The sequence below is a fragment of the Semicossyphus pulcher genome, unplaced genomic scaffold (genome assembly GCF_022749685.1).
Source record: "Semicossyphus pulcher isolate SPU_LCO1_2020_fin unplaced genomic scaffold, fSemPul1.0.p SCAF_2, whole genome shotgun sequence".
Lineage (NCBI taxonomy): Eukaryota > Metazoa > Chordata > Actinopteri > Labriformes > Labridae > Semicossyphus > Semicossyphus pulcher.
In genome coordinates, this window is record NW_027211693.1 from 36,435,815 (window position 1) to 36,507,903 (window position 72,089).

The following is a 72,089-nucleotide window of genomic DNA, read 5'->3' on the forward strand; positions in this document are numbered from 1 at the left end:
AAGTGTAAAAATGCACTTCTTTTGGCGAGAGGAGGTCGAAAACAGCATCTGAGCGTCTTTGGTAAAGATGCAATAAAGTGAGGATTGCTTTGACTGGTTGTCGAAAGATGCCTAATTCAGCGACAGAAGCTCAAAACGTGCTTTATTGTTTCAATGAGTGCCTATGAGACATAAAATACAGGTTTCTCATCTTAATCATAATTTTTAGTCATTTTGAAATATTAAATATTTTTTTAATCCTGGATAAGGACATAGCACCTTAACCTATGAAAAGTGTTAAAATGCACTTCTTTTGGCGAGAGGAGGTCGAAAACAGCATTTGAGCGTCTTTGGTAAAGATGCAATAAAGTGTGGATGGCATGGACTGTTTGTCGAAAGATGCCTAATTCAGCGACAGAAGCTCAAAACGTGCTTTATTGTTTCAATGAGTGCCTTTGAGACATAAAATACAGGTTTCTCATCTTAATCATAATTTTTAGTAATTTTGAAATATTAAAGTATTTTATAGCCTGGATAAGGACATAGCACCTTAACCTATGAAAAGTGTTAAAATGCACTTCTTTTGGCGAGAGGAGGTCGAAAACAGCATTTGAGCGTCTTTGGTAAAGATGCAATAAAGTGTGGATGGCATGGACTGGTTGTCGAAAGATGCCTAATTCAGCGACAGAAGCTCAAAACGTGCTTTATTGTTTCAATGAGTGCCTATGAGACATAAAATACAGGTTTCTCATCTTAATCATAATTTTAGTAATTTTGAAATATTAAAGCATTTTTATAGCCTGGATATGGACATAGCACCTTAACCTATGAAAAGTGTTAAAATGCACTTCTTTTGGCGAGAGGAGGTCGAAAACAGCATCTGAGCGTCTTTGGTAAAGATGCAGTAAAGTGAGGATTGCTTTGACTGGTTGTCGAAAGATGCCTAATTCAGCGACAGAAGCTCAAAACGTGCTTTATTGTTTCAATGAGTGCCTTTGAGACATAAAATACAGGTTTCTCATCTTAATCATAATTTTTAGTCATTTTGAAATATTAAATATTTTTTTAATCCTGGATAAGGACATAGCACCTTAACCTATGAAAAGTGTTAAAATGCACTTCTTTTGGCGAGAGGAGGTCGAAAACAGCATCTGAGCGTCTTTGGTAAAGATGCAGTAAAGTGAGGATTGCTTTGACTGGTTGTCGAAAGATGCCTAATTCAGCGACAGAAGCTCAAAACGTGCTTTATTGTTTCAATGAGTGCCTATGAGACATAAAATACAGGTTTCTCATCTTAATCATAATTTTTAGTAATTTTGAAATATTAAATATTTTTTTAATCCTGGATAAGGACATAGCACCTTAACCTATGAAAAGTGTTAAAATGCACTTCTTTTGGCGAGAGGAGGTCGAAAACAGCATCTGAGCGTCTTTGGTAAAGATACAGTAAGGTTCATATAGCGTGTACTGTTATACTTGTCGAAAGATGCCTAATTCAGTTAGAGAATCTCAAAACGTACTTTGAGACTTTGAGACATAAAATACAGGTTTCTCATCTTAATCATAATTTTTAGTAATTTTGAAATATTAAATATTTTTTTAATCCTGGATAAGGACATAGCACCTTAACCTATGAAAAGTGTTAAAATGCACTTCTTTTGGCGAGAGGAGGTCGAAAACAGCATCTGAGCGTCTTTGGTAAAGATGCAGTAAAGTGAGGATTGCTTTGACTGGTTGTCGAAAGATGCCTAATTCAGCGACAGAAGCTCAAAACGTGCTTTATTGTTTCAATGAGTGCCTATGAGACATAAAATACAGGTTTCTCATCTTAATCATAATTTTTAGTAATTTTGAAATATTAAATATTTTTTTAATCCTGGATAAGGACATAGCACCTTAACCTATGAAAAGTGTTAAAATGCACTTCTTTTGGCGAGAGGAGGTCGAAAACAGCATTTGAGCGTCTTTGGTAAAGATGCAATAAAGTGTGGATGGCATGGACTGGTTGTCGAAAGATGCCTAATTCAGCGACAGAAGCTCAAAACGTGCTTTATTGTTTCAATGAGTGCCTTAGAGACATAAAATACAGGTTTCTCATCTTAATCATAATTTTTTAGTAATTTTGAAATATTAAAGCATTTTTATAGCCTGGATAAGGACATAGCACCTTAACCTATGAAAAGTGTTAAAATGCACTTCTTTTGGCGAGAGGAGGTCGAAAACAGCATCTGAGCGTCTTTGGTAAAGATGCAATAAAGTGTGGATGGCATGGACTGTTTGTCGAAAGATGCCTAATTCAGCGACAGAAGCTCAAAACGTGCTTTATTGTTTCAATGAGTGCCTTTGAGACATAAAATACAGGTTTCTCATCTTAATCATAATTTTTAGTCATTTTGAAATATTAAATATTTTTTTAATCCTGGATAAGGACATAGCACCTTAACCTATGAAAAGTGTAAAAATGCACTTCTTTTGGCGAGAGGAGGTCGAAAACAGCATCTGAGCGTCTTTGGTAAAGATGCAATAAAGTGTGGATTGCTTTGACTATTTGTCGAAAGATGCCTAATTCAGCGACAGAAGCTCAAAACGTGCTTTATTGTTTCATTGAGTGCCTTTGAGACATAAAATACAGGTTTCTCATCTTAATCATATTTTTTAGTAATTTTGAAATATTAAATATTTTTTTAATCCTGGATAAGGACATAGCACCTTAACCTATGAAAAGTGTTAAAATGCACTTCTTTTGGCGAGAGGAGGTCGAAAACAGCATCTGAGCGTCTTTGGTAAAGATGCAGTAAAGTGAGGATTGCTTTGACTGGTTGTCGAAAGATGCCTAATTCAGCGACAGAAGCTCAAAACGTGCTTTATTGTTTCAATGAGTGCCTTTGAGACATAAAATACAGGTTTCTCATCTTAATCATAATTTTTAGTCATTTTGAAATATTAAATATTTTTTTAATCCTGGATAAGGACATAGCACCTTAACCTATGAAAAGTGTTAAAATGCACTTCTTTTGGCGAGAGGAGGTCGAAAACAGCATTTGAGCGTCTTTGGTAAAGATGCAGTAAGGTTCATATAGCGTGTACTGTTATACTTGTCGAAAGATGCCTAATTCAGTTAGAGAATCTCAAAACGTGCTTTGAGACTTTGAGACATAAAATACAGGTTTCTCATCTTAATCATAATTTTTAGTCATTTTGAAATATTAAAGCATTTTTATAGCCTGGATAAGGACATAGCATCTTAACCTATGAAAAGTGTAAAAATGCACTTCTTTTGGCGAGAGGAGGTCGAAAACAGCATCTGAGCGTCTTTGGTAAAGATGCAATAAAGTGAGGATTGCTTTGACTGGTTGTCGAAAGATGCCTAATTCAGCGACAGAAGCTCAAAACGTGCTTTATTGTTTCAATGAGTGCCTATGAGACATAAAATACAGGTTTCTCATCTTAATCATAATTTTTAGTCATTTTGAAATATTAAATATTTTTTTAATCCTGGATAAGGACATAGCACCTTAACCTATGAAAAGTGTTAAAATGCACTTCTTTTGGCGAGAGGAGGTCGAAAACAGCATTTGAGCGTCTTTGGTAAAGATGCAATAAAGTGTGGATGGCATGGACTGTTTGTCGAAAGATGCCTAATTCAGCGACAGAAGCTCAAAACGTGCTTTATTGTTTCAATGAGTGCCTTTGAGACATAAAATACAGGTTTCTCATCTTAATCATAATTTTTAGTAATTTTGAAATATTAAAGTATTTTATAGCCTGGATAAGGACATAGCACCTTAACCTATGAAAAGTGTTAAAATGCACTTCTTTTGGCGAGAGGAGGTCGAAAACAGCATTTGAGCGTCTTTGGTAAAGATGCAATAAAGTGTGGATGGCATGGACTGGTTGTCGAAAGATGCCTAATTCAGCGACAGAAGCTCAAAACGTGCTTTATTGTTTCAATGAGTGCCTATGAGACATAAAATACAGGTTTCTCATCTTAATCATAATTTTAGTAATTTTGAAATATTAAAGCATTTTTATAGCCTGGATATGGACATAGCACCTTAACCTATGAAAAGTGTTAAAATGCACTTCTTTTGGCGAGAGGAGGTCGAAAACAGCATCTGAGCGTCTTTGGTAAAGATGCAGTAAAGTGAGGATTGCTTTGACTGGTTGTCGAAAGATGCCTAATTCAGCGACAGAAGCTCAAAACGTGCTTTATTGTTTCAATGAGTGCCTTTGAGACATAAAATACAGGTTTCTCATCTTAATCATAATTTTTAGTCATTTTGAAATATTAAATATTTTTTTAATCCTGGATAAGGACATAGCACCTTAACCTATGAAAAGTGTTAAAATGCACTTCTTTTGGCGAGAGGAGGTCGAAAACAGCATCTGAGCGTCTTTGGTAAAGATGCAGTAAAGTGAGGATTGCTTTGACTGGTTGTCGAAAGATGCCTAATTCAGCGACAGAAGCTCAAAACGTGCTTTATTGTTTCAATGAGTGCCTATGAGACATAAAATACAGGTTTCTCATCTTAATCATAATTTTTAGTAATTTTGAAATATTAAATATTTTTTTAATCCTGGATAAGGACATAGCACCTTAACCTATGAAAAGTGTTAAAATGCACTTCTTTTGGCGAGAGGAGGTCGAAAACAGCATCTGAGCGTCTTTGGTAAAGATACAGTAAGGTTCATATAGCGTGTACTGTTATACTTGTCGAAAGATGCCTAATTCAGTTAGAGAATCTCAAAACGTACTTTGAGACTTTGAGACATAAAATACAGGTTTCTCATCTTAATCATAATTTTTAGTAATTTTGAAATATTAAATATTTTTTTAATCCTGGATAAGGACATAGCACCTTAACCTATGAAAAGTGTTAAAATGCACTTCTTTTGGCGAGAGGAGGTCGAAAACAGCATCTGAGCGTCTTTGGTAAAGATGCAGTAAAGTGAGGATTGCTTTGACTGGTTGTCGAAAGATGCCTAATTCAGCGACAGAAGCTCAAAACGTGCTTTATTGTTTCAATGAGTGCCTATGAGACATAAAATACAGGTTTCTCATCTTAATCATAATTTTTAGTAATTTTGAAATATTAAATATTTTTTTAATCCTGGATAAGGACATAGCACCTTAACCTATGAAAAGTGTTAAAATGCACTTCTTTTGGCGAGAGGAGGTCGAAAACAGCATTTGAGCGTCTTTGGTAAAGATGCAATAAAGTGTGGATGGCATGGACTGGTTGTCGAAAGATGCCTAATTCAGCGACAGAAGCTCAAAACGTGCTTTATTGTTTCAATGAGTGCCTTAGAGACATAAAATACAGGTTTCTCATCTTAATCATAATTTTTTAGTAATTTTGAAATATTAAAGCATTTTTATAGCCTGGATAAGGACATAGCACCTTAACCTATGAAAAGTGTTAAAATGCACTTCTTTTGGCGAGAGGAGGTCGAAAACAGCATCTGAGCGTCTTTGGTAAAGATGCAATAAAGTGTGGATGGCATGGACTGTTTGTCGAAAGATGCCTAATTCAGCGACAGAAGCTCAAAACGTGCTTTATTGTTTCAATGAGTGCCTTTGAGACATAAAATACAGGTTTCTCATCTTAATCATAATTTTTAGTCATTTTGAAATATTAAATATTTTTTTAATCCTGGATAAGGACATAGCACCTTAACCTATGAAAAGTGTAAAAATGCACTTCTTTTGGCGAGAGGAGGTCGAAAACAGCATCTGAGCGTCTTTGGTAAAGATGCAATAAAGTGTGGATTGCTTTGACTATTTGTCGAAAGATGCCTAATTCAGCGACAGAAGCTCAAAACGTGCTTTATTGTTTCATTGAGTGCCTTTGAGACATAAAATACAGGTTTCTCATCTTAATCATATTTTTTAGTAATTTTGAAATATTAAATATTTTTTTAATCCTGGATAAGGACATAGCACCTTAACCTATGAAAAGTGTTAAAATGCACTTCTTTTGGCGAGAGGAGGTCGAAAACAGCATCTGAGCGTCTTTGGTAAAGATGCAGTAAAGTGAGGATTGCTTTGACTGGTTGTCGAAAGATGCCTAATTCAGCGACAGAAGCTCAAAACGTGCTTTATTGTTTCAATGAGTGCCTTTGAGACATAAAATACAGGTTTCTCATCTTAATCATAATTTTTAGTCATTTTGAAATATTAAATATTTTTTTAATCCTGGATAAGGACATAGCACCTTAACCTATGAAAAGTGTTAAAATGCACTTCTTTTGGCGAGAGGAGGTCGAAAACAGCATTTGAGCGTCTTTGGTAAAGATGCAGTAAGGTTCATATAGCGTGTACTGTTATACTTGTCGAAAGATGCCTAATTCAGTTAGAGAATCTCAAAACGTGCTTTGAGACTTTGAGACATAAAATACAGGTTTCTCATCTTAATCATAATTTTTAGTCATTTTGAAATATTAAAGCATTTTTATAGCCTGGATAAGGACATAGCATCTTAACCTATGAAAAGTGTAAAAATGCACTTCTTTTGGCGAGAGGAGGTCGAAAACAGCATCTGAGCGTCTTTGGTAAAGATGCAATAAAGTGAGGATTGCTTTGACTGGTTGTCGAAAGATGCCTAATTCAGCGACAGAAGCTCAAAACGTGCTTTATTGTTTCAATGAGTGCCTATGAGACATAAAATACAGGTTTCTCATCTTAATCATAATTTTTAGTCATTTTGAAATATTAAATATTTTTTTAATCCTGGATAAGGACATAGCACCTTAACCTATGAAAAGTGTTAAAATGCACTTCTTTTGGCGAGAGGAGGTCGAAAACAGCATTTGAGCGTCTTTGGTAAAGATGCAATAAAGTGTGGATGGCATGGACTGTTTGTCGAAAGATGCCTAATTCAGCGACAGAAGCTCAAAACGTGCTTTATTGTTTCAATGAGTGCCTTTGAGACATAAAATACAGGTTTCTCATCTTAATCATAATTTTTAGTAATTTTGAAATATTAAAGTATTTTATAGCCTGGATAAGGACATAGCACCTTAACCTATGAAAAGTGTTAAAATGCACTTCTTTTGGCGAGAGGAGGTCGAAAACAGCATTTGAGCGTCTTTGGTAAAGATGCAATAAAGTGTGGATGGCATGGACTGGTTGTCGAAAGATGCCTAATTCAGCGACAGAAGCTCAAAACGTGCTTTATTGTTTCAATGAGTGCCTATGAGACATAAAATACAGGTTTCTCATCTTAATCATAATTTTAGTAATTTTGAAATATTAAAGCATTTTTATAGCCTGGATATGGACATAGCACCTTAACCTATGAAAAGTGTTAAAATGCACTTCTTTTGGCGAGAGGAGGTCGAAAACAGCATCTGAGCGTCTTTGGTAAAGATGCAGTAAAGTGAGGATTGCTTTGACTGGTTGTCGAAAGATGCCTAATTCAGCGACAGAAGCTCAAAACGTGCTTTATTGTTTCAATGAGTGCCTTTGAGACATAAAATACAGGTTTCTCATCTTAATCATAATTTTTAGTCATTTTGAAATATTAAATATTTTTTTAATCCTGGATAAGGACATAGCACCTTAACCTATGAAAAGTGTTAAAATGCACTTCTTTTGGCGAGAGGAGGTCGAAAACAGCATCTGAGCGTCTTTGGTAAAGATGCAGTAAAGTGAGGATTGCTTTGACTGGTTGTCGAAAGATGCCTAATTCAGCGACAGAAGCTCAAAACGTGCTTTATTGTTTCAATGAGTGCCTATGAGACATAAAATACAGGTTTCTCATCTTAATCATAATTTTTAGTAATTTTGAAATATTAAATATTTTTTTAATCCTGGATAAGGACATAGCACCTTAACCTATGAAAAGTGTTAAAATGCACTTCTTTTGGCGAGAGGAGGTCGAAAACAGCATCTGAGCGTCTTTGGTAAAGATACAGTAAGGTTCATATAGCGTGTACTGTTATACTTGTCGAAAGATGCCTAATTCAGTTAGAGAATCTCAAAACGTACTTTGAGACTTTGAGACATAAAATACAGGTTTCTCATCTTAATCATAATTTTTAGTAATTTTGAAATATTAAATATTTTTTTAATCCTGGATAAGGACATAGCACCTTAACCTATGAAAAGTGTTAAAATGCACTTCTTTTGGCGAGAGGAGGTCGAAAACAGCATCTGAGCGTCTTTGGTAAAGATGCAGTAAAGTGAGGATTGCTTTGACTGGTTGTCGAAAGATGCCTAATTCAGCGACAGAAGCTCAAAACGTGCTTTATTGTTTCAATGAGTGCCTATGAGACATAAAATACAGGTTTCTCATCTTAATCATAATTTTTAGTAATTTTGAAATATTAAATATTTTTTTAATCCTGGATAAGGACATAGCACCTTAACCTATGAAAAGTGTTAAAATGCACTTCTTTTGGCGAGAGGAGGTCGAAAACAGCATTTGAGCGTCTTTGGTAAAGATGCAATAAAGTGTGGATGGCATGGACTGGTTGTCGAAAGATGCCTAATTCAGCGACAGAAGCTCAAAACGTGCTTTATTGTTTCAATGAGTGCCTTAGAGACATAAAATACAGGTTTCTCATCTTAATCATAATTTTTTAGTAATTTTGAAATATTAAAGCATTTTTATAGCCTGGATAAGGACATAGCACCTTAACCTATGAAAAGTGTTAAAATGCACTTCTTTTGGCGAGAGGAGGTCGAAAACAGCATCTGAGCGTCTTTGGTAAAGATGCAATAAAGTGTGGATGGCATGGACTGTTTGTCGAAAGATGCCTAATTCAGCGACAGAAGCTCAAAACGTGCTTTATTGTTTCAATGAGTGCCTTTGAGACATAAAATACAGGTTTCTCATCTTAATCATAATTTTTAGTCATTTTGAAATATTAAATATTTTTTTAATCCTGGATAAGGACATAGCACCTTAACCTATGAAAAGTGTAAAAATGCACTTCTTTTGGCGAGAGGAGGTCGAAAACAGCATCTGAGCGTCTTTGGTAAAGATGCAATAAAGTGTGGATGGCATGGACTGGTTGTCGAAAGATGCCTAATTCAGCGACAGAAGCTCAAAACGTGCTTTATTGTTTCAATGAGTGCCTTTGAGACATAAAATACAGGTTTCTCATCTTAATCATAATTTTTAGTCATTTTGAAATATTAAATATTTTTTTAATCCTGGATAAGGACATAGCACCTTAACCTATGAAAAGTGTTAAAATGCACTTCTTTTGGCGAGAGGAGGTCGAAAACAGCATCTGAGCGTCTTTGGTAAAGATGCAATAAAGTGAGGATTGCTTTGACTGGTTGTCGAAAGATGCCTAATTCAGCGACAGAAGCTCAAAACGTGCTTTATTGTTTCAATGAGTGCCTATGAGACATAAAATACAGGTTTCTCATCTTAATCATAATTTTTAGTAATTTTGAAATATTAAATATTTTTTTAATCCTGGATAAGGACATAGCACCTTAACCTATGAAAAGTGTTAAAATGCACTTCTTTTGGCGAGAGGAGGTCGAAAACAGCATCTGAGCGTCTTTGGTAAAGATGCAGTAAGGTTCATATAGCGTGTACTGTTATACTTGTCGAAAGATGCCTAATTCAGTTAGAGAATCTCAAAACGTGCTTTGAGACTTTGAGACATAAAATACAGGTTTCTCATCTTAATCATAATTTTTAGTAATTTTGAAATATTAAATATTTTTTTAATCCTGGATAAGGACATAGCACCTTAACCTATGAAAATTGTTAAAATGCACTTCTTTTGGCGAGAGGAGGTCGAAAACAGCATTTGAGCGTCTTTGGTAAAGATGCAATAAAGTGTGGATGGCATGGACTGGTTGTCGAAAGATGCCTAATTCAGCGACAGAAGCTCAAAACGTGCTTTATTGTTTCAATGAGTGCCTATGAGACATAAAATACAGGTTTCTCATCTTAATCATAATTTTAGTAATTTTGAAATATTAAAGCATTTTTATAGCCTGGATATGGACATAGCACCTTAACCTATGAAAAGTGTTAAAATGCACTTCTTTTGGCGAGAGGAGGTCGAAAACAGCATCTGAGCGTCTTTGGTAAAGATGCAGTAAGGTTCATATAGCGTGTACTGTTATACTTGTCGAAAGATGCCTAATTCAGTTAGAGAATCTCAAAACGTACTTTGAGACTTTGAGACATAAAATACAGGTTTCTCATCTTAATCATAATTTTTAGTAATTTTGAAATATTAAATATTTTTTTAATCCTGGATAAGGACATAGCACCTTAACCTATGAAAAGTGTTAAAATGCACTTCTTTTGGCGAGAGGAGGTCGAAAACAGCATCTGAGCGTCTTTGGTAAAGATGCAGTAAAGTGAGGATTGCTTTGACTGGTTGTCGAAAGATGCCTAATTCAGCGACAGAAGCTCAAAACGTGCTTTATTGTTTCAATGAGTGCCTATGAGACATAAAATACAGGTTTCTCATCTTAATCATAATTTTTAGTCATTTTGAAATATTAAATATTTTTTTAATCCTGGATAAGGACATAGCACCTTAACCTATGAAAAGTGTTAAAATGCACTTCTTTTGGCGAGAGGAGGTCGAAAACAGCATTTGAGCGTCTTTGGTAAAGATGCAGTAAAGTGAGGATTGCTTTGACTGGTTGTCGAAAGATGCCTAATTCAGCGACAGAAGCTCAAAACGTGCTTTATTGTTTCAATGAGTGCCTTTGAGACATATAATACAGGTTTCTCATCTTAATCATAATTTTTAGTAATTTTGAAATATTAAATATTTTTTTAATCCTGGATAAGGACATAGCACCTTAACCTATGAAAAGTGTTAAAATGCACTTCTTTTGGCGAGAGGAGGTCGAAAACAGCATCTGAGCGTCTTTGGTAAAGATGCAATAAAGTGTGGATGGCATGGACTGTTTGTCGAAAGATGCCTAATTCAGCGACAGAAGCTCAAAACGTGCTTTATTGTTTCAATGAGTGCCTTTGAGACATAAAATACAGGTTTCTCATCTTAATCATAATTTTTAGTCATTTTGAAATATTAAATATTTTTTTAATCCTGGATAAGGACATAGCACCTTAACCTATGAAAAGTGTAAAAATGCACTTCTTTTGGCGAGAGGAGGTCGAAAACAGCATCTGAGCGTCTTTGGTAAAGATGCAATAAAGTGTGGATGGCATGGACTGGTTGTCGAAAGATGCCTAATTCAGCGACAGAAGCTCAAAACGTGCTTTATTGTTTCAATGAGTGCCTTTGAGACATAAAATACAGGTTTCTCATCTTAATCATAATTTTTAGTCATTTTGAAATATTAAATATTTTTTTAATCCTGGATAAGGACATAGCACCTTAACCTATGAAAAGTGTTAAAATGCACTTCTTTTGGCGAGAGGAGGTCGAAAACAGCATTTGAGCGTCTTTGGTAAAGATGCAATAAAGTGTGGATGGCATGGACTGGTTGTCGAAAGATGCCTAATTCAGCGACAGAAGCTCAAAACGTGCTTTATTGTTTCAATGAGTGCCTTTGAGACATAAAATACAGGTTTCTCATCTTAATCATAATTTTTTAGTAATTTTGAAATATTAAATATTTTTTTAATCCTGGATAAGGACATAGCACCTTAACCTATGAAAAGTGTTAAAATGCACTTCTTTTGGCGAGAGGAGGTCGAAAACAGCATCTGAGCGTCTTTGGTAAAGATGCAGTAAAGTGAGGATTGCTTTGACTGGTTGTCGAAAGATGCCTAATTCAGCGACAGAAGCTCAAAACGTGCTTTATTGTTTCAATGAGTGCCTATGAGACATAAAATACAGGTTTCTCATCTTAATCATAATTTTTAGTAATTTTGAAATATTAAATATTTTTTTAATCCTGGATAAGGACATAGCACCTTAACCTATGAAAAGTGTTAAAATGCACTTCTTTTGGCGAGAGGAGGTCGAAAACAGCATTTGAGCGTCTTTGGTAAAGATGCAGTAAAGTGAGGATTGCTTTGACTGGTTGTCGAAAGATGCCTAATTCAGCGACAGAAGCTCAAAACGTGCTTTATTGTTTCAATGAGTGCCTTTGAGACATATAATACAGGTTTCTCATCTTAATCATAATTTTTAGTAATTTTGAAATATTAAATATTTTTTTAATCCTGGATAAGGACATAGCACCTTAACCTATGAAAAGTGTTAAAATGCACTTCTTTTGGCGAGAGGAGGTCGAAAACAGCATCTGAGCGTCTTTGGTAAAGATGCAATAAAGTGTGGATGGCATGGACTGTTTGTCGAAAGATGCCTAATTCAGCGACAGAAGCTCAAAACGTGCTTTATTGTTTCAATGAGTGCCTTTGAGACATAAAATACAGGTTTCTCATCTTAATCATAATTTTTAGTCATTTTGAAATATTAAATATTTTTTTAATCCTGGATAAGGACATAGCACCTTAACCTATGAAAAGTGTAAAAATGCACTTCTTTTGGCGAGAGGAGGTCGAAAACAGCATCTGAGCGTCTTTGGTAAAGATGCAATAAAGTGTGGATGGCATGGACTGGTTGTCGAAAGATGCCTAATTCAGCGACAGAAGCTCAAAACGTGCTTTATTGTTTCAATGAGTGCCTTTGAGACATAAAATACAGGTTTCTCATCTTAATCATAATTTTTAGTCATTTTGAAATATTAAATATTTTTTTAATCCTGGATAAGGACATAGCACCTTAACCTATGAAAAGTGTTAAAATGCACTTCTTTTGGCGAGAGGAGGTCGAAAACAGCATCTGAGCGTCTTTGGTAAAGATGCAGTAAAGTGAGGATTGCTTTGACTGGTTGTCGAAAGATGCCTAATTCAGCGACAGAAGCTCAAACCGTGCTTTATTGTTTCAATGAGTGCCTTTGAGACATAAAATACAGGTTTCTCATCTTAATCATAATTTTTAGTCATTTTGAAATATTAAATATTTTTTTAATCCTGGATAAGGACATAGCACCTTAACCTATGAAAAGTGTTAAAATGCACTTCTTTTGGCGAGAGGAGGTCGAAAACAGCATTTGAGCGTCTTTGGTAAAGATGCAATAAAGTGTGGATGGCATGGACTGTTTGTCGAAAGATGCCTAATTCAGCGACAGAAGCTCAAAACGTGCTTTATTGTTTCAATGAGTGCCTTTGAGACATAAAATACAGGTTTCTCATCTTAATGATAATTTTTAGTAATTTTGAAATATTAAAGCATTTTTATAGCCTGGATAAGGACATAGCATCTTAACCTATGAAAAGTGTAAAAATGCACTTCTTTTGGCGAGAGGAGGTCGACAACAGCATTTGAGCGTCTTTGGTAAAGATGCAATAAAGTGTGGATGGCATGGACTGTTTGTCGAAAGATGCCTAATTCAGCGACAGAAGCTCAAAACGTGCTTTATTGTTTCAATGAGTGCCTTTGAGACATAAAATACAGGTTTCTCATCTTAATCATAATTTTTAGTAATTTTGAAATATTAAATATTTTTTTAATCCTGGATAAGGACATAGCACCTTAACCTATGAAAAGTGTTAAAATGCACTTCTTTTGGCGAGAGGAGGTCGAAAACAGCATTTGAGCGTCTTTGGTAAAGATGCAGTAAGGTTCATATAGCGTGTACTGTTATACTTGTCGAAAGATGCCTAATTCAGTTAGAGAATCTCAAAACGTGCTTTGAGACTTTGAGACATAAAATACAGGTTTCTCATCTTAATCATAATTTTTAGTAATTTTGAAATATTAAATATTTTTTTAATCCTGGATAAGGACATAGCACCTTAACCTATGAAAAGTGTTAAAATGCACTTCTTTTGGCGAGAGGAGGTCGAAAACAGCATTTGAGAGTCTTTGGTAAAGATGCAGTAAAGTGAGGATTGCTTTGACTGGTTGTCGAAAGATGCCTAATTCAGCGACAGAAGCTCAAAACGTGCTTTATTGTTTCAATGAGTGCCTTTGAGACATAAAATACAGGTTTCTCATCTTAATCATAATTTTTAGTAATTTTGAAATATTAAAGCATTTTTATAGCCTGGATAAGGACATAGCACCTTAACCTATGAAAAGTGTTAAAATGCACTTCTTTTGGCGAGAGGAGGTCGAAAACAGCATCTGAGCGTCTTTGGTAAAGATGCAGTAAAGTGAGGATTGCTTTGACTGGTTGTCGAAAGATGCCTAATTCAGCGACAGAAGCTCAAAACGTGCTTTATTGTTTCAATGAGTGCCTTTGAGACATAAAATACAGGTTTCTCATCTTAATCATAATTTTTAGTCATTTTGAAATATTAAATATTTTTTTAATCCTGGATAAGGACATAGCACCTTAACCTATGAAAAGTGTAAAAATGCACTTCTTTTGGCGAGAGGAGGTCGAAAACAGCATCTGAGCGTCTTTGGTAAAGATGCAATAAAGTGTGGATGGCATGGACTGGTTGTCGAAAGATGCCTAATTCAGCGACAGAAGCTCAAAACGTGCTTTATTGTTTCAATGAGTGCCTTTGAGACATAAAATACAGGTTTCTCATCTTAATCATAATTTTTAGTCATTTTGAAATATTAAAGTATTTTATAGCCTGGATAAGGACATAGCACCTTAACCTATGAAAAGTGTTAAAATGCACTTCTTTTGGCGAGAGGAGGTCGAAAACAGCATCTGAGCGTCTTTGGTAAAGATGCAATAAAGTGAGGATTGCTTTGACTGGTTGTCGAAAGATGCCTAATTCAGCGACAGAAGCTCAAAACGTGCTTTATTGTTTCAATGAGTGCCTATGAGACATAAAATACAGGTTTCTCATCTTAATCATAATTTTTAGTAATTTTGAAATATTAAATATTTTTTTAATCCTGGATAAGGACATAGCACCTTAACCCATGAAAAGTGTTAAAATGCACTTCTTTTGGCGAGAGGAGGTCGAAAACAGCATTTGAGCGTCTTTGGTAAAGATGCAGTAAAGTGAGGATTGCTTTGACTGGTTGTCGAAAGATGCCTAATTCAGCGACAGAAGCTCAAAACGTGCTTTATTGTTTCAATGAGTGCCTTTGAGACATAAAATACAGGTTTCTCATCTTAATCATAATTTTTAGTAATTTTGAAATATTAAAGTATTTTATAGCCTGGATAAGGACATAGCACCTTAACCTATGAAAAGTGTTAAAATGCACTTCTTTTGGCGAGAGGAGGTCGAAAACAGCATCTGAGCGTCTTTGGTAAAGATGCAATAAAGTGTGGATGGCATGGACTGTTTGTCGAAAGATGCCTAATTCAGCGACAGAAGCTCAAAACGTGCTTTATTGTTTCAATGAGTGCCTTTGAGACATAAAATACAGGTTTCTCATCTTAATCATAATTTTTAGTCATTTTGAAATATTAAATATTTTTTTAATCCTGGATAAGGACATAGCACCTTAACCTATGAAAAGTGTAAAAATGCACTTCTTTTGGCGAGAGGAGGTCGAAAACAGCATCTGAGCGTCTTTGGTAAAGATGCAATAAAGTGTGGATGGCATGGACTGGTTGTCGAAAGATGCCTAATTCAGCGACAGAAGCTCAAAACGTGCTTTATTGTTTCAATGAGTGCCTTTGAGACATAAAATACAGGTTTCTCATCTTAATCATAATTTTTAGTCATTTTGAAATATTAAATATTTTTTTAATCCTGGATAAGGACATAGCACCTTAACCTATGAAAAGTGTTAAAATGCACTTCTTTTGGCGAGAGGAGGTCGAAAACAGCATCTGAGCGTCTTTGGTAAAGATGCAATAAAGTGAGGATTGCTTTGACTGGTTGTCGAAAGATGCCTAATTCAGCGACAGAAGCTCAAAACGTGCTTTATTGTTTCAATGAGTGCCTATGAGACATAAAATACAGGTTTCTCATCTTAATCATAATTTTTAGTAATTTTGAAATATTAAATATTTTTTTAATCCTGGATAAGGACATAGCACCTTAACCTATGAAAAGTGTTAAAATGCACTTCTTTTGGCGAGAGGAGGTCGAAAACAGCATCTGAGCGTCTTTGGTAAAGATGCAGTAAGGTTCATATAGCGTGTACTGTTATACTTGTCGAAAGATGCCTAATTCAGTTAGAGAATCTCAAAACGTGCTTTGAGACTTTGAGACATAAAATACAGGTTTCTCATCTTAATCATAATTTTTAGTAATTTTGAAATATTAAATATTTTTTTAATCCTGGATAAGGACATAGCACCTTAACCTATGAAAATTGTTAAAATGCACTTCTTTTGGCGAGAGGAGGTCGAAAACAGCATTTGAGCGTCTTTGGTAAAGATGCAATAAAGTGTGGATGGCATGGACTGGTTGTCGAAAGATGCCTAATTCAGCGACAGAAGCTCAAAACGTGCTTTATTGTTTCAATGAGTGCCTATGAGACATAAAATACAGGTTTCTCATCTTAATCATAATTTTAGTAATTTTGAAATATTAAAGCATTTTTATAGCCTGGATATGGACATAGCACCTTAACCTATGAAAAGTGTTAAAATGCACTTCTTTTGGCGAGAGGAGGTCGAAAACAGCATCTGAGCGTCTTTGGTAAAGATGCAGTAAGGTTCATATAGCGTGTACTGTTATACTTGTCGAAAGATGCCTAATTCAGTTAGAGAATCTCAAAACGTACTTTGAGACTTTGAGACATAAAATACAGGTTTCTCATCTTAATCATTATTTTTAGTAATTTTGAAATATTAAATATTTTTTTAATCCTGGATAAGGACATAGCACCTTAACCTATGAAAAGTGTTAAAATGCACTTCTTTTGGCGAGAGGAGGTCGAAAACAGCATCTGAGCGTCTTTGGTAAAGATGCAATAAAGTGTGGATGGCATGGACTGTTTGTCGAAAGATGCCTAATTCAGCGACAGAAGCTCAAAACGTGCTTTATTGTTTCAATGAGTGCCTTTGAGACATAAAATACAGGTTTCTCATCTTAATCATAATTTTTAGTCATTTTGAAATATTAAATATTTTTTTAATCCTGGATAAGGACATAGCACCTTAACCTATGAAAAGTGTAAAAATGCACTTCTTTTGGCGAGAGGAGGTCGAAAACAGCATCTGAGCGTCTTTGGTAAAGATGCAATAAAGTGTGGATGGCATGGACTGTTTGTCGAAAGATGCCTAATTCAGCGACAGAAGCTCAAAACGTGCTTTATTGTTTCAATGAGTGCCTTTGAGACATAAAATACAGGTTTCTCATCTTAATCATAATTTTTAGTAATTTTGAAATATTAAATATGTTTTTAATCCTGGATAAGGACATAGCACCTTAACCTATGAAAAGTGTTAAAATGCACTTCTTTTGGCGAGAGGAGGTCGAAAACAGCATCTGAGCGTCTTTGGTAAAGATGCAATAAAGTGTGGATGGCATGGACTGTTTGTCGAAAGATGCCTAATTCAGCGACAGAAGCTCAAAACGTGCTTTATTGTTTCAATGAGTGCCTTTGAGACATAAAATACAGGTTTCTCATCTTAATCATAATTTTTAGTCATTTTGAAATATTAAATATTTTTTTAATCCTGGATAAGGACATAGCACCTTAACCTATGAAAAGTGTAAAAATGCACTTCTTTTGGCGAGAGGAGGTCGAAAACAGCATCTGAGCGTCTTTGGTAAAGATGCAATAAAGTGTGGATGGCATGGACTGGTTGTCGAAAGATGCCTAATTCAGCGACAGAAGCTCAAAACGTGCTTTATTGTTTCAATGAGTGCCTTTGAGACATAAAATACAGGTTTCTCATCTTAATGATAATTTTTAGTCATTTTGAAATATTAAAGCATTTTTATAGCCTGGATAAGGACATAGCATCTTAACCTATGAAAAGTGTAAAAATGCACTTCTTTTGGCGAGAGGAGGTCGACAACAGCATTTGAGCGTCTTTGGTAAAGATGCAATAAAGTGTGGATGGCATGGACTGTTTGTCGAAAGATGCCTAATTCAGCGACAGAAGCTCAAAACGTGCTTTATTGTTTCAATGAGTGCCTTTGAGACATAAAATACAGGTTTCTCATCTTAATCATAATTTTTAGTCATTTTGAAATATTAAATATTTTTTTAATCCTGGATAAGGACATAGCACCTTAACCTATGAAAAGTGTTAAAATGCACTTCTTTTGGCGAGAGGAGGTCGAAAACAGCATTTGAGCGTCTTTGGTAAAGATGCAGTAAGGTTCATATAGCGTGTACTGTTATACTTGTCGAAAGATGCCTAATTCAGTTAGAGAATCTCAAAACGTGCTTTGAGACTTTGAGACATAAAATACAGGTTTCTCATCTTAATCATAATTTTTAGTAATTTTGAAATATTAAATATTTTTTTAATCCTGGATAAGGACATAGCACCTTAACCTATGAAAAGTGTTAAAATGCACTTCTTTTGGCGAGAGGAGGTCGAAAACAGCATTTGAGAGTCTTTGGTAAAGATGCAGTAAAGTGAGGATTGCTTTGACTGGTTGTCGAAAGATGCCTAATTCAGCGACAGAAGCTCAAAACGTGCTTTATTGTTTCAATGAGTGCCTATGAGACATAAAATACAGGTTTCTCATCTTAATCATAATTTTTAGTAATTTTGAAATATTAAATATTTTTTTAATCCTGGATAAGGACATAGCACCTTAACCTATGAAAAGTGTTAAAATGCACTTCTTTTGGCGAGAGGAGGTCGAAAACAGCATCTGAGCGTCTTTGGTAAAGATGCAGTAAGGTTCATATAGCGTGTACTGTTATACTTGTCGAAAGATGCATAATTCAGTTAGAGAATCTCAAAACGTGCTTTGAGACTTTGAGACATAAAATACAGGTTTCTCATCTTAATCATAATTTTTAGTAATTTTGAAATATTAAATATTTTTTTAATCCTGGATAAGGACATAGCACCTTAACCTATGAAAAGTGTTAAAATGCACTTCTTTTGGCGAGAGGAGGTCGAAAACAGCATCTGAGCGTCTTTGGTAAAGATGCAGTAAAGTGAGGATTGCTTTGACTGGTTGTCGAAAGATGCCTAATTCAGCGACAGAAGCTCAAAACGTGCTTTATTGTTTCAATGAGTGCCTATGAGACATAAAATACAGGTTTCTCATCTTAATCATAATTTTTAGTAATTTTGAAATATTAAATATTTTTTTAATCCTGGATAAGGACATAGCACCTTAACCTATGAAAAGTGTTAAAATGCACTTCTTTTGGCGAGAGGAGGTCGAAAACAGCATTTGAGCGTCTTTGGTAAAGATGCAGTAAAGTGAGGATTGCTTTGACTGGTTGTCGAAAGATGCCTAATTCAGCGACAGAAGCTCAAAACGTGCTTTACTGTTTCAATGAGTGCCTTTGAGACATACAATACAGGTTTCTCATCTTAATCATAATTTTTAGTCATTTTGAAATATTAAATATTTTTTTAATCCTGGATAAGGACATAGCACCTTAACCTATGAAAAGTGTTAAAATGCACTTCTTTTGGCGAGAGGAGGTCGAAAACAGCATTTGAGCGTCTTTGGTAAAGATGCAATAAAGTGTGGATGGCATGGACTGTTTGTCGAAAGATGCCTAATTCAGCGACAGAAGCTCAAAACGTGCTTTATTGTTTCAATGAGTGCCTTTGAGACATAAAATACAGGTTTCTCATCTTAATGATAATTTTTAGTAATTTTGAAATATTAAAGCATTTTTATAGCCTGGATAAGGACATAGCATCTTAACCTATGAAAAGTGTTAAAATGCACTTCTTTTGGCGAGAGGAGGTCGAAAACAGCATTTGAGCGTCTTTGGTAAAGATGCAATAAAGTGTGGATGGCATGGACTGTTTGTCGAAAGATGCCTAATTCAGCGACAGAAGCTCAAAACGTGCTTTATTGTTTCAATGAGTGCCTTTGAGACATAAAATACAGGTTTCTCATCTTAATCATAATTTTTAGTCATTTTGAAATATTAAAGTATTTCATAGCCTGGATAAGGACATAGCACCTTAACCTATGAAAAGTGTTAAAATGCACTTCTTTTGGCGAGAGGAGGTCGAAAACAGCATCTGAGTGTCTTTGGTAAAGATGCAGTAAAGTGAGGATTGCTTTGACTGGTTGTCGAAAGATGCCTAATTCAGCGACAGAAGCTCAAAACGTGCTTTATTGTTTCAATGAGTGCCTTTGAGACATAAAATACAGGTTTCTCATCTTAATCATAATTTTTAGTCATTTTGAAATATTAAAGCATTTTTATAGCCTGGATAAGGACCTAGCATCTTAACCTATGAAAAGTGTTAAAATGCACTTCTTTTGGCGAGAGGAGGTCGAAAACAGCATTTGAGCGTCTTTGGTAAAGATGCAGTAAGGTTCATATAGCGTGTACTGTTATACTTGTCGAAAGATGCCTAATTCAGTTAGAGAATCTCAAAACGTGCTTTGAGACTTTGAGACATAAAATACAGGTTTCTCATCTTAATCATAATTTTTAGTAATTTTGAAATATTAAATATTTTTTTAATCCTGGATAAGGACATAGCACCTTAACCTATGAAAAGTGTTAAAATGCACTTCTTTTGGCGAGAGGAGGTCGAAAACAACATCTGAGCGTCTTTGGTAAAGATGCAATAAAGTGAGGATTGCTTTGACTGGTTGTCGAAAGATGCCTAATTCAGCGACAGAAGCTCAAAACGTGCTTTATTGTTTCAATGAGTGCCTTTGAGACATAAAATACAGGTTTCTCATCTTAATCATAATTTTTAGTAATTTTGAAATATTAAATATTTTTTTAATCCTGGATAAGGACATAGCACCTTAACCTATGAAAAGTGTTAAAATGCACTTCTTTTGGCGAGAGGAGGTCGAAAACAGCATTTGAGCGTCTTTGGTAAAGATGCAGTAAAGTGAGGATTGCTTTGACTGGTTGTCGAAAGATGCCTAATTCAGCGACAGAAGCTCAAAACGTGCTTTATTGTTTCAATGAGTGCCTTTGAGACATAAAATACAGGTTTCTCATCTTAATCATAATTTTTAGTAATTTTGAAATATTAAAGTATTTTATAGCCTGGATAAGGACATAGCACCTTAACCTATGAAAAGTGTTAAAATGCACTTCTTTTGGCGAGAGGAGGTCGAAAACAGCATCTGAGCGTCTTTGGTAAAGATGCAGTAAGGTTCATATAGCGTGTACTGTTATACTTGTCGAAAGATGCCTAATTCAGTTAGAGAATCTCAAAACGTGCTTTGAGACTTTGAGACATAAAATACAGGTTTCTCATCTTAATCATAATTTTTAGTAATTTTGAAATATTAAATATTTTTTTAATCCTGGATAAGGACATAGCACCTTAACCTATGAAAATTGTTAAAATGCACTTCTTTTGGCGAGAGGAGGTCGAAAACAGCATTTGAGCGTCTTTGGTAAAGATGCAATAAAGTGTGGATGGCATGGACTGGTTGTCGAAAGATGCCTAATTCAGCGACAGAAGCTCAAAACGTGCTTTATTGTTTCAATGAGTGCCTATGAGACATAAAATACAGGTTTCTCATCTTAATCATAATTTTAGTAATTTTGAAATATTAAAGCATTTTTATAGCCTGGATATGGACATAGCACCTTAACCTATGAAAAGTGTTAAAATGCACTTCTTTTGGCGAGAGGAGGTCGAAAACAGCATCTGAGCGTCTTTGGTAAAGATGCAGTAAGGTTCATATAGCGTGTACTGTTATACTTGTCGAAAGATGCCTAATTCAGTTAGAGAATCTCAAAACGTACTTTGAGACTTTGAGACATAAAATACAGGTTTCTCATCTTAATCATTATTTTTAGTAATTTTGAAATATTAAATATTTTTTTAATCCTGGATAAGGACATAGCACCTTAACCTATGAAAAGTGTTAAAATGCACTTCTTTTGGCGAGAGGAGGTCGAAAACAGCATCTGAGCGTCTTTGGTAAAGATGCAATAAAGTGTGGATGGCATGGACTGTTTGTCGAAAGATGCCTAATTCAGCGACAGAAGCTCAAAACGTGCTTTATTGTTTCAATGAGTGCCTTTGAGACATAAAATACAGGTTTCTCATCTTAATCATAATTTTTAGTCATTTTGAAATATTAAATATTTTTTTAATCCTGGATAAGGACATAGCACCTTAACCTATGAAAAGTGTAAAAATGCACTTCTTTTGGCGAGAGGAGGTCGAAAACAGCATCTGAGCGTCTTTGGTAAAGATGCAATAAAGTGTGGATGGCATGGACTGGTTGTCGAAAGATGCCTAATTCAGCGACAGAAGCTCAAAACGTGCTTTATTGTTTCAATGAGTGCCTTTGAGACATAAAATACAGGTTTCTCATCTTAATCATAATTTTTAGTAATTTTGAAATATTAAATATTTTTTTAATCCTGGATAAGGACATAGCACCTTAACCTATGAAAAGTGTTAAAATGCACTTCTTTTGGCGAGAGGAGGTCGAAAACAGCATTTGAGCGTCTTTGGTAAAGATGCAGTAAAGTGAGGATTGCTTTGACTGGTTGTCGAAAGATGCCTAATTCAGCGACAGAAGCTCAAAACGTGCTTTATTGTTTCAATGAGTGCCTTTGAGACATAAAATACAGGTTTCTCATCTTAATCATAATTTTTAGTAATTTTGAAATATTAAAGTATTTTATAGCCTGGATAAGGACATAGCACCTTAACCTATGAAAAGTGTTAAAATGCACTTCTTTTGGCGAGAGGAGGTCGAAAACAGCATTTGAGCGTCTTTGGTAAAGATGCAGTAAGGTTCATATAGCGTGTACTGTTATACTTGTCGAAAGATGCCTAATTCAGTTAGAGAATCTCAAAACGTGCTTTGAGACTTTGAGACATAAAATACAGGTTTCTCATCTTAATCATAATTTTTAGTCATTTTGAAATATTAAATATTTTTTTAATCCTGGATAAGGACATAGCACCTTAACCTATGAAAAGTGTTAAAATGCACTTCTTTTGGCGAGAGGAGGTCGAAAACAGCATCTGAGCGTCTTTGGTAAAGATGCAGTAAAGTGAGGATTGCTTTGACTGGTTGTCGAAAGATGCCTAATTCAGCGACAGAAGCTCAAAACGTGCTTTATTGTTTCAATGAGTGCCTATGAGACATAAAATACAGGTTTCTCATCTTAATCATAATTTTTAGTAATTTTGAAATATTAAATATTTTTTTAATCCTGGATAAGGACATAGCACCTTAACCTATGAAAAGTGTTAAAATGCACTTCTTTTGGCGAGAGGAGGTCGAAAACAGCATTTGAGCGTCTTTGGTAAAGATGCAATAAAGTGTGGATGGCATGGACTGGTTGTCGAAAGATGCCTAATTCAGCGACAGAAGCTCAAAACGTGCTTTATTGTTACAATGAGTGCCTTTGAAACATAAAATACAGGTTTCTCATCTTAATGATAATTTTTAGTCATTTTGAAATATTAAAGCATTTTTATAGCCTGGATAAGGACATAGCATCTTAACCTATGAAAAGTGTAAAAATGCACTTCTTTTGGCGAGAGGAGGTCGAAAACAGCATTTGAGCGTCTTTGGTAAAGATGCAATAAAGTGTGGATGGCATGGACTGTTTGTCGAAAGATGCCTAATTCAGCGACAGAAGCTCAAAACGTGCTTTATTGTTTCAATGAGTGCCTTTGAGACATAAAATACAGGTTTCTCATCTTAATCATAATTTTTAGTAATTTTGAAATATTAAATATTTTTTTAATCCTGGATAAGGACATAGCACCTTAACCTATGAAAAGTGTTAAAATGCACTTCTTTTGGCGAGAGGAGGTCGAAAACAGCATCTGAGCGTCTTTGGTAAAGATGCAGTAAAGTGAGGATTGCTTTGACTGGTTGTCGAAAGATGCCTAATTCAGCGACAGAAGCTCAAAACGTGCTTTATTGTTTCAATGAGTGCCTATGAGACATAAAATACAGGTTTCTCATCTTAATCATAATTTTTAGTAATTTTGAAATATTAAATATTTTTTTAATCCTGGATAAGGACATAGCACCTTAACCTATGAAAAGTGTTAAAATGCACTTCTTTTGGCGAGAGGAGGTCGAAAACAGCATTTGAGCGTCTTTGGTAAAGATGCAATAAAGTGTGGATGGCATGGACTGTTTGTCGAAAGATGCCTAATTCAGCGACAGAAGCTCAAAACGTGCTTTATTGTTTCAATGAGTGCCTTTGAGACATAAAATACAGGTTTCTCATCTTAATCATAATTTTTAGTAATTTTGAAATATTAAAGTATTTTATAGCCTGGATAAGGACATAGCACCTTAACCTATGAAAAGTGTTAAAATGCACTTCTTTTGGCGAGAGGAGGTCGAAAACAGCATTTGAGCGTCTTTGGTAAAGATGCAATAAAGTGTGGATGGCATGGACTGGTTGTCGAAAGATGCCTAATTCAGCGACAGAAGCTCAAAACGTGCTTTATTGTTTCAATGAGTGCCTATGAGACATAAAATACAGGTTTCTCATCTTAATCATAATTTTAGTAATTTTGAAATATTAAAGCATTTTTATAGCCTGGATATGGACATAGCACCTTAACCTATGAAAAGTGTTAAAATGCACTTCTTTTGGCGAGAGGAGGTCGAAAACAGCATTTGAGCGTCTTTGGTAAAGATGCAATAAAGTGTGGATGGCATGGACTGGTTGTCGAAAGATGCCTAATTCAGCGACAGAAGCTCAAAACGTGCTTTATTGTTTCAATGAGTGCCTTAGAGACATAAAATACAGGTTTCTCATCTTAATCATAATTTTTTAGTAATTTTGAAATATTAAAGCATTTTTATAGCCTGGATAAGGACATAGCACCTTAACCTATGAAAAGTGTTAAAATGCACTTCTTTTGGCGAGAGGAGGTCGAAAACAGCATTTGAGCGTCTTTGGTAAAGATGCAGTAAAGTGAGGATTGCTTTGACTGGTTGTCGAAAGATGCCTAATTCAGCGACAGAAGCTCAAAACGTGCTTTATTGTTTCAATGAGTGCCTTTGAGACATATAATACAGGTTTCTCATCTTAATCATAATTTTTAGTAATTTTGAAATATTAAATATTTTTTTAATCCTGGATAAGGACATAGCACCTTAACCTATGAAAAGTGTTAAAATGCACTTCTTTTGGCGAGAGGAGGTCGAAAACAGCATTTGAGCGTCTTTGGTAAAGATGCAGTAAGGTTCATATAGCGTGTACTGTCATACTTGTCGAAAGATGCCTAATTCAGTTAGAGAATCTCAAAACGTGCTTTATTGTTTCAATGAGTGCCTTTGAGACATAAAATACAGGTTTCTCATCTTAATCATAATTTTTAGTCATTTTGAAATATTAAATATTTTTTTAATCCTGGATAAGGACATAGCACCTTAACCTATGAAAATTGTTAAAATGCACTTCTTTGGGCGAGAGGAGGTCGAAAACAGCATTTGAGCGTCTTTGGTAAAGATGCAATAAAGTGTGGATGGCATGGACTGTTTGTCGAAAGATGCCTAATTCAGCGACAGAAGCTCAAAACGTGCTTTATTGTTTCAATGAGTGCCTTTGAGACATAAAATACAGGTTTCTCATCTTAATCATAATTTTTTAGTAATTTTGAAATATTAAATATTTTTTTAATCCTGGATAAGGACATAGCACCTTAACCTATGAAAAGTGTTAAAATGCACTTCTTTTGGCGAGAGGAGGTCGAAAACAGCATTTGAGCGTCTTTGGTAAAGATGCAGTAAGGTTCATATAGCGTGTACTGTTATACTTGTCGAAAGATGCCTAATTTAGTTAGAGAATCTCAAAACGTGCTTTATTGTTTCAATGAGTGCCTTTGAGACATAAAATACAGGTTTCTCATCTTAATCATAATTTTTAGTCATTTTGAAATATTAAATATTTTTTTAATCCTGGATAAGGACATAGCACCTTAACCTATGAAAATTGTTAAAATGCACTTCTTTTGGCGAGAGGAGGTCGAAAACAGCATTTGAGCGTCTTTGGTAAAGATGCAATAAAGTGTGGATGGCATGGACTGTTTGTCGAAAGATGCCTAATTCAGCGACAGAAGCTCAAAACGTGCTTTATTGTTTCAATGAGTGCCTTTGAGACATAAAATACAGGTTTCTCATCTTAATCATAATTTTTAGTAATTTTGAAATATTAAATATTTTTTTAATCCTGGATAAGGACATAGCACCTTAACCTATGAAAAGTGTTAAAATGCACTTCTTTTGGCGAGAGGAGGTCGAAAACAGCATTTGAGCGTCTTTGGTAAAGATGCAATAAAGTGTGGATGGCATGGACTGTTTGTCGAAAGATGCCTAATTCAGCGACAGAAGCTCAAAACGTGCTTTATTGTTTCAATGAGTGCCTTTGAGACATAAAATACAGGTTTCTCATCTTAATCATAATTTTTAGTAATTTTGAAATATTAAAGCATTTTTATAGCCTGGATAAGGACATAGCATCTTAACCTATGAAAAGTGTAAAAATGCACTTCTTTTGGCGAGAGGAGGTCGAAAACAGCATTTGAGCGTCTTTGGTAAAGATGCAATAAAGTGTGGATGGCATGGACTGTTTGTCGAAAGATGCCTAATTCAGCGACAGAAGCTCAAAACGTGCTTTATTGTTTCATTGAGTGCCTTTGAGACATAAAATACAGGTTTCTCATCTTAATCATATTTTTTAGTAATTTTGAAATATTAAATATTTTTTTAATCCTGGATAAGGACATAGCACCTTAACCTATGAAAAGTGTTAAAATGCACTTCTTTTGGCGAGAGGAGGTCGAAAACAGCATCTGAGCGTCTTTGGTAAAGATGCAGTAAAGTGAGGATTGCTTTGACTGGTTGTCGAAAGATGCCTAATTCAGCGACAGAAGCTCAAAACGTGCTTTATTGTTTCAATGAGTGCCTTTGAGACATAAAATACAGGTTTCTCATCTTAATCATAATTTTTAGTCATTTTGAAATATTAAATATTTTTTTAATCCTGGATAAGGACATAGCACCTTAACCTATGAAAAGTGTTAAAATGCACTTCTTTTGGCGAGAGGAGGTCGAAAACAGCATTTGAGCGTCTTTGGTAAAGATGCAATAAAGTGTGGATGGCATGGACTGTTTGTCGAAAGATGCCTAATTCAGCGACAGAAGCTCAAAACGTGCTTTATTGTTTCAATGAGTGCCTTTGAGACATAAAATACAGGTTTCTCATCTTAATGATAATTTTTAGTAATTTTGAAATATTAAAGCATTTTTATAGCCTGGATAAGGACATAGCATCTTAACCTATGAAAAGTGTAAAAATGCACTTCTTTTGGCGAGAGGAGGTCGAAAACAGCATTTGAGCGTCTTTGGTAAAGATGCAATAAAGTGTGGATGGCATGGACTGTTTGTCGAAAGATGCCTAATTCAGCGACAGAAGCTCAAAACGTGCTTTATTGTTTCAATGAGTGCCTTTGAGACATAAAATACAGGTTTCTCATCTTAATCATAATTTTTAGTAATTTTGAAATATTAAATATTTTTTTAATCCTGGATAAGGACATAGCACCTTAACCTATGAAAAGTGTTAAAATGCACTTCTTTTGGCGAGAGGAGGTCGAAAACAGCATTTGAGCGTCTTTGGTAAAGATGCAGTAAGGTTCATATAGCGTGTACTGTTATACTTGTCGAAAGATGCCTAATTCAGTTAGAGAATCTCAAAACGTGCTTTGAGACTTTGAGACATAAAATACAGGTTTCTCATCTTAATCATAATTTTTAGTAATTTTGAAATATTAAATATTTTTTTAATCCTGGATAAGGACATAGCACCTTAATCTATGAAAAGTGTTAAAATGCACTTCTTTTGGCGAGAGGAGGTCGAAAACAGCATTTGAGCGTCTTTGGTAAAGATGCAATAAAGTGTGGATGGCATGGACTGTTTGTCGAAAGATGCCTAATTCAGCGACAGAAGCTCAAAACGTGCTTTATTGTTTCAATGAGTGCCTTTGAGACATAAAATACAGGTTTCTCATCTTAATCATAATTTTTAGTAATTTTGAAATATTAAAGCATTTTTATAGCCTGGATAAGGACATAGCATCTTAACCTATGAAAAGTGTAAAAATGCACTTCTTTTGGCGAGAGGAGGTCGAAAACAGCATCTGAGCGTCTTTGGTAAAGATGCAATAAAGTGAGGATTGCTTTGACTGGTTGTCGAAAGATGCCTAATTCAGCGACAGAAGCTCAAAACGTGCTTTATTGTTTCAATGAGTGCCTATGAGACATAAAATACAGGTTTCTCATCTTAATCATAATTTTTAGTCATTTTGAAATATTAAATATTTTTTTAATCCTGGATAAGGACATAGCACCTTAACCTTATGAAAAGTGTTAAAATGCACTTCTTTTGGAGAGAGGAGGTCGAAAACAGCATTTGAGCGTCTTTGGTAAAGATGCAATAAAGTGTGGATGGCATGGACTGTTTGTCGAAAGATGCCTAATTCAGCGACAGAAGCTCAAAACGTGCTTTATTGTTTCAATGAGTGCCTTTGAGACATAAAATACAGGTTTCTCATCTTAATCATAATTTTTAGTAATTTTGAAATATTAAAGTATTTTATAGCCTGGATAAGGACATAGCACCTTAACCTATGAAAAGTGTTAAAATGCACTTCTTTTGGCGAGAGGAGGTCGAAAACAGCATTTGAGCGTCTTTGGTAAAGATGCAATAAAGTGTGGATGGCATGGACTGGTTGTCGAAAGATGCCTAATTCAGCGACAGAAGCTCAAAACGTGCTTTATTGTTTCAATGAGTGCCTATGAGACATAAAATACAGGTTTCTCATCTTAATCATAATTTTAGTAATTTTGAAATATTAAAGCATTTTTATAGCCTGGATATGGACATAGCACCTTAACCTATGAAAAGTGTTAAAATGCACTTCTTTTGGCGAGAGGAGGTCGAAAACAGCATTTGAGCGTCTTTGGTAAAGATGCAGTAAAGTGAGGATTGCTTTGACTGGTTGTCGAAAGATGCCTAATTCAGCGACAGAAGCTCAAAACGTGCTTTATTGTTTCAATGAGTGCCTTTGAGACATATAATACAGGTTTCTCATCTTAATCATAATTTTTAGTAATTTTGAAATATTAAATATTTTTTTAATCCTGGATAAGGACATAGCACCTTAACCTATGAAAAGTGTTAAAATGCACTTCTTTTGGCGAGAGGAGGTCGAAAACAGCATTTGAGCGTCTTTGGTAAAGATGCAGTAAGGTTCATATAGCGTGTACTGTCATACTTGTCGAAAGATGCCTAATTCAGTTAGAGAATCTCAAAACGTGCTTTATTGTTTCAATGAGTGCCTTTGAGACATAAAATACAGGTTTCTCATCTTAATCATAATTTTTAGTCATTTTGAAATATTAAATATTTTTTTAATCCTGGATAAGGACATAGCACCTTAACCTATGAAAATTGTTAAAATGCACTTCTTTGGGCGAGAGGAGGTCGAAAACAGCATTTGAGCGTCTTTGGTAAAGATGCAATAAAGTGTGGATGGCATGGACTGTTTGTCGAAAGATGCCTAATTCAGCGACAGAAGCTCAAAACGTGCTTTATTGTTTCAATGAGTGCCTTTGAGACATAAAATACAGGTTTCTCATCTTAATCATAATTTTTTAGTAATTTTGAAATATTAAATATTTTTTTAATCCTGGATAAGGACATAGCACCTTAACCTATGAAAAGTGTTAAAATGCACTTCTTTTGGCGAGAGGAGGTCGAAAACAGCATTTGAGCGTCTTTGGTAAAGATGCAGTAAGGTTCATATAGCGTGTTCTGTTATACTTGTCGAAAGATGCCTAATTTAGTTAGAGAATCTCAAAACGTGCTTTATTGTTTCAATGAGTGCCTTTGAGACATAAAATACAGGTTTCTCATCTTAATCATAATTTTTAGTCATTTTGAAATATTAAATATTTTTTTAATCCTGGATAAGGACATAGCACCTTAACCTATGAAAATTGTTAAAATGCACTTCTTTTGGCGAGAGGAGGTCGAAAACAGCATTTGAGCGTCTTTGGTAAAGATGCAATAAAGTGTGGATGGCATGGACTGTTTGTCGAAAGATGCCTAATTCAGCGACAGAAGCTCAAAACGTGCTTTATTGTTTCAATGAGTGCCTTTGAGACATAAAATACAGGTTTCTCATCTTAATCATAATTTTTAGTAATTTTGAAATATTAAATATTTTTTTAATCCTGGATAAGGACATAGCACCTTAACCTATGAAAAGTGTTAAAATGCACTTCTTTTGGCGAGAGGAGGTCGAAAACAGCATTTGAGCGTCTTTGGTAAAGATGCAATAAAGTGTGGATGGCATGGACTGTTTGTCGAAAGATGCCTAATTCAGCGACAGAAGCTCAAAACGTGCTTTATTGTTTCAATGAGTGCCTTTGAGACATAAAATACAGGTTTCTCATCTTAATCATAATTTTTAGTAATTTTGAAATATTAAAGCATTTTTATAGCCTGGATAAGGACATAGCATCTTAACCTATGAAAAGTGTAAAAATGCACTTCTTTTGGCGAGAGGAGGTCGAAAACAGCATTTGAGCGTCTTTGGTAAAGATGCAATAAAGTGTGGATGGCATGGACTGTTTGTCGAAAGATGCCTAATTCAGCGACAGAAGCTCAAAACGTGCTTTATTGTTTCATTGAGTGCCTTTGAGACATAAAATACAGGTTTCTCATCTTAATCATATTTTTTAGTAATTTTGAAATATTAAATATTTTTTTAATCCTGGATAAGGACATAGCACCTTAACCTATGAAAAGTGTTAAAATGCACTTCTTTTGGCGAGAGGAGGTCGAAAACAGCATCTGAGCGTCTTTGGTAAAGATGCAGAAAGTGAGGATTGCTTTGACTGGTTGTCGAAAGATGCCTAATTCAGCGACAGAAGCTCAAAACGTGCTTTATTGTTTCAATGAGTGCCTTTGAGACATAAAATACAGGTTTCTCATCTTAATCATAATTTTTAGTCATTTTGAAATATTAAATATTTTTTTAATCCTGGATAAGGACATAGCACCTTAACCTATGAAAAGTGTTAAAATGCACTTCTTTTGGCGAGAGGAGGTCGAAAACAGCATTTGAGCGTCTTTGGTAAAGATGCAATAAAGTGTGGATGGCATGGACTGTTTGTCGAAAGATGCCTAATTCAGCGACAGAAGCTCAAAACGTGCTTTATTGTTTCAATGAGTGCCTTTGAGACATAAAATACAGGTTTCTCATCTTAATGATAATTTTTAGTAATTTTGAAATATTAAAGCATTTTTATAGCCTGGATAAGGACATAGCATCTTAACCTATGAAAAGTGTAAAAATGCACTTCTTTTGGCGAGAGGAGGTCGAAAACAGCATTTGAGCGTCTTTGGTAAAGATGCAATAAAGTGTGGATGGCATGGACTGTTTGTCGAAAGATGCCTAATTCAGCGACAGAAGCTCAAAACGTGCTTTATTGTTTCAATGAGTGCCTTTGAGACATAAAATACAGGTTTCTCATCTTAATCATAATTTTTAGTAATTTTGAAATATTAAATATTTTTTTAATCCTGGATAAGGACATAGCACCTTAACCTATGAAAAGTGTTAAAATGCACTTCTTTTGGCGAGAGGAGGTCGAAAACAGCATTTGAGCGTCTTTGGTAAAGATGCAGTAAGGTTCATATAGCGTGTACTGTTATACTTGTCGAAAGATGCCTAATTCAGTTAGAGAATCTCAAAACGTGCTTTGAGACTTTGAGACATAAAATACAGGTTTCTCATCTTAATCATAATTTTTAGTAATTTTGAAATATTAAATATTTTTTTAATCCTGGATAAGGACATAGCACCTTAATCTATGAAAAGTGTTAAAATGCACTTCTTTTGGCGAGAGGAGGTCGAAAACAGCATTTGAGCGTCTTTGGTAAAGATGCAATAAAGTGTGGATGGCATGGACTGTTTGTCGAAAGATGCCTAATTCAGCGACAGAAGCTCAAAACGTGCTTTATTGTTTCAATGAGTGCCTTTGAGACATAAAATACAGGTTTCTCATCTTAATCATAATTTTTAGTAATTTTGAAATATTAAAGCATTTTTATAGCCTGGATAAGGACATAGCATCTTAACCTATGAAAAGTGTAAAAATGCACTTCTTTTGGCGAGAGGAGGTCGAAAACAGCATCTGAGCGTCTTTGGTAAAGATGCAATAAAGTGAGGATTGCTTTGACTGGTTGTCGAAAGATGCCTAATTCAGCGACAGAAGCTCAAAACGTGCTTTATTGTTTCAATGAGTGCCTATGAGACATAAAATACAGGTTTCTCATCTTAATCATAATTTTTAGTCATTTTGAAATATTAAATATTTTTTTAATCCTGGATAAGGACATAGCACCTTAACCTATGAAAAGTGTTAAAATGCACTTCTTTTGGAGAGAGGAGGTCGAAAACAGCATTTGAGCGTCTTTGGTAAAGATGCAATAAAGTGTGGATGGCATGGACTGTTTGTCGAAAGATGCCTAATTCAGCGACAGAAGCTCAAAACGTGCTTTATTGTTTCAATGAGTGCCTTTGAGACATAAAATACAGGTTTCTCATCTTAATCATAATTTTTAGTAATTTTGAAATATTAAAGTATTTTATAGCCTGGATAAGGACATAGCACCTTAACCTATGAAAAGTGTTAAAATGCACTTCTTTTGGCGAGAGGAGGTCGAAAACAGCATTTGAGCGTCTTTGGTAAAGATGCAATAAAGTGTGGATGGCATGGACTGGTTGTCGAAAGATGCCTAATTCAGCGACAGAAGCTCAAAACGTGCTTTATTGTTTCAATGAGTGCCTATGAGACATAAAATACAGGTTTCTCATCTTAATCATAATTTTAGTAATTTTGAAATATTAAAGCATTTTTATAGCCTGGATATGGACATAGCACCTTAACCTATGAAAAGTGTTAAAATGCACTTCTTTTGGCGAGAGGAGGTCGAAAACAGCATCTGAGCGTCTTTGGTAAAGATGCAGTAAAGTGAGGATTGCTTTGACTGGTTGTCGAAAGATGCCTAATTCAGCGACAGAATCTCAAAACGTGCTTTATTGTTTCAATGAGTGCCTTTGAGACATAAAATACAGGTTTCTCATCTTAATCATAATTTTTAGTCATTTTGAAATATTAAATATTTTTTTAATCCTGGATAAGGACATAGCACCTTAACCTATGAAAAGTGTTAAAATGCACTTCTTTTGGCGAGAGGAGGTCGAAAACAGCATCTGAGCGTCTTTGGTAAAGATGCAGTAAAGTGAGGATTGCTTTGACTGGTTGTCGAAAGATGCCTAATTCAGCGACAGAAGCTCAAAACGTGCTTTATTGTTTCAATGAGTGCCTATGAGACATAAAATACAGGTTTCTCATCTTAATCATAATTTTTAGTAATTTTGAAATATTAAATATTTTTTTAATCCTGGATAAGGACATAGCACCTTAACCTATGAAAAGTGTTAAAATGCACTTCTTTTGGCGAGAGGAGGTCGAAAACAGCATCTGAGCGTCTTTGGTAAAGATGCAGTAAAGTGAGGATTGCTTTGACTGGTTGTCGAAAGATGCCTAATTCAGCGACAGAAGCTCAAAACGTGCTTTATTGTTTCAATGAGTGCCTATGAGACATAAAATACAGGTTTCTCATCTTAATCATAATTTTTAGTAATTTTGAAATATTAAATATTTTTTTAATCCTGGATAAGGACATAGCACCTTAACCTATGAAAAGTGTTAAAATGCACTTCTTTTGGCGAGAGGAGGTCGAAAACAGCATTTGAGCGTCTTTGGTAAAGATGCAATAAAGTGTGGATGGCATGGACTGGTTGTCGAAAGATGCCTAATTCAGCGACAGAAGCTCAAAACGTGCTTTATTGTTTCAATGAGTGCCTTAGAGACATAAAATACAGGTTTCTCATCTTAATCATAATTTTTTAGTAATTTTGAAATATTAAAGCATTTTTATAGCCTGGATAAGGACATAGCACCTTAACCTATGAAAAGTGTTAAAATGCACTTCTTTTGGCGAGAGGAGGTCGAAAACAGCATCTGAGCGTCTTTGGTAAAGATGCAATAAAGTGTGGATGGCATGGACTGTTTGTCGAAAGATGCCTAATTCAGCGACAGAAGCTCAAAACGTGCTTTATTGTTTCAATGAGTGCCTTTGAGACATAAAATACAGGTTTCTCATCTTAATCATAATTTTTAGTCATTTTGAAATATTAAATATTTTTTTAATCCTGGATAAGGACATAGCACCTTAACCTATGAAAAGTGTAAAAATGCACTTCTTTTGGCGAGAGGAGGTCGAAAACAGCATCTGAGCGTCTTTGGTAAAGATGCAGTAAGGTTCATATAGCGTGTACTGTTATACTTGTCGAAAGATGCCTTATTCAGTTAGAGAATCTCAAAACGTGCTTTGAGACTTTGAGACATAAAATACAGGTTTCTCATCTTAATCATAATTTTTAGTAATTTTGAAATATTAAATATTTTTTTAATCCGGGATAAGGACATAGCACCTTAACCTATGAAAAGTGTTAAAATGCACTTCTTGTGGCGAGAGGAGGTCGAAAACAGCATCTGAGCGTCGTTGGTAAAGATGCAGTCAAGTGAGGATTGCTTTGACTGGTTGTCGAAAGATGCCTAATTCAGCGACAGAAGCTCAAAACGTGCTTTATTGTTTCAATGAGTGCCTATGAGACATAAAATACAGGTTTCTCATCTTAATCATAATTTTTAGTAATTTTGAAATATTAAATATTTTTTTAATCCTGGATAAGGACATAGCACCTTAACCTATGAAAAGTGTTAAAATGCACTTCTTTTGGCGAGAGGAGGTCGAAAACAGCATCTGAGCGTCTTTGGTAAAGATGCAGTAAAGTGAGGATTGCTTTGACTGGTTGTCGAAAGATGCCTAATTCAGCGACAGAAGCTCAAAACGTGCTTTATTGTTTCAATGAGTGCCTTTGAGACATAAAATACAGGTTTCTCATCTTAATCATAATTTTTAGTCATTTTGAAATATTAAAGTATTTTATAGCCTGGATAAGGACATAGCACCTTAACCTATGAAAAGTGTTAAAATGCACTTCTTTTGGCGAGAGGAGGTCGAAAACAGCATCTGAGCGTCTTTGGTAAAGATGCAGTAAAGTGAGGATTGCTTTGACTGGTTGTCGAAAGATGCCTAATTCAGCGACAGAAGCTCAAAACGTGCTTTATTGTTTCAATGAGTGCCTTTGAGACATAAAATACAGGTTTCTCATCTTAATCATAATTTTTAGTAATTTTGAAATATTAAATATTTTTTTAATCCTGGATAAGGACATAGCACCTTAACCTATGAAAAGTGTTAAAATGCACTTCTTTTGGCGAGAGGAGGTCGAAAACAGCATCTGAGCGTCTTTGGTAAAGATGCAGTAAAGTGAGGATTGCTTTGACTGGTTGTCGAAAGATGCCTAATTCAGCGACAGAAGCTCAAAACGTGCTTTATTGTTTCAATGAGTGCCTATGAGACATAAAATACAGGTTTCTCATCTTAATCATAATTTTTAGTAATTTTGAAATATTAAATATTTTTTTAATCCTGGATAAGGACATAGCACCTTAACCTATGAAAAGTGTTAAAATGCACTTCTTTTGGCGAGAGGAGGTCGAAAACAGCATCTGAGCGTCTTTGGTAAAGATGCAGTAAGGTTTATATAGCGTGTAATGTTATACTTGTCGAAAGATGCCTAATTCAGTTAGAGAATCTCAAAACGTACTTTGAGACTTTGAGACATAAAATACAGGTTTCTCATCTTAATCATAATTTTTAGTAATTTTGAAATATTAAATATTTTTTTAATCCTGGATAAGGACATAGCACCTTAACCTATGAAAAGTGTTAAAATGCACTTCTTTTGGCGAGAGGAGGTCGAAAACAGCATCTGAGCGTCTTTGGTAAAGATGCAGTAAAGTGAGGATTGCTTTGACTGGTTGTCGAAAGATGCCTAATTCAGCGACAGAAGCTCAAAACGTGCTTTATTGTTTCAATGAGTGCCTTTGAGACATAAAATACAGGTTTCTCATCTTAATCATAATTTTTAGTCATTTTGAAATATTAAAGTATTTTATAGCCTGGATAAGGACATAGCACCTTAACCTATGAAAAGTGTTAAAATGCACTTCTTTTGGCGAGAGGAGGTCGAAAACAGCATCTGAGCGTCTTTGGTAAAGATGCAGTAAAGTGAGGATTGCTTTGACTGGTTGTCGAAAGATGCCTAATTCAGCGACAGAAGCTCAAAACGTGCTTTATTGTTTCAATGAGTGCCTTTGAGACATAAAATACAGGTTTCTCATCTTAATCATAATTTTTAGTAATTTTGAAATATTAAATATTTTTTTAATCCTGGATAAGGACATAGCACCTTAACCTATGAAAAGTGTTAAAATGCACTTCTTTTGGCGAGAGGAGGTCGAAAACAGCATCTGAGCGTCTTTGGTAAAGATGCAGTAAAGTGAGGATTGCTTTGACTGGTTGTCGAAAGATGCCTAATTCAGCGACAGAAGCTCAAAACGTGCTTTATTGTTTCAATGAGTGCCTATGAGACATAAAATACAGGTTTCTCATCTTAATCATAATTTTTAGTAATTTTGAAATATTAAATATTTTTTTAATCCTGGATAAGGACATAGCACCTTAACCTATGAAAAGTGTTAAAATGCACTTCTTTTGGCGAGAGGAGGTCGAAAACAGCATCTGAGCGTCTTTGGTAAAGATGCAGTAAGGTTTATATAGCGTGTAATGTTATACTTGTCGAAAGATGCCTAATTCAGTTAGAGAATCTCAAAACGTACTTTGAGACTTTGAGACATAAAATACAGGTTTCTCATCTTAATCATAATTTTTAGTAATTTTGAAATATTAAATATTTTTTTAATCCTGGATAAGGACATAGCACCTTAACCTATGAAAAGTGTTAAAATGCACTTCTTTTGGCGAGAGGAGGTCGAAAACAGCATCTGAGCGTCTTTGGTAAAGATGCAGTAAAGTGAGGATTGCTTTGACTGGTTGTCGAAAGATGCCTAATTCAGCGACAGAAGCTCAAAACGTGCTTTATTGTTTCAATGAGTGCCTATGAGACATAAAATACAGGTTTCTCATCTTAATCATAATTTTTAGTAATTTTGAAATATTAAATATTTTTTTAATCCTGGATAAGGACATAGCACCTTAACCTATGAAAAGTGTTAAAATGCACTTCTTTTGGCGAGAGGAGGTCGAAAACAGCATTTGAGCGTCTTTGGTAAAGATGCAGTAAAGTGAGGATTGCTTTGACTGGTTGTCGAAAGATGCCTAATTCAGCGACAGAAGCTCAAAACGTGCTTTATTGTTTCAATGAGTGCCTTTGAGACATAAAATACAGGTTTCTCATCTTAATCATAATTTTTAGTCATTTTGAAATATTAAAGTATTTTATAGCCTGGATAAGGACATAGCACCTTAACCTATGAAAAGTGTTAAAATGCACTTCTTTTGGCGAGAGGAGGTCGAAAACAGCATCTGAGCGTCTTTGGTAAAGATGCAATAAAGTGAGGATTGCTTTGACTGGTTGTCGAAAGATGCCTAATTCAGCGACAGAAGCTCAAAACGTGCTTTATTGTTTCAATGAGTGCCTATGAGACATAAAATACAGGTTTCTCATCTTAATCATAATTTTTAGTAATTTTGAAATATTAAATATTTTTTTAATCCTGGATAAGGACATAGCACCTTAACCTATGAAAAGTGTTAAAATGCACTTCTTTTGGCGAGAGGAGGTCGAAAACAGCATTTGAGCGTCTTTGGTAAAGATGCAGTAAAGTGAGGATTGCTTTGACTGGTTGTCGAAAGATGCCTAATTCAGCGACAGAAGCTCAAAACGTGCTTTATTGTTTCAATGAGTGCCTTTGAGACATAAAATACAGGTTTCTCATCTTAATCATAATTTTTAGTAATTTTGAAATATTAAAGTATTTTATAGCCTGGATAAGGACATAGCACCTTAACCTATGAAAAGTGTTAAAATGCACTTCTTTTGGCGAGAGGAGGTCGAAAACAGCATCTGAGCGTCTTTGGTAAAGATGCAATAAAGTGTGGATGGCATGGACTGTTTGTCGAAAGATGCCTAATTCAGCGACAGAAGCTCAAAACGTGCTTTATTGTTTCAATGAGTGCCTTTGAGACATAAAATACAGGTTTCTCATCTTAATCATAATTTTTAGTCATTTTGAAATATTAAATATTTTTTTAATCCTGGATAAGGACATAGCACCTTAACCTATGAAAAGTGTAAAAATGCACTTCTTTTGGCGAGAGGAGGTCGAAAACAGCATCTGAGCGTCTTTGGTAAAGATGCAATAAAGTGTGGATGGCATGGACTGGTTGTCGAAAGATGCCTAATTCAGCGACAGAAGCTCAAAACGTGCTTTATTGTTTCAATGAGTGCCTATGAGACATAAAATACAGGTTTCTCATCTTAATCATAATTTTTAGTCATTTTGAAATATTAAATATTTTTTTAATCCTGGATAAGGACATAGCACCTTAACCTATGAAAAGTGTTAAAATGCACTTCTTTTGGCGAGAGGAGGTCGAAAACAGCATCTGAGCGTCTTTGGTAAAGATGCAATAAAGTGAGGATTGCTTTGACTGGTTGTCGAAAGATGCCTAATTCAGCGACAGAAGCTCAAAACGTGCTTTATTGTTTCAATGAGTGCCTATGAGACATAAAATACAGGTTTCTCATCTTAATCATAATTTTTAGTAATTTTGAAATATTAAATATTTTTTTAATCCTGGATAAGGACATAGCACCTTAACCTATGAAAAGTGTTAAAATGCACTTCTTTTGGCGAGAGGAGGTCGAAAACAGCATTTGAGCGTCTTTGGTAAAGATGCAGTAAAGTGAGGATGCTTTGACTGGTTGTCGAAAGATGCCTAATTCAGCGACAGAAGCTCAAAACGTGCTTTATTGTTTCAATGAGTGCCTTTGAGACATAAAATACAGGTTTCTCATCTTAATCATAATTTTTAGTAATTTTGAAATATTAAAGTATTTTATAGCCTGGATAAGGACATAGCACCTTAACCTATGAAAAGTGTTAAAATGCACTTCTTTTGGCGAGAGGAGGTCGAAAACAGCATTTGAGCGTCTTTGGTAAAGATGCAATAAAGTGTGGATGGCATGGACTGTTTGTCGAAAGATGCCTAATTCAGCGACAGAAGCTCAAAACGTGCTTTATTGTTTCAATGAGTGCCTTTGAGACATAAAATACAGGTTTCTCATCTTAATCATAATTTTTAGTCATTTTGAAATATTAAAGTATTTTATAGCCTGGATAATGACATAGCACCTTAACCTATGAAAAGTGTTAAAATGCACTTCTTTTGGCGAGAGGAGGTCGAAAACAGCATTTGAGCGTCTTTGGTAAAGATGCAATAAAGTGTGGATGGCATGGACTGGTTGTCGAAAGATGCCTAATTCAGCGACAGAAGCTCAAAACGTGCTTTATTGTTTCAATGAGTGCCTATGAGACATAAAATACAGGTTTCTCATCTTAATCATAATTTTAGTAATTTTGAAATATTAAAGCATTTTTATAGCCTGGATATGGACATAGCACCTTAACCTATGAAAAGTGTTAAAATGCACTTCTTTTGGCGAGAGGAGGTCGAAAACAGCATTTGAGCGTCTTTGGTAAAGATGCAGTGAGATTCATATAGCGTGTACTGTTATACTTGTCGAAAGATGCCTAATTCAGTTAGAGAATCTCAAAACGTGCTTTGAGACTTTGAGACATAAAATACAGGTTTCTCATCTTAATCATAATTTTTAGTAATTTTGAAATATTAAATATTTTTTTAATCCTGGATAAGGACATAGCACCTTAACCTATGAAAAGTGTTAAAATGCACTTCTTTTGGCGAGAGGAGGTCGAAAACAGCATTTGAGAGTCTTTGGTAAAGATGCAGTAAAGTGAGGATTGCTTTGACTGGTTGTCGAAAGATGCCTAATTCAGCGACAGAAGCTCAAAACGTGCTTTATTGTTTCAATGAGTGCCTTTGAGACATAAAATACAGGTTTCTCATCTTAATCATAATTTTTAGTAATTTTGAAATATTAAAGCATTTTTATAGCCTGGATAAGGACATAGCACCTTAACCTATGAAAAGTGTTAAAATGCACTTCTTTTGGCGAGAGGAGGTCGAAAACAGCATCTGAGCGTCTTTGGTAAAGATGCAGTAAAGTGAGGATTGCTTTGACTGGTTGTCGAAAGATGCCTAATTCAGCGACAGAAGCTCAAAACGTGCTTTATTATTTCAATGAGTGCCTATGAGACATAAAATACAGGTTTCTCATCTTAATCATAATTTTTAGTAATTTTGAAATATTAAATATTTTTTTAATCCTGGATAAGGACATAGCACCTTAACCTATGAAAAGTGTTAAAATGCACTTCTTTTGGCGAGAGGAGGTCGAAAACAGCATCTGAGTGTCTTTGGTAAAGATGCAGTAAAGTGAGGATTGCTTTGACTGGTTATCGAAAGATGCCTAATTCAGCGACAGAAGCTCAAAACGTGCTTTATTGTTTCAATGAGTGCCTTTGAGACATAAAATACAGGTTTCTCATCTTAATCATAATTTTTAGTAATTTTGAAATATTAAATATGTTTTTAATCCTGGATAAGGACATAGCACCTTAACCTATGAAAAGTGTTAAAATGCACTTCTTTTGGCGAGAGGAGGTCGAAAACAGCATTTGAGCGTCTTTGGTAAAGATGCAGTAAGGTTCATATAGCGTGTACTGTTATACTTGTCGAAAGATACCTAATTCAGTTAGAGAATCTCAAAACGTGCTTTGAGACTTTGAGACATAAAATACAGGTTTCTCATCTTAATCATAATTTTTAGTAATTTTGAAATATTAAATATTTTTTAAATCCTGGATGAGGACATAGCACCTTAACCTATGAAAAGTGTTAAAATGCACTTCTTTTGGCGAGAGGAGGTCGAAAACAGCATTTGAGCGTCTTTGGTAAAGATGCAATAAAGTGTGGATGGCATGGACTGTTTGTCGAAAGATGCCTAATTCAGCGACAGAAGCTCAAAACGTGCTTTATTGTTTCAATGAGTGCCTTTGAGACATAAAATACAGGTTTCTCATCTTAATCATAATTTTTAGTAATTTTGAAATATTAAAGCATTTTTATAGCCTGGATAAGGACATAGCATCTTAACCTATGAAAAGTGTAAAAATGCACTTCTTTTGGCGAGAGGAGGTCGAAAACAGCATTTGAGCGTCTTTGGTAAAGATGCAATAAAGTGTGGATGGCATGGACTGGTTATCGAAAGATGCCTAATTCAGCGACAGAAGCTCAAAACGTGCTTTATTGTTTCAATGAGTGCCTTTGAGACATAAAATACAGGTTTCTCATCTTAATCATAATTTTTAGTAATTTTGAAATATTAAATATGTTTTTAATCCTGGATAAGGACATAGCACCTTAACCTATGAAAAGTGTTAAAATGCACTTCTTTTGGCGAGAGGAGGTCGAAAACAGCATTTGAGCGTCTTTGGTAAAGATGCAGTAAGGTTCATATAGCGTGTACTGTTATACTTGTCGAAAGATGCCTAATTCAGTTAGAGAATCTCAAAACGTGCTTTGAGACTTTGAGACATAAAATACAGGTTTCTCATCTTAATCATAATTTTTAGTTATTTTGAAATATTAAATATTTTTTAAATCCTGGATGAGGACATAGCACCTTAACCTATGAAAAGTGTTAAAATGCACTTCTTTTGGCGAGAGGAGGTCGAAAACAGCATTTGAGCGTCTTTGGTAAAGATGCAATAAAGTGTGGATGGCATGGACTGTTTGTCGAAAGATGCCTAATTCAGCGACAGAAGCTCAAAACGTGCTTTATTGTTTCAATGAGTGCCTTTGAGACATAAAATACAGGTTTCTCATCTTAATCATAATTTTTAGTAATTTTGAAATATTAAAGCATTTTTATAGCCTGGATAAGGACATAGCATCTTAACCTATGAAAAGTGTAAAAATGCACTTCTTTTGGCGAGAGGAGGTCGAAAACAGCATTTGAGCGTCTTTGGTAAAGATGCAATAAAGTGTGGATGGCATGGACTGTTTGTTGAAAGATGCCTAATTCAGCGACAGAAGCTCAAAACGTGCTTTATTGTTTCATTGAGTGCCTTTGAGACATAAAATACAGGTTTCTCATCTTAATCATATTTTTTAGTAATTTTGAAATATTAAATATTTTTTTAATCCTGGATAAGGACATAGCACCTTAACCTATGAAAAGTGTTAAAATGCACTTCTTTTGGCGAGAGGAGGTCGAAAACAGCATCTGAGCGTCTTTGGTAAAGATGCAGTAAAGTGAGGATTGCTTTGACTGGTTGTCGAAAGATGCCTAATTCAGCGACAGAAGCTCAAAACGTGCTTTATTGTTTCAATGAGTGCCTTTGAGACATAAAATACAGGTTTCTCATCTTAATCATAATTTTTAGTCATTTTGAAATATTAAAGTATTTTATAGCCTGGATAAGGACATAGCACCTTAACCTATGAAAAGTGTTAAAATGCACTTCTTTTGGCGAGAGGAGGTCGAAAACAGCATCTGAGCGTCTTTGGTAAAGATGCAATAAAGTGTGGATGGCATGGACTGTTTGTCGAAAGATGCCTAATTCAGCGACAGAAGCTCAAAACGTGCTTTATTGTTTCAATGAGTGCCTTTGAGACATAAAATACAGGTTTCTCATCTTAATCATAATTTTTAGTCATTTTGAAATATTAAATATTTTTTTAATCCTGGATAAGGACATAGCACCTTAACCTATGAAAAGTGTAAAAATGCACTTCTTTTGGCGAGAGGAGGTCGAAAACAGCATCTGAGCGTCTTTGGTAAAGATGCAATAAAGTGAGGATGGCATGGACTGGTTGTCGAAAGATGCCTAATTCAGCGACAGAAGCTCAAAACGTGCTTTATTGTTTCAATGAGTGCCTATGAGACATAAAATACAGGTTTCTCATCTTAATCATAATTTTTAGTAATTTTGAAATATTAAATATTTTTTTAATCCTGGATAAGGACATAGCACCTTAACCTATGAAAAGTGTTAAAATGCACTTCTTTTGGCGAGAGGAGGTCGAAAACAGCATTTGAGCGTCTTTGGTAAAGATGCAGTAAAGTGAGGATTGCTTTGACTGGTTGTCGAAAGATGCCTAATTCAGCGACAGAAGCTCAAAACGTGCTTTATTGTTTCAATGAGTGCCTTTGAGACATAAAATACAGGTTTCTCATCTTAATCATAATTTTTAGTAATTTTGAAATATTAAAGTATTTTATAGCCTGGATAAGGACATAGCACCTTAACCTATGAAAAGTGTTAAAATGCACTTCTTTTGGCGAGAGGAGGTCGAAAACAGCATTTGAGCGTCTTTGGTAAAGATGCAATAAAGTGTGGATGGCATGGACTGTTTGTCGAAAGATGCCTAATTCAGCGACAGAAGCTCAAAACGTGCTTTATTGTTTCAATGAGTGCCTTTGAGACATAAAATACAGGTTTCTCATCTTAATCATAATTTTTAGTCATTTTGAAATATTAAAGTATTTTATAGCCTGGATAAGGACATAGCACCTTAACCTATGAAAAGTGTTAAAATGCACTTCTTTTGGCGAGAGGAGGTCGAAAACAGCATTTGAGCGTCTTTGGTAAAGATGCAATAAAGTGTGGATGGCATGGACTGGTTGTCGAAAGATGCCTAATTCAGCGACAGAAGCTCAAAACGTGCTTTATTGTTTCAATGAGTGCCTATGAGACATAAAATACAGGTTTCTCATCTTAATCATAATTTTAGTAATTTTGAAATATTAAAGCATTTTTATAGCCTGGATATGGACATAGCACCTTAACCTATGAAAAGTGTTAAAATGCACTTCTTTTGGCGAGAGGAGGTCGAAAACAGCATCTGAGCGTCTTTGGTAAAGATGCAGTAAAGTGAGGATTGCTTTGACTGGTTGTCGAAAGATGCCTAATTCAGCGACAGAAGCTCAAAACGTGCTTTATTGTTTCAATGAGTGCCTTTGAGACATAAAATACAGGTTTCTCATCTTAATCATAATTTTTAGTAATTTTGAAATATTAAATATTTTTTTAATCCTGGATAAGGACATAGCACCTTAACCTATGAAAAGTGTTAAAATGCACTTCTTTTGGCGAGAGGAGGTCGAAAACAGCATTTGAGCGTCTTTGGTAAAGATGCAGTAAGGTTCATATAGCGTGTACTGTTATACTTGTCGAAAGATGCCTAATTCAGTTAGAGAATCTCAAAACGTGCTTTGAGACTTTGAGACATAAAATACAGGTTTCTCATCTTAATCATAATTTTTAGTAATTTTGAAATATTAAATATTTTTTTAATCCTGGATAAGGACATAGCACCTTAACCTATGAAAAGTGTTAAAATGCACTTCTTTTGGCGAGAGGAGGTCGAAAACAGCATTTGAGAGTCTTTGGTAAAGATGCAGTAAAGTGAGGATTGCTTTGACTGGTTGTCGAAAGATGCCTAATTCAGCGACAGAAGCTCAAAACGTGCTTTATTGTTTCAATGAGTGCCTTTGAGACATAAAATACAGGTTTCTCATCTTAATCATAATTTTTAGTAATTTTGAAATATTAAAGCATTTTTATAGCCTGGATAAGGACATAGCACCTTAACCTATGAAAAGTGTTAAAATGCACTTCTTTTGGCGAGAGGAGGTCGAAAACAGCATCTGAGCGTCTTTGGTAAAGATGCAGTAAAGTGAGGATTGCTTTGACTGGTTGTCGAAAGATGCCTAATTCAGCGACAGAAGCTCAAAACGTGCTTTATTATTTCAATGAGTGCCTATGAGACATAAAATACAGGTTTCTCATCTTAATCATAATTTTTAGTAATTTTGAAATATTAAATATTTTTTTAATCCTGGATAAGGACATAGCACCTTAACCTATGAAAAGTGTTAAAATGCACTTCTTTTGGCGAGAGGAGGTCGAAAACAGCATCTGAGCGTCTTTGGTAAAGATGCAGTAAGGTTCATATAGCGTGTACTGTTATGCTTGTCGAAAGATGCCTAATTCAGTTAGAGAATCTCAAAACGTGCTTTGAGACTTTGAGACATAAAATACAGGTTTCTCATCTTAATCATAATTTTTAGTAATTTTGAAATATTAAATATTTTTTTAATCCTGGATAAGGACATAGCACCTTAACCTATGAAAAGTGTTAAAATGCACTTCTTTTGGCGAGAGGAGGTCGAAAACAGCATTTGAGCGTCTTTGGTAAAGATGCAGTAAGGTTCATATAGCGTGTACTGTTATGCTTGTCGAAAGATGCCTAATTCAGTTAGAGAATCTCAAAACGTGCTTTGAGACTTTGAGACATAAAATACAGGTTTCTCATCTTAATCATAATTTTTAGTAATTTTGAAATATTAAATATTTTTTAAATCCTGGATAAGGACATAACACCTTAACCTATGAAAAGTGTTAAAATGCACTTCTTTTGGCGAGAGGAGGTCGAAAACAGCATTTGAGCGTCTTTGGTAAAGATGCAATAAAGTGTGGATGGCATGGACTGTTTGTCGAAAGATGCCTAATTCAGCGACAGAAGCTCAAAACGTGCTTTATTGTTTCAATGAGTGCCTTTGAGACATAAAATACAGGTTTCTCATCTTAATCATAATTTTTAGTAATTTTGAAATATTAAATATTTTTTTAATCCTGGATAAGGACATAGCACCTTAACCTATGAAAAGTGTTAAAATGCACTTCTTTTGGCGAGAGGAGGTCGAAAACAGCATCTGAGCGTCTTTGGTAAAGATGCAGTAAAGTGAGGATTGCTTTGACTGGTTGTCGAAAGATGCCTAATTCAGCGACAGAAGCTCAAAACGTGCTTTATTGTTTCAATGAGTGCCTATGAGACATAAAATACAGGTTTCTCATCTTAATCATAATTTTTAGTAATTTTGAAATATTAAATATTTTTTTAATCCTGGATAAGGACATAGCATCTTAACCTATGAAAAGTGTTAAAATGCACTTCTTTTGGCGAGAGGAGGTCGAAAACAGCATCTGAGCGTCTTTGGTAAAGATGCAGTAAGGTTCATATAGCGTGTACTGTTATACTTGTCGAAAGATGCCTAATTCAGTTAGAGAATCTCAAAACGTACTTTGAGACTTTGAGACATAAAATACAGGTTTCTCATCTTAATCATAATTTTTAGTAATTTTGAAATATTAAATATTTTTTTAATCCTGGATAAGGACATAGCACCTTAACCTATGAAAAGTGTTAAAATGCACTTCTTTTGGCGAGAGGAGGTCGAAAACAGCATCTGAGCGTCTTTGGTAAAGATGCAGTAAAGTGAGGATTGCTTTGACTGGTTGTCGAAAGATGCCTAATTCAGCGACAGAAGCTCAAAACGTGCTTTATTGTTTTAATGAGTGCCTATGAGACATAAAATACAGGTTTCTCATCTTAATCATAATTTTTAGTAATTTTGAAATATTAAATATTTTTTTAATCCTGGATAAGGACATAGCACCTTAACCTATGAAAAGTGTTAAAATGCACTTCTTTTGGCGAGAGGAGGTCGAAAACAGCATTTGAGCGTCTTTGGTAAAGATGCAGTAAAGTGAGGATTGCTTTGACTGGTTGTCGAAAGATGCCTAATTCAGCGACAGAAGCTCAAAACGTGCTTTATTGTTTCAATGAGTGCCTTTGAGACATAAAATACAGGTTTCTCATCTTAATCATAATTTTTAGTCATTTTGAAATATTAAATATTTTTTTAATCCTGGATAAGGACATAGCACCTTAACCTATGAAAAGTGTTAAAATGCACTTCTTTTGGCGAGAGGAGGTCGAAAACAGCATCTGAGCGTCTTTGGTAAAGATGCAGTAAAGTGAGGATTGCTTTGACTGGTTGTCGAAAGATGCCTAATTCAGCGACAGAAGCTCAAACCGTGCTTTATTGTTTCAATGAGTGCCTTTGAGACATAAAATACAGGTTTCTCATCTTAATCATAATTTTTAGTAATTTTGAAATATTAAATATTTTTTTAATCCTGGATAAGGACATAGCACCTTAACCTATGAAAAGTGTTAAAATGCACTTCTTTTGGCGAGAGGAGGTCGAAAACAGCATTTGAGCGTTTTTGGTAAAGATGCAATAAAGTGTGGATGGCATGGACTGTTTGTCGAAAGATGCCTAATTCAGCGACAGAAGCTCAAAACGTGCTTTATTGTTTCAATGAGTGCCTTTGAGACATAAAATACAGGTTTCTCATCTTAATGATAATTTTTAGTAATTTTGAAATATTAAAGCATTTTTATAGCCTGGATAAGGACATAGCATCTTAACCTATGAAAAGTGTAAAAATGCACTTCTTTTGGCGAGAGGAGGTCGACAACAGCATTTGAGCGTCTTTGGTAAAGATGCAGTAAAGTGAGGATTGCTTTGACTGGTTGTCGAAAGATGCCTAATTCAGCGACAGAAGCTCAAAACGTGCTTTATTGTTTCAATGAGTGCCTTTGAGACATAAAATACAGGTTTCTCATCTTAATCATAATTTTTAGTAATTTTGAAATATTAAATATTTTTTTAATCCTGGATAAGGACATAGCACCTTAACCTATGAAAAGTGTTAAAATGCACTTCTTTTGGCGAGAGGAGGTCGAAAACAGCATCTGAGCGTCTTTGGTAAAGATGCAGTAAAGTGAGGATTGCTTTGACTGGTTGTCGAAAGATGCCTAATTCAGCGACAGAAGCTCAAACCGTGCTTTATTGTTTCAATGAGTGCCTTTGAGACATAAAATACAGGTTTCTCATCTTAATCATAATTTTTAGTCATTTTGAAATATTAAATATTTTTTTAATCCTGGATAAGGACATAGCACCTTAACCTATGAAAAGTGTTAAAATGCACTTCTTTTGGCGAGAGGAGGTCGAAAACAGCATTTGAGCGTCTTTGGTAAAGATGCAATAAAGTGTGGATGGCATGGACTGTTTGTCGAAAGATGCCTAATTCAGCGACAGAAGCTCAAAACGTGCTTTATTGTTTCAATGAGTGCCTTTGAGACATAAAATACAGGTTTCTCATCTTAATGATAATTTTTAGTAATTTTGAAATATTAAAGCATTTTTATAGCCTGGATAAGGACATAGCATCTTAACCTATGAAAAGTGTAAAAATGCACTTCTTTTGGCGAGAGGAGGTCGACAACAGCATTTGAGCGTCTTTGGTAAAGATGCAATAAAGTGTGGATGGCATGGACTGTTTGTCGAAAGATGCCTAATTCAGCGACAGAAGCTCAAAACGTGCTTTATTGTTTCAATGAGTGCCTTTGAGACATAAAATACAGGTTTCTCATCTTAATCATAATTTTTAGTAATTTTGAAATATTAAATATTTTTTTAATCCTGGATAAGGACATAGCACCTTAACCTATGAAAAGTGTTAAAATGCACTTCTTTTGGCGAGAGGAGGTCGAAAACAGCATTTGAGCGTCTTTGGTAAAGATGCAGTAAGGTTCATATAGCGTGTACTGTTATACTTGTCGAAAGATGCCTAATTCAGTTAGAGAATCTCAAAACGTGCTTTGAGACTTTGAGACATAAAATACAGGTTTCTCATCTTAATCATAATTTTTAGTAATTTTGAAATATTAAATATTTTTTAAATCCTGGATAAGGACATAGCACCTTAACTTATGAAAAGTGTTAAAATGCACTTCTTTTGGCGAGAGGAGGTCGAAAACAGCATTTGAGCGTCTTTGGTAAAGATGCAATAAAGTGTGGATGGCATGGACTGTTTGTCGAAAGATGCCTAATTCAGCGACAGAAGCTCAAAACGTGCTTTATTGTTTCAATGAGTGCCTTTGAGACATAAAATACAGGTTTCTCATCTTAATCATAATTTTTAGTAATTTTGAAATATTAAAGCATTATTATAGCCTGGATAAGGACATAGCATCTTAACCTATGAAAAGTGTAAAAATGCACTTCTTTTGGCGAGAGGAGGTCGAAAACAGCATTTGAGCGTCTTTGGTAAAGATGCAATAAAGTGTGGATGGCATGGACTGTTTGTCGAAAGATGCCTAATTCAGCGACAGAAGCTCAAAACGTGCTTTATTGTTTCATTGAGTGCCTTTGAGACATAAAATACAGGTTTCTCATCTTAATCATATTTTTTAGTAATTTTGAAATATTAAATATTTTTTTAATCCTGGATAAGGACATAGCACCTTAACCTATGAAAAGTGTTAAGATGCACTTCTTTTGGCGAGAGGAGGTCGAAAACAGCATCTGAGCGTCTTTGGTAAAGATGCAGTAAAGTGAGGATTGCTTTGACTGGTTGTCGAAAGATGCCTAATTCAGCGACAGAAGCTCAAAACGTGCTTTATTGTTTCAATGAGTGCCTTTGAGACATAAAATACAGGTTTCTCATCTTAATCATAATTTTTAGTCATTTTGAAATATTAAAGTATTTTATAGCCTGGATAAGGACATAGCACCTTAACCTATGAAAAGTGTTAAAATGAACTTCTTTTGGCGAGAGGAGGTCGAAATCAGCATTTGAGCGTCTTTGGTAAAGATGCAGTAAAGTGAGGATTGCTTTGACTGGTTGTCGAAAGATGCCTAATTCAGCGACAGAAGCTCAAAACGTGCTTTATTGTTTCAATGAGTGCCTTTGAGACATAAAATACAGGTTTCTCATCTTAATCATAATTTTTAGTCATTTTGAAATATTAAATATTTTTTTAATCCTGGATAAGGACATAGCACCTTAACCTATGAAAAGTGTAAAAATGCACTTCTTTTGGCGAGAGGAGGTCGAAAACAGCATCTGAGCGTCTTTGGTAAAGATGCAATAAAGTGTGGATGGCATGGACTGGTTGTCGAAAGATGCCTAATTCAGCGACAGAAGCTCAAAACGTGCTTTATTGTTTCAATGAGTGCCTTTGAGACATAAAATACAGGTTTCTCATCTTAATCATAATTTTTAGTCATTTTGAAATATTAAATATTTTTTTAATCCTGGATAAGGACATAGCACCTTAACCTATGAAAAGTGTTAAAATGCACTTCTTTTGGCGAGAGGAGGTCGAAAACAGCATCTGAGCGTCTTTGGTAAAGATGCAATAAAGTGAGGATTGCTTTGACTGGTTGTCGAAAGATGCCTAATTCAGCGACAGAAGCTCAAAACGTGCTTTATTGTTTCAATGAGTGCCTATGAGACATAAAATACAGGTTTCTCATCTTAATCATAATTTTTAGTAATTTTGAAATATTAAATATTTTTTTAATCCTGGATAAGGACATAGCACCTTAACCTATGAAAAGTGTTAAAATGCACTTCTTTTGGCGAGAGGAGGTCGAAAACAGCATTTGAGCGTCTTTGGTAAAGATGCAGTAAAGTGAGGATTGCTTTGACTGGTTGTCGAAAGATGCCTAATTCAGCGACAGAAGCTCAAAACGTGCTTTATTGTTTCAATGAGTGCCTTTGAGACATAAAATACAGGTTTCTCATCTTAATCATAATTTTTAGTCATTTTGAAATATTAAATATTTTTTTAATCCTGGATAAGGACATAGCACCTTAACCTATGAAAAGTGTTAAAATGCACTTCTTTTGGCGAGAGGAGGTCGAAAAACAGCATCTGAGCGTCTTTGGTAAAGATGCAGTAAAGTGAGGATTGCTTTGACTGGTTGTCGAAAGATGCCTAATTCAGCGACAGAAGCTCAAAACGTGCTTTATTGTTTCAATGAGTGCCTATGAGACATAAAATACAGGTTTCTCATCTTAATCATAATTTTTAGTAATTTTGAAATATTAAATATTTTTTTAATCCTGGATAAGGACATAGCATCTTAACCTATGAAAAGTGTTAAAATGCACTTCTTTTGGCGAGAGGAGGTCGAAAACAGCATCTGAGCGTCTTTGGTAAAGATGCAGTAAGGTTCATATAGCGTGTACTGTTATACTTGTCGAAAGATGCCTAATTCAGTTAGAGAATCTCAAAACGTACTTTGAGACTTTGAGACATAAAATACAGGTTTCTCATCTTAATCATAATTTTTAGTAATTTTGAAATATTAAATATTTTTTTAATCCTGGATAAGGACATAGCACCTTAACCTATGAAAAGTGTTAAAATGCACTTCTTTTGGCGAGAGGAGGTCGAAAACAGCATCTGAGCGTCTTTGGTAAAGATGCAGTAAAGTGAGGATTGCTTTGACTGGTTGTCGAAAGATGCCTAATTCAGCGACAGAAGCTCAAAACGTGCTTTATTGTTTTAATGAGTGCCTATGAGACATAAAATACAGGTTTCTCATCTTAATCATAATTTTTAGTAATTTTGAAATATTAAATATTTTTTTAATCCTGGATAAGGACATAGCACCTTAACCTATGAAAAGTGTTAAAATGCACTTCTTTTGGCGAGAGGAGGTCGAAAACAGCATTTGAGCGTCTTTGGTAAAGATGCAGTAAAGTGAGGATTGCTTTGACTGGTTGTCGAAAGATGCCTAATTCAGCGACAGAAGCTCAAAACGTGCTTTATTGTTTCAATGAGTGCCTTTGAGACATAAAATACAGGTTTCTCATCTTAATCATAATTTTTAGTCATTTTGAAATATTAAATATTTTTTTAATCCTGGATAAGGACATAGCACCTTAACCTATGAAAAGTGTTAAAATGCACTTCTTTTGGCGAGAGGAGGTCGAAAACAGCATCTGAGCGTCTTTGGTAAAGATGCAGTAAAGTGAGGATTGCTTTGACTGGTTGTCGAAAGATGCCTAATTCAGCGACAGAAGCTCAAACCGTGCTTTATTGTTTCAATGAGTGCCTTTGAGACATAAAATACAGGTTTCTCATCTTAATCATAATTTTTAGTAATTTTGAAATATTAAATATTTTTTTAATCCTGGATAAGGACATAGCACCTTAACCTATGAAAAGTGTTAAAATGCACTTCTTTTGGCGAGAGGAGGTCGAAAACAGCATTTGAGCGTTTTTGGTAAAGATGCAATAAAGTGTGGATGGCATGGACTGTTTGTCGAAAGATGCCTAATTCAGCGACAGAAGCTCAAAACGTGCTTTATTGTTTCAATGAGTGCCTTTGAGACATAAAATACAGGTTTCTCATCTTAATGATAATTTTTAGTAATTTTGAAATATTAAAGCATTTTTATAGCCTGGATAAGGACATAGCATCTTAACCTATGAAAAGTGTAAAAATGCACTTCTTTTGGCGAGAGGAGGTCGACAACAGCATTTGAGCGTCTTTGGTAAAGATGCAGTAAAGTGAGGATTGCTTTGACTGGTTGTCGAAAGATGCCTAATTCAGCGACAGAAGCTCAAAACGTGCTTTATTGTTTCAATGAGTGCCTTTGAGACATAAAATACAGGTTTCTCATCTTAATCATAATTTTTAGTAATTTTGAAATATTAAATATTTTTTTAATCCTGGATAAGGACATAGCACCTTAACCTATGAAAAGTGTTAAAATGCACTTCTTTTGGCGAGAGGAGGTCGAAAACAGCATCTGAGCGTCTTTGGTAAAGATGCAGTAAAGTGAGGATTGCTTTGACTGGTTGTCGAAAGATGCCTAATTCAGCGACAGAAGCTCAAACCGTGCTTTATTGTTTCAATGAGTGCCTTTGAGACATAAAATACAGGTTTCTCATCTTAATCATAATTTTTAGTCATTTTGAAATATTAAATATTTTTTTAATCCTGGATAAGGACATAGCACCTTAACCTATGAAAAGTGTTAAAATGCACTTCTTTTGGCGAGAGGAGGTCGAAAACAGCATTTGAGCGTCTTTGGTAAAGATGCAATAAAGTGTGGATGGCATGGACTGTTTGTCGAAAGATGCCTAATTCAGCGACAGAAGCTCAAAACGTGCTTTATTGTTTCAATGAGTGCCTTTGAGACATAAAATACAGGTTTCTCATCTTAATGATAATTTTTAGTAATTTTGAAATATTAAAGCATTTTTATAGCCTGGATAAGGACATAGCATCTTAACCTATGAAAAGTGTAAAAATGCACTTCTTTTGGCGAGAGGAGGTCGACAACAGCATTTGAGCGTCTTTGGTAAAGATGCAATAAAGTGTGGATGGCATGGACTGTTTGTCGAAAGATGCCTAATTCAGCGACAGAAGCTCAAAACGTGCTTTATTGTTTCAATGAGTGCCTTTGAGACATAAAATACAGGTTTCTCATCTTAATCATAATTTTTAGTAATTTTGAAATATTAAATATTTTTTTAATCCTGGATAAGGACATAGCACCTTAACCTATGAAAAGTGTTAAAATGCACTTCTTTTGGCGAGAGGAGGTCGAAAACAGCATTTGAGCGTCTTTGGTAAAGATGCAGTAAGGTTCATATAGCGTGTACTGTTATACTTGTCGAAAGATGCCTAATTCAGTTAGAGAATCTCAAAACGTGCTTTGAGACTTTGAGACATAAAATACAGGTTTCTCATCTTAATCATAATTTTTAGTAATTTTGAAATATTAAATATTTTTTAAATCCTGGATAAGGACATAGCACCTTAACTTATGAAAAGTGTTAAAATGCACTTCTTTTGGCGAGAGGAGGTCGAAAACAGCATTTGAGCGTCTTTGGTAAAGATGCAATAAAGTGTGGATGGCATGGACTGTTTGTCGAAAGATGCCTAATTCAGCGACAGAAGCTCAAAACGTGCTTTATTGTTTCAATGAGTGCCTTTGAGACATAAAATACAGGTTTCTCATCTTAATCATAATTTTTAGTAATTTTGAAATATTAAAGCATTATTATAGCCTGGATAAGGACATAGCATCTTAACCTATGAAAAGTGTAAAAATGCACTTCTTTTGGCGAGAGGAGGTCGAAAACAGCATTTGAGCGTCTTTGGTAAAGATGCAATAAAGTGTGGATGGCATGGACTGTTTGTCGAAAGATGCCTAATTCAGCGACAGAAGCTCAAAACGTGCTTTATTGTTTCATTGAGTGCCTTTGAGACATAAAATACAGGTTTCTCATCTTAATCATATTTTTTAGTAATTTTGAAATATTAAATATTTTTTTAATCCTGGATAAGGACATAGCACCTTAACCTATGAAAAGTGTTAAGATGCACTTCTTTTGGCGAGAGGAGGTCGAAAACAGCATCTGAGCGTCTTTGGTAAAGATGCAGTAAAGTGAGGATTGCTTTGACTGGTTGTCGAAAGATGCCTAATTCAGCGACAGAAGCTCAAAACGTGCTTTATTGTTTCAATGAGTGCCTTTGAGACATAAAATACAGGTTTCTCATCTTAATCATAATTTTTAGTCATTTTGAAATATTAAAGTATTTTATAGCCTGGATAAGGACATAGCACCTTAACCTATGAAAAGTGTTAAAATGAACTTCTTTTGGCGAGAGGAGGTCGAAATCAGCATTTGAGCGTCTTTGGTAAAGATGCAGTAAAGTGAGGATTGCTTTGACTGGTTGTCGAAAGATGCCTAATTCAGCGACAGAAGCTCAAAACGTGCTTTATTGTTTCAATGAGTGCCTTTGAGACATAAAATACAGGTTTCTCATCTTAATCATAATTTTTAGTCATTTTGAAATATTAAATATTTTTTTAATCCTGGATAAGGACATAGCACCTTAACCTATGAAAAGTGTAAAAATGCACTTCTTTTGGCGAGAGGAGGTCGAAAACAGCATCTGAGCGTCTTTGGTAAAGATGCAATAAAGTGTGGATGGCATGGACTGGTTGTCGAAAGATGCCTAATTCAGCGACAGAAGCTCAAAACGTGCTTTATTGTTTCAATGAGTGCCTTTGAGACATAAAATACAGGTTTCTCATCTTAATCATAATTTTTAGTCATTTTGAAATATTAAATATTTTTTTAATCCTGGATAAGGACATAGCACCTTAACCTATGAAAAGTGTTAAAATGCACTTCTTTTGGCGAGAGGAGGTCGAAAACAGCATCTGAGCGTCTTTGGTAAAGATGCAATAAAGTGAGGATTGCTTTGACTGGTTGTCGAAAGATGCCTAATTCAGCGACAGAAGCTCAAAACGTGCTTTATTGTTTCAATGAGTGCCTATGAGACATAAAATACAGGTTTCTCATCTTAATCATAATTTTTAGTAATTTTGAAATATTAAATATTTTTTTAATCCTGGATAAGGACATAGCACCTTAACCTATGAAAAGTGTTAAAATGCACTTCTTTTGGCGAGAGGAGGTCGAAAACAGCATTTGAGCGTCTTTGGTAAAGATGCAGTAAAGTGAGGATTGCTTTGACTGGTTGTCGAAAGATGCCTAATTCAGCGACAGAAGCTCAAAACGTGCTTTATTGTTTCAATGAGTGCCTTTGAGACATAAAATACAGGTTTCTCATCTTAATCATAATTTTTAGTCATTTTGAAATATTAAATATTTTTTTAATCCTGGATAAGGACATAGCACCTTAACCTATGAAAAGTGTAAAAATGCACTTCTTTTGGCGAGAGGAGGTCGAAAACAGCATCTGAGCGTCTTTGGTAAAGATGCAATAAAGTGTGGATGGCATGGACTGGTTGTCGAAAGATGCCTAATTCAGCGACAGAAGCTCAAAACGTGCTTTATTGTTTCAATGAGTGCCTTTGAGACATAAAATACAGGTTTCTCATCTTAATCATAATTTTTAGTCATTTTGAAATATTAAATATTTTTTTAATCCTGGATAAGGACATAGCACCTTAACCTATGAAAAGTGTTAAAATGCACTTCTTTTGGCGAGAGGAGGTCGAAAACAGCATCTGAGCGTCTTTGGTAAAGATGCAATAAAGTGAGGATTGCTTTGACTGGTTGTCGAAAGATGCCTAATTCAGCGACAGAAGCTCAAAACGTGCTTTATTGTTTCAATGAGTGCCTATGAGACATAAAATACAGGTTTCTCATCTTAATCATAATTTTTAGTAATTTTGAAATATTAAATATTTTTTTAATCCTGGATAAGGACATAGCACCTTAACCTATGAAAAGTGTTAAAATGCACTTCTTTTGGCGAGAGGAGGTCGAAAACAGCATTTGAGCGTCTTTGGTAAAGATGCAGTAAAGTGAGGATTGCTTTGACTGGTTGTCGAAAGATGCCTAATTCAGCGACAGAAGCTCAAAACGTGCTTTATTGTTTCAATGAGTGCCTTTGAGACATAAAATACAGGTTTCTCATCTTAATCATAATTTTTAGTAATTTTGAAATATTAAAGTATTTTATAGCCTGGATAAGGACATAGCACCTTAACCTATGAAAAGTGTTAAAATGCACTTCTTTTGGCGAGAGGAGGTCGAAAACAGCATTTGAGCGTCTTTGGTAAAGATGCAATAAAGTGTGGATGGCATGGACTGGTTGTCGAAAGATGCCTAATTCAGCGACAGAAGCTCAAAACGTGCTTTATTGTTTCAATGAGTGCCTATGAGACATAAAATACAGGTTTCTCATCTTAATCATAATTTTAGTAATTTTGAAATATTAAAGCATTTTTATAGCCTGGATATGGACATAGCACCTTAACCTATGAAAAGTGTTAAAATGCACTTCTTTTGGCGAGAGGAGGTCGAAAACAGCATCTGAGCGTCTTTGGTAAAGATGCAGTAAGGTTCATATAGCGTGTACTGTTATACTTGTCGAAAGATGCCTAATTCAGATAGAGAATCTCAAAACGTGCTTTGAGACTTTGAGACATAAAATACAGGTTTCTCATCTTAATCATAATTTTTAGTAATTTTGAAATATTAAATATTTTTTTAATCCGGGATAAGGACATAGCACCTTAACCTATGAAAAGTGTTAAAATGCACTTCTTTTGGCGAGAGGAGGTCGAAAACAGCATCTGAGCGTCTTTGGTAAAGATGCAGTCAAGTGAGGATTGCTTTGACTGGTTGTCGAAAGATGCCTAATTCAGCGACAGAAGCTCAAAACGTGCTTTATTGTTTCAATGAGTGCCTATGAGACATAAAATACAGGTTTCTCATCTTAATCATAATTTTTAGTAATTTTGAAATATTAAATATTTTTTTAATCCTGGATAAGGACATAGCACCTTAACCTATGAAAAGTGTTAAAATGCACTTCTTTTGGCGAGAGGAGGTCGAAAACAGCATTTGAGCGTCTTTGGTAAAGATGCAGTATAGTGAGGATTGCTTTGACTGGTTGTCGAAAGATGCCTAATTCAGCGACAGAAGCTCAAAACGTGCTTTATTGTTTCAATGAGTGCCTTTGAGACATATAATACAGGTTTCTCATCTTAATCATAATTTTTAGTCATTTTGAAATATTAAATATTTTTTTAATCCTGGATAAGGACATAGCACCTTAACCTATGAAAAGTGTTAAAATGCACTTCTTTTGGCGAGAGGAGGTCGAAAACAGCATTTGAGCGTCTTTGGTAAAGATGCAGTAAAGTGAGGATTGCTTTGACTGGTTGTCGAAAGATGCCTAATTCAGCGACAGAAGCTCAAAACGTGCTTTATTGTTTCAATGAGTGCCTTTGAGACATAAAATACAGGTTTCTCATCTTAATCATAATTTTTAGTCATTTTGAAATATTAAATATTTTTTTAATCCTGGATAAGGACATAGCACCTTAACCTATGAAAAGTGTTAAAATGCACTTCTTTTGGCGAGAGGAGGTCGAAAACAGCATTTGAGCGTCTTTGGTAAAGATGCAATAAAGTGTGGATGGCATGGACTGTTTGTCGAAAGATGCCTAATTCAGCGACAGAAGCTCAAAACGTGCTTTATTGTTTCAATGAGTGCCTTTGAGACATAAAATACAGGTTTCTCATCTTAATCATAATTTTTAGTCATTTTGAAATATTAAATATTTTTTTAATCCTGGATAAGGACATAGCACCTTAACCTATGAAAAGTGTTAAAATGCACTTCTTTTGGCGAGAGGAGGTCGAAAACAGCATTTGAGCGTCTTTGGTAAAGATGCAGTAAAGTGAGGATTGCTTTGACTGGTTGTCGAAAGATGCCTAATTCAGCGACAGAAGCTCAAAACGTGCTTTATTGTTTCAATGAGTGCCTTTGAGACATAAAATACAGGTTTCTCATCTTAATCATAATTTTTAGTAATTTTGAAATATTGAAGTATTTTATAGCCTGGATAAGGACATAGCACCTTAACCTATGAAAAGTGTAAAAATGCACTTCTTTTGGCGAGAGGAGGTCGAAAACAGCATCTGAGCGTCTTTGGTAAAGATGCAGTAAAGTGAGGATTGCTTTGACTGGTTGTCGAAAGATGCCTAATTCAGCGACAGAAGCTCAAAACGTGCTTTATTGTTTCAATGAGTGCCTTTGAGACATAAAATACAGGTTTCTCATCTTAATCATAATTTTTAGTAATTTTGAAATATTAAATATTTTTTTAATCCTGGATAAGGACATAGCACCTTAACCTATGAAAAGTGTTAAAATGCACTTCTTTTGGCGAGAGGAGGTCGAAAACAGCATCTGAGCGTCTTTGGTAAAGATGCAGTAAAGTGAGGATTGCTTTGACTGGTTGTCGAAAGATGCCTAATTCAGCGACAGAAGCTCAAAACGTGCTTTATTGTTTCAATGAGTGCCTATGAGACATAAAATACAGGTTTCTCATCTTAATCATAATTTTTAGTAATTTTGAAATATTAAATATTTTTTTAATCCTGGATAAGGACATAGCACCTTAACCTATGAAAAGTGTTAAAATGCACTTCTTTTGGCGAGAGGAGGTCGAAAACAGCATCTGAGCGTCTTTGGTAAAGATGCAGTAAGGTTCATATAGCGTGTACTGTTATACTTGTCGAAAGATGCCTAATTCAGTTAGAGAATCTCAAAACGTGCTTTGAGACTTTGAGACATAAAATACAGGTTTCTCATCTTAATCATAATTTTTAGTCATTTTGAAATATTAAATATTTTTTTAATCCTGGATAAGGACATAGCACCTTAACCTATGAAAAGTGTTAAAATGCACTTCTTTTGGCGAGAGGAGGTCGAAAACAGCATTTGAGCGTCTTTGGTAAAGATGCAATAAAGTGTGGATGGCATGGACTGTTTGTCGAAAGATGCCTAATTCAGCGACAGAAGCTCAAAACGTGCTTTATTGTTTCAATGAGTGCCTTTGAGACATAAAATACAGGTTTCTCATCTTAATCATAATTTTTAGTAATTTTGAAATATTAAAGCATTTTTATAGCCTGGATAAGGACATAGCATCTTAACCTATGAAAAGTGTAAAAATGCACTTCTTTTGGCGAGAGGAGGTCGAAAACAGCATTTGAGCGTCTTTGGTAAAGATGCAATAAAGTGTGGATGGCATGGACTGTTTGTCGAAAGATGCCTAATTCAGCGACAGAAGCTCAAAACGTGCTTTATTGTTTCAATGAGTGCCTTTGAGACATAAAATACAGGTTTCTCATCTTAATCATAATTTTTAGTAATTTTGAAATATTAAAGCATTTTTATAGCCTGTATAAGGACATAGCATCTTAACCTATGAAAAGTGTTAAAATGCACTTCTTTTGGCGAGAGGAGGTCGAAAACAGCATTTGAGCGTCTTTGGTAAAGATGCAGTAAAGTGAGGATTGCTTTGACTGGCTGTCGAAAGATGCCTAATTCAGCGACAGAAGCTCAAAACGTGCTTTATTGTTTCAATGAGTGCCTTTGAGACATAAAATACAGGTTTCTCATCTTAATGATAATTTTTAGTCATTTTGAAATATTAAAGCATTTTTATAGCCTGGATAAGGACATAGCATCTTAACCTATGAAAAGTGTTAAAATGCACTTCTTTTGGCGAGAGGAGGTCGAAAACAGCATTTGAGCGTCTTTGGTAAAGATGCAGTAAAGTGAGGATTGCTTTGACTGGTTGTCGAAAGATGCCTAATTCAGCGACAGAAGCTCAAAACGTGCTTTATTGTTTCAATGAGTGCCTTTGAGACATAAAATACAGGTTTCTCATCTTAATCATAATTTTTAGTAATTTTGAAATATTAAATATTGTTTTAATCCTGGATAAGGACATAGCACCTTAACCTATGAAAAGTGTTAAAATGCACTTCTTTTGGCGAGAGGAGGTCGAAAACAGCATTTGAGCGTCTTTGGTAAAGATGCAGTGAGGTTCATATAGCGTGTACTGTTATACTTGTCGAAAGATGCCTAATTTAGTTAGAGAATCTCAAAACGTGCTTTATTGTTTCAATGAGTGCCTTTGAGACATAAAATACAGGTTTCTCATCTTAATCATAATTTTTAGTAATTTTGAAATATTAAATATTTTTTTAATCCTGGATAAGGACATAGCACCTTAACCTATGAAAACTGTTAAAATGCACTTCTTTTGGCGAGAGGAGGTCGAAAACAGCATTTGAGCGTCTTTGGTAAAGATGCAATAAAGTGTGGATGGCATGGACTGGTTGTCGAAAGATGCCTAAATCAGCGACAGAAGCTCAAAACGTGCTTTATTGTTTCAATGAGTGCCTTTGAGACATAAAATACAGGTTTCTCATCTTAATCATAATTTTTAGTAATTTTGAAATATTAAATATTTTTTTAATCCTGGATAAGGACATAGCACCTTAACCTATGAAAAGTGTAAAAATGCACTTCTTTTGGCGAGAGGAGGTCGAAAACAGCATTTGAGCGTCTTTGGTAAAGATGCAGTAAGGTTCATATAGCGTGTACTGTTATACTTGTCGAAAGATGCCTAATTTAGTTAGAGAATCTCAAAACGTCCTTTATTGTTTCAATGAGTGCCTTTGAGACATAAAATACAGGTTTCTCATCTTAATCATAATTTTTAGTAATTTTGAAATATTAAATATTTTTTTAATCCTGGATAAGGACATAGCACCTTAACCTATGAAAATTGTTAAAATGCACTTCTTTTGGCGAGAGGAGGTCGAAAACAGCATTTGAGCGTCTTTGGTAAAGATGCAGTAAGGTTCATATAGCGTGTACTGTTATACTTGTCGAAAGATGCCTAATTCAGTTAGAGAATCTCAAAACGTGCTTTGAGACTTTGAGACATAAAATACAGGTTTCTCATCTTAATCATAATTTTTAGTAATTTTGAAATATTAAATATTTTTTTAATCCTGGATAAGGACATAGCACCTTAACCTATGAAAAGTGTTAAAATGCACTTCTTTTGGCGAGAGGAGGTCGAAAACAGCATTTGAGCGTCTTTGGTAAAGATGCAATAAAGTGTGGATGGCATGGACTGTTTGTCGAAAGATGCCTAATTCAGCGACAGAAGCTCAAAACGTGCTTTATTGTTTCAATGAGTGCCTTTGAGACATAAAATACAGGTTTCTCATCTTAATCATAATTTTTAGTAATTTTGAAATATTAAATATTTTTTTAATCCTGGATAAGGACATAGCACCTTAACCTATGAAAAGTGTTAAAATGCACTTCTTTTGGCGAGAGGAGGTCGAAAACAGCATTTGAGCGTCTTTGGTAAAGATGCAGTAAGGTTCATATAGCGTGTACTGTTATACTTGTCGAAAGATGCCTAATTCAGTTAGAGAATCTCAAAACGTGCTTTGAGACTTTGAGACATAAAATACAGGTTTCTCATCTTAATCATAATTTTTAGTAATTTTGAAATATTAAATATTTTTTTAATCCTGGATAAGGACATAGCACCTTAACCTATGAAAAGTGTTAAAATGCACTTCTTTTGGCGAGAGGAGGTCGAAAACAGCATTTGAGCGTCTTTGGTAAAGATGCAATAAAGTGTGGATGGCATGGACTGTTTGTCGAAAGATGCCTAATTCAGCGACAGAAGCTCAAAACGTGTGTTATTGTTTCAATGAGTGCCTTTGAGACATAAAATACAGGTTTCTCATCTTAATCATAATTTTTTAGTAATTTTGAAATATTAAAGCATATTTATAGCCTGGATAAGGACATAGCACCTTAACCTATGAAAAGTGTTAAAATGCACTTCTTTTGGCGAGAGGAGGTCGAAAACAGCATCTGAGCGTCTTTGGTAAAGATGCAGTAAAGTGAGGATTGCTTTGACTGGTTGTCGAAAGATGCCTAATTCAGCGACAGAAGCTCAAAACGTGCTTTATTGTTTCAATGAGTGCCTATGAGACATAAAATACAGGTTTCTCATCTTAATCATAATTTTTAGTCATTTTGAAATATTAAATATTTTTTTAATCCTGGATAAGGACATAGCACCTTAACCTATGAAAAGTGTTAAAATGCACTTCTTTTGGCGAGAGGAGGTCGAAAACAGCATTTGAGCGTCTTTGGTAAAGATGCAATAAAGTGTGGATGGCATGGACTGTTTGTCGAAAGATGCCTAATTCAGCGACAGAAGCTCAAAACGTGCTTTATTGTTTCAATGAGTGCCTTTGAGACATAAAATACAGGTTTCTCATCTTAATCATAATTTTTAGTAATTTTGAAATATTAAAGTATTTCATAGCCTGGATAAGGACATAGCACCTTAACCTATGAAAAGTGTTAAAATGCACTTCTTTTGGCGAGAGGAGGTCGAAAACAGCATTTGAGCGTCTTTGGTAAAGATGCAATAAAGTGTGGATGGCATGGACTGTTTGTCGAAAGATGCCTAATTCAGCGACAGAAGCTCAAAACGTGCTTTATTGTTTCAATGAGTGCCTTTGAGACATAAAATACAGGTTTCTCATCTTAATCATAATTTTTAGTAATTTTGAAATATTAAAGTATTTCATAGCCTGGATAAGGACATAGCACCTTAACCTATGAAAAGTGTTAAAATGCACTTCTTTTGGCGAGAGGAGGTCGAAAACAGCATTTGAGCGTCTTTGGTAAAGATGCAATAAAGTGTGGATGGCATGGACTGGTTGTCGAAAGATGCCTAATTCAGCGACAGAAGCTCAAAACGTGCTTTATTGTTTCAATGAGTGCCTTTGAGACATAAAATACAGGTTTCTCATCTTAATCATAATTTTTTAGTAATTTTGAAATATTAAAGCATTTTTATAGCCTGGATAAGGACATAGCACCTTAACCTATGAAAAGTGTTAAAATGCACATCTTTTGGCGAGAGGAGGTCGAAAACAGCATCTGAGCGTCTTTGGTAAAGATGCAGTAAAGTGAGGATTGCTTTGACTGGTTGTCGAAAGATGCCTAATTCAGCGACAGAAGCTCAAAACGTGCTTTATTGTTTCAATGAGTGCCTTTGAGACATAAAATACAGGTTTCTCATCTTAATCATAATTTTTAGTAATTTTGAAATATTAAATATTTTTTTAATCCTGGATAAGGACATAGCACCTTAACCTATGAAAAGTGTTAAAATGCACTTCTTTTGGCGAGAGGAGGTCGAAAACAGCATCTGAGCGTCTTTGGTAAAGATGCAGTAAAGTGAGGATTGCTTTGACTGGTTGTCGAAAGATGCCTAATTCAGCGACAGAAGCTCAAAACGTGCTTTATTGTTTCAATGAGTGCCTTTGAGACATAAAATACAGGTTTCTCATATTAATCATATTTTTTAGTAATTTTGAAATATTAAATATTTTTTTAATCCTGGATAAGGACATAGCACCTTAACCTATGAAAAGTGTTAAAATGCACTTCTTTTGGCGAGAGGAGGTCGAAAACAGCATTTGAGCGTCTTTGGTAAAGATGCAGTAAAGTGAGGATTGCTTTGACTGGTTGTCGAAAGATGCCTAATTCAGCGACAGAAGCTCAAAACGTGCTTTACTGTTTCAATGAGTGCCTTTGAGACATACAATACAGGTTTCTCATCTTAATCATAATTTTTAGTCATTTTGAAATATTAAAGTATTTTATAGCCTGGATAAGGACATAGCACCTTAACCTATGAAAAGTGTTAAAATGCACTTCTTTTGGCGAGAGGAGGTCGAAAACAGCATTTGAGCGTCTTTGGTAAAGATGCAATAAAGTGTGGATGGCATGGACTGTTTGTCGAAAGATGCCTAATTCAGCGACAGAAGCTCAAAACGTGCTTTATTGTTTCAATGAGTGCCTTTGAGACATAAAATACAGGTTTCTCATCTTAATCATAATTTTTAGTCATTTTGAAATATTAAATATTTTTTTAATCCTGGATAAGGACATAGCACCTTAACCTATGAAAAGTGTTAAAATGCACTTCTTTTGGCGAGAGGAGGTCGAAAACAGCATTTGAGCGTCTTTGGTAAAGATGCAATAAAGTGTGGATGGCATGGACTGTTTGTCGAAAGATGCCTAATTCAGCGACAGAAGCTCAAAACGTGCTTTATTGTTTCAATGAGTGCCTTTGAGACATAAAATACAGGTTTCTCATCTTAATCATAATTTTTAGTAATTTTGAAATATTAAAGTATTTCATAGCCTGGATAAGGACATAGCACCTTAACCTATGAAAAGTGTTAAAATGCACTTCTTTTGGCGAGAGGAGGTCGAAAACAGCATTTGAGCGTCTTTGGTAAAGATGCAGTAAGGTTCATATAGCGTGTACTGTTATACTTGTCGAAAGATGCCTAATTCAGTTAGAGAATCTCAAAACGTGCTTTGAGACTTTGAGACATAAAATACAGGTTTCTCATCTTAATCATAATTTTTAGTAATTTTGAAATATTAAATATTTTTTTAATCCTGGATAAGGACATAGCACCTTAACCTATGAAAAGTGTTAAAATGCACTTCTTTTGGCGAGAGGAGGTCGAAAACAGCATCTGAGCGTCTTTGGTAAAGATGCAATAAAGTGTGGATGGCATGGACTGCTTGTCGAAAGATGCCTAATTCAGCGACAGAAGCTCAAAACGTGCTTTATTGTTTCAATGAGTGCCTTTGAGACATAAAATACAGGTTTCTCATCTTAATCATAATTTTTAGTCATTTTGAAATATTAAAGTATTTTATAGCCTGGATAAGGACATAGCACCTTAACCTATGAAAAGTGTTAAAATGCACTTCTTTTGGCGAGAGGAGGTCGAAAACAGCATTTGAGCGTCTTTGGTAAAGATGCAGTAAAGTGAGGATTGCTTTGACTATTTGTCGAAAGATGCGTAATTCAGCGACAGAAGCTCAAAACGTGCTTTATTGTTTCAATGAGTGCCTTTGAGACATAAAATACAGGTTTCTCATCTTAAACATAATTTTTAGTCATTTTGAAATATTAAATATTTTTTTAATCCTGGATAAGGACATAGCACCTTAACCTATGAAAAGTGTTAAAATGCACTTCTTTTGGCGAGAGGAGGTCGAAAACAGCTTTTGAGCGTCTTTGGTAAAGATGCAATAAAGTGTGGATGGCATGGACTGGTTGTCGAAAGATGCCTAATTCAGCGACAGAAGCTCAAAACGTGCTTTATTGTTTCAATGAGTGCCTTTGAGACATAAAATACAGGTTTCTCATCTTAATCATAATTTTTTAGTAATTTTGAAATATTAAAGCATTTTTATAGCCTGGATAAGGACATAGCACCTTAACCTATGAAAAGTGTTAAAATGCACTTCTTTTGGCGAGAGGAGGTCGAAAACAGCATCTGAGCGTCTTTGGTAAAGATGCAATAAAGTGAGGATTGCTTTGACTGGTTGTCGAAAGATGCCTAATTCAGCGACAGAAGCTCAAAACGTGCTTTATTGTTTCAATGAGTGCCTATGAGACATAAAATACAGGTTTCTCATCTTAATCATAATTTTTAGTAATTTTGAAATATTAATATTTTTTTAATCCTGGATAAGGACATAGCACCTTAACCTATGAAAAGTGTTAAAATGCACTTCTTTTGGCGAGAGGAGGTCGAAAACAGCATTTGAGCGTCTTTGGTAAAGATGCAGTAAAGTGAGGATTGCTTTGACTGGTTGTCGAAAGATGCCTAATTCAGCGACAGAAGCTCAAAACGTGCTTTATTGTTTCAATGAGTGCCTTTGAGACATAAAATACAGGTTTCTCATCTTAATCATAATTTTTAGTAATTTTGAAATATTAAAGTATTTTATAGCCTGGATAAGGACATAGCACCTTAACCTATGAAAAGTGTTAAAATGCACTTCTTTTGGCGAGAGGAGGTCGAAAACAGCATTTGAGCGTCTTTGGTAAAGATGCAATAAAGTGTGGATGGCATGGACTGGTTGTCGAAAGATGCCTAATTCAGCGACAGAAGCTCAAAACGTGCTTTATTGTTTCAATGAGTGCCTTTGAGACATAAAATACAGGTTTCTCATCTTAATCATAATTTTTTAGTAATTTTGAAATATTAAAGCATTTTTATAGCCTGGATAAGGACATAGCACCTTAACCTATGAAAAGTGTTAAAATGCACTTCTTTTGGCGAGAGGAGGTCGAAAACAGCATCTGAGCGTCTTTGGTAAAGATGCAATAAAGTGTGGATGGCATGGACTGTTTGTCGAAAGATGCCTAATTCAGCGACAGAAGCTCAAAACGTGCTTTATTGTTTCAATGAGTGCCTTTGAGACATAAAATACAGGTTTCTCATCTTAATCATAATTTTTAGTAATTTTGAAATATTAAAGCATTTTTATAGCCTGGATAAGGACAAAGCATCTTAACCTATGAAAAGTGTAAAAATGCACTTCTTTTGGCGAGAGGAGGTCGAAAACAGCATTTGAGCGTCTTTGGTAAAGATGCAATAAAGTGTGGATGGCATGGACTGTTTGTCGAAAGATGCCTAATTCAGCGACAGAAGCTCAAAACGTGCTTTATTGTTTCAATGAGTGCCTTTGAGACATAAAATACAGGTTTCTCATCTTAATGATAATTTTTAGTCATTTTGAAATATTAAAGCATTTTTATAGCCTGGATAAGGACATAGCATCTAAACCTATGAAAAGTGTAAAAATGCACTTCTTTTGGCGAGAGGAGGTCGAAAACAGCATTTGAGCGTCTTTGGTAAAGATGCAATAAAGTGTGGATGGCATGGACTGTTTGTCGAAAGATGCCTAATTCAGCGACAGAAGCTCAAAACGTGCTTTATTGTTTCAATGAGTGCCTTTGAGACATAAAATACAGGTTTCTCATCTTAATCATAATTTTTTAGTAATTTTGAAATATTAAAGCATTTTTATAGCCTGGATAAGGACATAGCACCTTAACCTATGAAAAGTGTTAAAATGCACTTCTTTTGGCGAGAGGAGGTCGAAAACAGCATCTGAGCGTCTTTGGTAAAGATGCAGTAAAGTGAGGATTGCTTTGACTGGTTGTCGAAAGATGCCTAATTCAGCGACAGAAGCTCAAAACGTGCTTTATTGTTTCAATGAGTGCCTTTGAGACATAAAATACAGGTTTCTCATCTTAATCATAATCTTTAGTCATTTTGAAATATTAAATATTTTTTTAATCCTGGATAAGGACATAGCACCTTAACCTATGAAAAGTGTTAAAATGCACTTCTTTTGGCGAGAGGAGGTCGAAAACAGCATCTGAGTGTCTTTGGTAAAGATGCAGTAAAGTGAGGATTGCTTTGACTGGTTGTCGAAAGATGCCTAATTCAGCGACAGAAGCTCAAAACGTGCTTTATTGTTTCAATGAGTGCCTTTGAGACATAAAATACAGGTTTCTCATCTTAATCATAATTTTTAGTAATTTTGAAATATTAAATATTTTTTTAATCCTGGATAAGGACATAGCACCTTAACCTATGAAAAGTGTTAAAATGCACTTCTTTTGGCGAGAGGAGGTCGAAAACAGCATCTGAGCGTCTTTGGTAAAGATGCAGTAAAGTGAGGATTGCTTTGACTGGTTGTCGAAAGATGCCTAATTCAGCGACAGAAGCTCAAAACGTGCTTTATTGTTTCAATGAGTGCCTTTGAGACATAAAATACAGGTTTCTCATCTTAATCATATTTTTTAGTAATTTTGAAATATTAAATATTTTTTTAATCCTGGATAAGGACATAGCACCTTAACCTATGAAAAGTGTTAAAATGCACTTCTTTTGGCGAGAGGAGGTCGAAAACAGCATTTGAGCGTCTTTGGTAAAGATGCAGTAAAGTGAGGATTGCTTTGACTGGTTGTCGAAAGATGCCTAATTCAGCGACAGAAGCTCAAAACGTGCTTTACTGTTTCAATGAGTGCCTTTGAGACATACAATACAGGTTTCTCATCTTAATCATAATTTTTAGTCATTTTGAAATATTAAAGTATTTTATAGCCTGGATAAGGACATAGCACCTTAACCTATGAAAAGTGTTAAAATGCACTTCTTTTGGCGAGAGGAGGTCGAAAACAGCATTTGAGCGTCTTTGGTAAAGATGCAGTAAAGTGAGGATTGCTTTGACTATTTGTCGAAAGATGCGTAATTCAGCGACAGAAGCTCAAAACGTGCTTTATTGTTTCAATGAGTGCCTTTGAGACATAAAATACAGGTTTCTCATCTTAATCATAATTTTTTAGTAATTTTGAAATATTAAAGCATTTTTATAGCCTGGATAAGGACATAGCACCTTAACCTATGAAAAGTGTTAAAATGCACTTCTTTTGGCGAGAGGAGGTCGAAAACAGCATCTGAGCGTCTTTGGTAAAGATGCAATAAAGTGAGGATTGCTTTGACTGGTTGTCGAAAGATGCCTAATTCAGCGACAGAAGCTCAAAACGTGCTTTATTGTTTCAATGAGTGCCTATGAGACATAAAATACAGGTTTCTCATCTTAATCATAATTTTTAGTAATTTTGAAATATTAATATTTTTTTAATCCTGGATAAGGACATAGCACCTTAACCTATGAAAAGTGTTAAAATGCACTTCTTTTGGCGAGAGGAGGTCGAAAACAGCATTTGAGCGTCTTTGGTAAAGATGCAGTAAAGTGAGGATTGCTTTGACTGGTTGTCGAAAGATGCCTAATTCAGCGACAGAAGCTCAAAACGTGCTTTATTGTTTCAATGAGTGCCTTTGAGACATAAAATACAGGTTTCTCATCTTAATCATAATTTTTAGTAATTTTGAAATATTAAATATTTTTTTAATCCTGGATAAGGACATAGCACCTTAACCTATGAAAAGTGTTAAAATGCACTTCTTTTGGCGAGAGGAGGTCGAAAACAGCATTTGAGCGTCTTTGGTAAAGATGCAGTAAGGTTCATATAGCGTGTACTGTTATACTTGTCGAAAGATGCCTAATTCAGTTAGAGAATCTCAAAACGTGCTTTGAGACTTTGAGACATAAAATACAGGTTTCTCATCTTAATCATAATTTTTAGTAATTTTGAAATATTAAATATTTTTTTAATCCTGGATAAGGACATAGCACTAACCTATGAAAAGTGTTAAAATGCACTTCTTTTGGCGAGAGGAGGTCGAAAACAGCATTTGAGCGTCTTTGGTAAAGATGCAATAAAGTGTGGATGGCATGGACTGTTTGTCGAAAGATGCCTAATTCAGCGACAGAAGCTCAAAACGTGCTTTATTGTTTCAATGAGTGCCTTTGAGACATAAAATACAGGTTTCTCATCTTAATCATAATTTTAGTAATTTTGAAATATTAAAGCATTTTTATAGCCTGGATAAGGACATAGCACCTTAACCTATGAAAAGTGTTAAAATGCACTTCTTTTGGCGAGAGGAGGTCGAAAACAGCATCTGAGCGTCTTTGGTAAAGATGCAGTAAAGTGAGGATTGCTTTGACTGGTTGTCGAAAGATGCCTAATTCAGTTAGAGAATCTCAAAACGTGCTTTATTGTTTCAATGAGTGCCTTTGAGACATAAAATACAGGTTTCTCATCTTAATCATAATTTTTAGTCATTTTGATATATTAAATATTTTTTTAATCCTGGATAAGGACATAGCACTAACCTATGAAAAGTGTTAAAATGCACTTCTTTTGGCGAGAGGAGGTCGAAAACAGCATTTGAGCGTCTTTGGTAAAGATGCAATAAAGTGTGGATGGCATGGACTGTTTGTCGAAAGATGCCTAATTCAGCGACAGAAGCTCAAAACGTGCTTTATTGTTTCAATGAGTGCCTTTGAGACATAAAATACAGGTTTCTCATCTTAATCATAATTTTTAGTAATTTTGAAATATTAAAGCATTTTTATAGCCTGGATAAGGACATAGCATCTTAACCTATGAAAAGTGTAAAAATGCACTTCTTTTGGCGAGAGGAGGTCGAAAACAGCATTTGAGCGTCTTTGGTAAAGATGCAATAAAGTGTGGATGGCATGGACTGTTTGTCGAAAGATGCCTAATTCAGCGACAGAAGCTCAAAACGTGCTTTATTGTTTCAATGAGTGCCTTTGAGACATAAAATACAGGTTTCTCATCTTAATCATAATTTTTAGTAATTTTGAAATATTAAATATTTTTTTAATCCTGGATAAGGACATAGCACCTTAACCTATGAAAAGTGTTAAAATGCACTTCTTTTGGCGAGAGGAGGTCGAAAACAGCATTTGAGCGTCTTTGGTAAAGATGCAGTAAAGTGAGGATTGCTTTGACTGGTTGTCGAAAGATGCCTAATTCAGCGACAGAAGCTCAAAACGTGCTTTATTGTTTCAATGAGTGCCTTTGAGACATAAAATACAGGTTTCTCATCTTAATGATAATTTTTAGTAATTTTGAAATATTAAAGCATTTTTATAGCCTGGATAAGGACATAGCATCTTAACCTATGAAAAGTGTAAAAATGCACTTCTTTTGGCGAGAGGAGGTCGAAAACAGCATTTGAGCGTCTTTGGTAAAGATGCAATAAAGTGTGGATGGCATGGACTGTTTGTCGAAAGATGCCTAATTCAGCGACAGAAGCTCAAAACGTGCTTTATTGTTTCAATGAGTGCCTTTGAGACATAAAATACAGGTTTCTCATCTTAATCATAATTTTTTAGTAATTTTGAAATATTAAAGCATTTTTATAGCCTGGATAAGGACATAGCACCTTAACCTATGAAAAGTGTTAAAATGCACTTCTTTTGGCGAGAGGAGGTCGAAAACAGCATCTGAGCGTCTTTGGTAAAGATGCAGTAAAGTGAGGATTGCTTTGACTGGTTGTCGAAAGATGCCTAATTCAGCGACAGAAGCTCAAAACGTGCTTTATTGTTTCAATGAGTGCCTTTGAGACATAAAATACAGGTTTCTCATCTTAATCATAATCTTTAGTCATTTTGAAATATTAAATATTTTTTTAATCCTGGATAAGGACATAGCACCTTAACCTATGAAAAGTGTTAAAATGCACTTCTTTTGGCGAGAGGAGGTCGAAAACAGCATCTGAGTGTCTTTGGTAAAGATGCAGTAAAGTGAGGATTGCTTTGACTGGTTGTCGAAAGATGCCTAATTCAGCGACAGAAGCTCAAAACGTGCTTTATTGTTTCAATGAGTGCCTTTGAGACATAAAATACAGGTTTCTCATCTTAATCATAATTTTTAGTAATTTTGAAATATTAAATATTTTTTTAATCCTGGATAAGGACATAGCACCTTAACCTATGAAAAGTGTTAAAATGCACTTCTTTTGGCGAGAGGAGGTCGAAAACAGCATTTGAGCGTCTTTGGTAAAGATGCAGTAAAGTGAGGATTGCTTTGACTGGTTGTCGAAAGATGCCTAATTCAGCGACAGAAGCTCAAAACGTGCTTTACTGTTTCAATGAGTGCCTTTGAGACATACAATACAGGTTTCTCATCTTAATCATAATTTTTAGTCATTTTGAAATATTAAAGTATTTTATAGCCTGGATAAGGACATAGCACCTTAACCTATGAAAAGTGTTAAAATGCACTTCTTTTGGCGAGAGGAGGTCGAAAACAGCATTTGAGCGTCTTTGGTAAAGATGCAGTAAAGTGAGGATTGCTTTGACTATTTGTCGAAAGATGCGTAATTCAGCGACAGAAGCTCAAAACGTGCTTTATTGTTTCAATGAGTGCCTTTGAGACATAAAATACAGGTTTCTCATCTTAATCATAATTTTTTAGTAATTTTGAAATATTAAAGCATTTTTATAGCCTGGATAAGGACATAGCACCTTAACCTATGAAAAGTGTTAAAATGCACTTCTTTTGGCGAGAGGA